This window comes from Toxotes jaculatrix, chromosome 9 (genome assembly GCF_017976425.1).
Source record: "Toxotes jaculatrix isolate fToxJac2 chromosome 9, fToxJac2.pri, whole genome shotgun sequence".
NCBI classification, from domain to species: Eukaryota; Metazoa; Chordata; class Actinopteri; family Toxotidae; genus Toxotes; species Toxotes jaculatrix.
The window spans coordinates 1,154,970-1,227,058 of NC_054402.1; the positions used below are offsets into that span (position 1 = coordinate 1,154,970).

Genomic DNA, 72,089 nt, shown 5'->3' on the forward strand with positions numbered 1-72,089 from the left:
GTAAATGCATCACTCTTGGCAAATAAAGTGATTTAATGTCTTATTTCCATCTGGTGTCCAGTGGCCATCATCATAATCCGAATCATTTTCAACTCTGGATACTGTAAAAGCATTTAACTCAAATTCAGCTGTTGCTGTAAATTCTCCAGAACGCTTCGTGATATTCAGATTCTTCTTCTTATTTTTTTTAATATACTAGTTTGGCAGAAAAGAATGAATTCTTCATACGTTTTTTTTTTTTAATAATGAAATTAAAATGAACACAGTCCACGCAGCAAAAACACTGAACCCTGATTGGCCGAAAGATGCAGATTCTTAAATTATGAAATTACTAGAAGATTTTTACTCGTTCAGTCAGGATCAAGTCCGGCTTTGAAAAATGATCTGAGTTTAAACATCTGAAACTAAATCAAATATTAACAATGAGCTCATTAAACGTCTCTGATCACATATGAACATGAATGGAAGGAAATCTGAATTCCTTTAATGCCAGGGAGAACCCTGCTGAGCCGGGTGAGGGGCCGGGGGGATTCAGAGATAAGAATGGGTTTGGGTTGGTGGATTAGGGGGGTGGTGGGGGTGGTGGGGGTGGGGGAGGTTGTGAACAACAGCTACTGCAGCTTTTCATTGATCTTTTCATCTTTAAGACCTTCAGCTCTTTCTGAGACGTAGCTGTGATTTATGACCTGCAGGGTTACAGCGGTCCCATGTCGTCCCGTATCTACTGTCTGACAGCTGACCAGCTCTTTCTCTCTAATGTCGCTTCCTGTTTTACACACACACACACACACACACACACACACACACACACACACACACACACACACACACACACACACACGTTTGGATAAACCCTGGACACAAACCAGCTGGAGGCTCAGCGGAAAAATCCGAGTCCATCTTTTCTTGTCTTCTTTGAATCAAACGTCTACTCTCACTTTTCATTCACAGCAGATCTGAATGGAAAACACTTTGCATTGTTCCTTACATGTGGGTAGATTTCTACGTGGCAGCTGTTGGGTAAAAAAACAAACAACTAAAAACGATCATCTTCTGCTCCGATGCAGAGAAATATCTGTGATGATTTAGAAGCTTTCTACTTTTTTTTTTAGAGGCCAACAAATTAAGTTTCAATTTACCTGTGAAAAAAAAACGGCAGCTGCACGGAGCATACTGCAGCCATCATAGATCACACTCTGAGCACAATCAACAGTCAATGAACATTTCAACAATACATCAACAGTCATAAACCCAAATGCTTTGATGATATGGCTAGCATGAGGTTAAAGGTCATCAGGACTCATCTGTGCAGTAATGTTGGATATCATGACAAAAGAAACACTGAATTTGTATAAAAAGCATGAAAATGGATGTTATGGAACTGATCACATACAATATAAACAATATCAGCATGCATTATCCTGAACCATGAGTAGAATATGAAGGTGTTACATGTTGCTTTAAATCCTATTTAAATGTCAGGCCCTGCAGCAGCAAGACGACCTCAACCAAATGCCCTGAAATTTAGAGTTCACTCTGCAGAATTTGGCCTTCAAGAAAACAACATGTACGTGTTATCACTGCTGAATCAGTTCTGCATTGAAGAAGGTAACAATAAAGATTATAAAACAGGTAGAAGATCAAAATCAAAGTCTCTCTTACCATGAGTCTCAGTTTCTTGGTGAGGGAATACAATGCCTTCAGTTTCAAATAGGGGCTGCAGGAAGGCCACTACAGAGAGAGGAAGCACAGGGGTGGGGAGTGTGTGGCGTAAACTAATCATACAGAGAAACAACCATGATCATGATCTCTTAGCAGCACTTTGACTTCTACAGGTTTAAAACTGCAGCCTGGCTGCAGATCAAAAATCTATAAATACAAAAACATATTCTCAGTGAAAATTTACAGCTTCTGTTGAAAAGCACTTCAGGTAAAATTAGCTACTGGATAGTGAAAGTTTCCTTCTGCATCAAGGGCCAGAAAAGTAAACTCTGCTTCTGCTTCTTATTAGAAAAATAAAAGAATCTTTTCTGCTGATCCCAAGCGTGTCATCTGATTAATTCAAGCTGTAAATGTCAGTCATAATAGAGATCATCAAGACCAAATTATCTGATCATATAACTGGAACAAACAGACATTTAAAAAAAAAAACAGAATTGAATTAACTGTCAGTGCAAAATTTTCACAAAAGACCCAAAACCAAGCTCTGATTCCTCTTTGTTGTTCACCTGTGTGTGTGTGTGTGTGTGTGTGTGTGTGTGTGTGTGTGTGTGTGTGTGTGTGTGTGTGTGTGTGTGTGAGCATCTCGTTCATTTTCAACCAAATGTCACCCGATCATCAGCCTGATGCTGCTAGCTGAGGGACTGTTGACCTGGTGGCAGCGTGGCCGCCCTCTGCCTGAGTAAAAGCCTGCTCGGCCGTGCTCATCACCATCACCATCATCATCATTCCAACCTTTTCATTTGTCTAAATGGACGAGCTGCCTGACTGTTACACAGGCAGGAGGACGGTCCTCTGGGGGGGAGCCTGGGGTTTTTACATCCAGGGAGAAGGAGCCTTCAGTGCTCCGAGCGCTGCACCTGCAGCTCACCCTCCTCAGCCGAACACTCTCTCTGTCTGTCAGCTTTTCTGTTGGAGCTGAAGAAACTGTTAAAAATGACTGTCCTGTACTTTTATTTTTATTATTATTATTATTATTATTATTCCATCTGTCACTAAAAAGGGACAGACCACTCAAACGCTAGTTTTTATGCTGTTATTACAGAAACCGTGTTCTTGCACTGAATCAGTAGATGAAGCAGAATTTGCAGCTTTGTGAGGGAAATCCTGTGACCATGTCAGTGTGAGAGGAATAATAAAAAATATGATGGAGGTTCCTCACTGATCAGTGCAGTGAAATCAGACTTGATTTGCATCTTTTACTTATCAATTGATTTTAAAACCGTGTCTCAGATTTGATTCCTAATTCAACACGGATCTGTCATTTGATTTTAAGGATGTGAAACACAAAACATTGTATTAGTGTCAGTGGAGAGTTTCACATTTGGACTCTTCACACTTTTCCTCCCATTCAGGAAAAATATTTTTTGACATGGCAAAAGTCAAATGTAAAAAAAATTCTGCATGTCCTCACAGCTGTGTGCAGCTTCACTCAGGAAATATCACTGATGTGAGTCTGTGTTTTGCGTTAAAGGCGCAGGTCAAGTAAAAGTCTTGATGACGATCCAATCACAAACATAAAACACTGATTCTCTGTCACTTTATATTTGGAATATTTTTTTTCAGTCTCATAAAGGACCAAGCGTCCAAACGTAGCATCACACGTTCACACGGACAGTCAGATTTAACAGTCACTAAACACTAAAAAGGTCTGGTTGCCCGTAAAATCTACAACCTGTAGCCTAATTATAAAATGTTAAACCTCAGAATACTGTACATTTAAAAACTCGCCTGAATCTTCCCCCTGTCCTCCCTGACTGCTCGCGGTGTTGTGTAAATAGCACATTTAAAGGCGTACTGTATGTCCAAATGTCCATGATGGGGTGCATGGCCAGGATAGGCTACTGATGGTTGTAATGCCGGGTGATGGGAATGCTTGGCGCATGACAGCATGTAAACAAAAACCAAATATGGTGATTGCCATGGAGACATATCCATATTTCATCCAACCGGAGAATAATGAAGAAACATGATTGGACAATTTAGAGAAAAAGAATTCTCTCTTCTAGCTGCAGGTTCCTAAAATCAGGACAGCAAAGCATGATCAAATATACAGGCACTGGCATACTGCAATAACACAGAGACACTGTCGCACTCTGAGCTGCTCTGGCTCGCCACAGGCCTGCTGTTAATACGAGTCCGCTTGTTTATCCGCCTGTGTAATTGTACACAAAGCGGCGATGGTGGCTGATGTGTGAGATTATCACAAGGTCATCCGTCGACGGGATGAGAGCCTGCGATCACGCACCAGCCCGATCTGGCTTTCGCTTGTTTACATCCTTATTTTGGCTCCAGCATGGCCGCTGTGGCTGCGCGTAAATCTTAAGACGCAATAAAAACACCCAATTCTGCTGATCTAAAGCGGCTGAAGCGGTCAGGATGTGCGCAAGGAGAACCGGCGGCTTCCCTCCAAACCCCCCCTCAGTCCCTCTCATTGTTTCCTTCCATCAAAAGCAGCGGCCTGTGCTTATTTTCATGCTGATGGAAAATGACTGCTACACGTTAGAAAGCGGATATAAACATCGCGCTCCCTGAATTTATTTGAGTACCGATCTCTCAGTGTGGGGCTTAGCATGTCACTGCGTTCGTCAAGAATCAGATCAACCTGCTCTCCTTTCTCTCTGCCTGCCTCAGGACGAAGCAGCATTCACCGAAACCCGAACAGCTCCCCGCATCCCCATCGCTGCTCTTACCTCCCGTGTTTGTGCGTTTGGTGCTGCTGGCCTCCGTGGGAGTCTCCAGGGGTCTCTTACGTGAGTCCGGGGGATCGGACTCCATGTGTGGTTGTTGATTGTGATGGTGAGGATTTGAGAAAATCCCGTTTTGCTGTACTGCTCCGCCGGCCATCATTTTCGAGCTTGCTCTTGGATGCTTGGGCTGCGTTTGCGTTTAAATCCCCCCTTTGCCGTTTTTTTACGCAGCGCCGCACAGACGAGTCCTTAGAGAAGGAAAAAGCGATTTAGGAATTGGAAAATACGCCTGTTTCTTAGGGACGGGGAGGCTAGCTGCGCGTTTCTCCGTGGTGCGCCGTGCGTACAGAGAGATGCTGCGCAGGGACAGAAAGCGGCGGATGATCGGCTCAGAGCGGAGGAAAAATCCGAAACCTCTGCAGATGGAGAATCTTTCAGGCTACTAAAACCGTGCAAATGGAGCGTCAGACTTCCATCAACCTTCAGATGTGCGGGCTAGGATATGTGTGTCATTCCGCTGCAACCGGATAAAAGAGCGTACTCATGTCAGGCAGTGAGGGATGGTGGCGCTCCTCTGCAACAGCAGCGAAACGGAACAATAAATAAAACAAAACAAAAATCTCAACCGAAAGACAAAGAGGCGAAATCAACCGAGGAGAGAAGAAAGAAGGGAAGGGTCGGTGAAGCAATAATAATAATAATACAAAAAAAATCCGATGCGTTATTGGCAGTCTGTAATTTCTTTCTTCTTATGTTGTCCTGGGTCCGATCATGAAGACACCCAGGGGTGGCGCGGTGGGTGAGGAGGGTCCGGAGACACGGAGCTGAGGAACACACAGAGAAAGAGACGGTTTTTCCTGCTCGTTCTCTCGGTGAAGATGCTGCAGTCTTGCGTTCAGAGCATCCCTTCTCTGACTGGCTGCTGGAGGGAGCGCAGGGGAGCGGCTGACGTCACGGGGCCCTCGATGCCTTCAGGGGCCTCCCGTAAACTCGGATTTCCCTAAACTATCTTAAAGCTGCGAACGGTCGGTGGCATCTGCCGCTTTTTGTCGGGAAATAAAGCCGAGAATCTATTTTATGTTTCAAGCTTTTTTTTTTTTATGGAGGGACGTTTCAGAAAAAAAACAACATGCGATTGGATTTTATGGTCTTCAACAATCACACACCGCGCAAAGTTCAAATGAAAGCACCGTAAAACAAACCAGGTAGATGTTGCATAAGCTTGAGCTAGTGTCAGACTGAAAATGTCCGCTTCACCGTCGCCTACTGGGGTCGCTCACACGCGAACCGGCTCGTGGGGTTCTTAGTTTCGACGACACGTGAAGCCATCACGAGAGAGAAAGCGAGAAAATGAGAGGGGGAGAGAGAGACGCCTCCGTCGAGACGCGATTGGCCGAGGATGCATTTCTCCAGCAAAACCAGCAACACACATATATTCGTCCGGCGGAGTCACATGACCGAGAGGAAAGGATGCGGCGGCGGGTTTCACTCTGTTACAGCCGCGGCAAATACAATTATGGCTGAACGGGAGCCTGAAGGTCCCGCTGCGGCTGTTTGGAGGTCTGTAAGGCGGCGTGTCAGCAGGCCAGGGGAGCCTAAAACACACCTGGAAATCTGCAGGAGGGCAGCTCACCTACAGCCTTACATTACGAGATTAGAACCCAGCAAGTGAATTAAGTAGGTGAAACTTTAAGGAGGAGGATTTTTGTTAAAGCGGAAGAAGACACAAATTCATTGTTTTGTTTTGGGGTTTTTTCCTCGTTGATTTTTTTAAATATATATCTGTGGTTGTGGGCCTCGCTGTGATCGCCTAAGGTTCAGATCTGACAGAGCTTTGCGTCCAAAGCACCTGACCACCCGGCATGACCCTCCGGCCAGACCGCGGGCCCGCTGAGCCTCTACCTGCACCGAAAAACCCAACGTTTGACGTGTTTGTTATTTCTGCATCAGCATGATGTAATTACAACACTGAAAACAGCCCACAACGGAGGAAGCATGAAACCTGAGCCCCCGGCCTGTCTCACCTGTCCCCTCAGCTGCTGTGTGACCCACCTGTGTGTGCTGCGCCTGACATCTCTGCGTCGCTCTGCCTGGATCTGAAGAGGGATCCTCCAGAGCTGTGAGCTGTCTGAGAGAGCTATACCCGCCTCAGTTTTTCTCTCTCTCCCTCACACACACACGCACACACACTCACACATACACTCACACATTTGGCATATTCTCACACACACTCCGAGAGACACGCAAATACCTTCTCCCTCTCTCCTCCTCTGTCCAGTGCCGTACAGATGCAGTGCGCCCTCAGCGCCTCTTGTAGATTGTAGTCAAGGTGACATTGTGCTGCCTGTGCACGCACACACACACACACAAACACACACGAGCGCGCACACACATGCACAGTCGCACAGAGCAGCTATCTCACACTATTTCACATCGCCATGAGAAACGCACCGGTGAGCCAGTCTCCTGCTCGGGAAATACGTGGCAGATCCGAGGCAGATGGATCCCAAGCTGCAGTCTGAAACAGATTCTGCACCGCAAATAGCAGGCGCTGCTCAGAGGGGCGAAAGGCCTGGACGCCGGCACCTAATTGTATGAGCTACACCGCAGTCTGGAGAGCGCAGCACACTTTCAGACGGATACATGCTTTTATACATTTGGAGCAGGGACAAAATCTACTGGGAGCAGAACTATGAGGTGCCACACAGCCAGAGCGTCCACACTGCAGCAGCAGCAGCATATGGAAAAAGTGAAGTAGCCCCATAAGCAGTAAAACACACAGACTAGCAGCATTCTTGAGTTTTTATTAGGCTGGGCCTATGAGCAGATGTTAGTGAGATGGTTTTAAGAGATTTGGTTCTGCAAACCCCTGTTCAGCTTTGGACAGTGACCTCAAACGCTTAAAACAGCTTTCAGAGTCGCCACAAGTTATCCTGAACACCACGCGCAATCTGCAAGAAGCAAGGCTTCAGTAATATCTCAGTTTTTCCCGCTGTGGGATAATCTCAAGGCAAAAAGCTCAAAAAGCTGCAAAATGTTCCTCAGAGTTTCACATCAGTTTGGAAGAGGAAATTTTCCAGTGATGGATTTTTCATTTTGGAACAAAAGTCTGGAATCCCCAGTAATGTGACTGAAAATGTTTGGTAGTGACTCAGAGGCAAAAATGGACGAAGAGCTGAGACGGGAGCCAGCTGGAGCGTGAAATCTCAGACCTCAGAGAGTAAAAAGGTTCTTAGATTCACCCTGGTGCAAAAACCAGCAGTGAGATAAAGCTTTATGTAAACATGTCCACTGTGTAAGGCCATCATCAGGCCTGGCATTAGCTCTTCGTACTATTCTCTCATCCTCCAATAATTCAAACAAACCCTGTATAATGTCATGTGAAATGAGCTTTCTCTCAGAACAAGGTCTTCCTCCGCAGGTGCGACCTGCTCACACCTGTTTTCCCTGCAGAGTTCAGCACAGTACGAACAGTATCGAGGGTGTTTCTCCAACACTGGCTCAAGCCTGACTGCAGCTAAATGGATATTCAGGATGTAAAGTCAGCTGTGTTCATCACATACCCTGAGCTTCTGCTGCCCCCTGCAGGCAGCCCATGGAAGAGCAGCACATAGTCTAATCACTGACTGCAGCTATTGTTTTTGTTTTCATTCTCTCTTGGATTTCACAGGTGGACTTTTATGTATATTTTACAGAATTCAAGATTTATATTTCTCACTCTAAATATTTCATGTATTCTTATAGTAATTTAAAAGATCATATCAAAAAGAGAAATCTTCAGGGTCAGTACAGACAGCAGGAACAATTACAGCGACCAAAAACCCTTTCAATGTAAACAAAAATTTCCTCCAAATACTGAACAAACCCTAAGGAAACAAAAAACATTTGTTAGACGATGGTTAATAAATTTCAGTCAGTATTTGGTTATTTAGAAAAACACAGTGTCAGCTGCCTCCATGTTTCCTCACTGAAACATTCAGTTTTAAAATGTTTCACGTCTCTGTCAGAAATTTACACCATCACTGTTCAGTTTCTCTCAAAAAAGAAGAAAGATCTCATCCATGTCCAGTGATTTGACAACATCACTGCTAACAGTGTCCGTGAAGGACTTTTCTCTAAAGCTCAGTCTGTCCCCTTCCTCTTCCACTTTTGCATAATTGTCCTCTGACCTGGCATTCATTCAGCTCTATCCCAAAAATCAATAGTAAAGTCGATGCAGAGGAGGAGCCTCGGCCACTCTGGGAGATTGAAAGGAGACAGATGTGATGCGTTCCTCCTTATTTTTGTCGTCGCTGACCTCACTCACGTCATCACCCTGAAGATTTATGACTGAAATCAACACGAAACGGCTGCGACAGAAGAAACTGGATTATAAAAGCACAGACTTTACCGCCATCATCAGAACCATCATCCGCACATACCTGTTGAGTGGAATTCACTCTGTGGTGCTACAGCAACATTTCTTTACAGAACCAGCGTCCTGGTAATAACACACAAAAGCCTGAACACTAGAAAGACACACTACTGCTGGAGTTTGTGTGTAAGTGCGTGAGTTATGGTAATTTTGGACAGATGTGGGGGGTCAGCCCATCATTCCACCACCTCTGGTGGAGGTTTATGAGCCTTCCCATAAATCCACAGCATTCTCTGCAAGCTGTCTTTAAAAATACTGCTGCGTCTGACTGTGTGTCTGCACATTCATGTGGTTGTCTACCATACCCAATCATTCTGGGGATCCCACTGATCCACACTTTGACCCTTTGACCTTCTTAAACTGTTAAAGTGATGTTTTAATGATCACGGAATTGCAGCGGTCTAAAACATAACTGTGGTGTTAAAGTGTATTTGAGCATGTAAACGAGGGAGAAAGATAAAAGAGCCAAAAAGAGAGAGAGAGAGGAAAAAGTGGATGAATTACAGGCTTTCTACCTTCAAGTATGAATTTCTGTCTCCTACCAAATATGAATGAACATGCATGAGGCAATGAACTGCGACAACCAAGGATTTGGGTTGTTTCACTTGATAGATTATGGTAGGAGGCCAAGAGGCAGGTAAAACAGCCATTATTTCACAACGAGCCTGGAAAGGACAGGACACATTTCCATATTAAAAATATGACTTTTCCATCTCCTCTCCTGAGGGCGGCTGATGAAGAGGGGAGCTCATGTGTCTGGCCAGCTGCCATCACAGTCAGCAGACTGATGTGCACAGACTCATGCACATCTGGTCAGGAGTGCATCTGTGTTTCTGCCGTTATTCCCTTTGTTCAGTGACACTGACACTAAGCCTGTTGCATCAGAACGCGATGTTACAGCTGCTTTCAGGATCAAATTTCGATAGAAGCTGCAGAGTTACATTAGAAATCTCACAGCAAAGCAGCTGTGCAGCATCTCAGAAACCCATGAAGGTGTGGACGAAAATATAAATGCCTTTGTATAGCAAACAAATTTGAAAAGGACACAAGTTCCCAGTGTGGAGATGAGAAGAGGCAGCTACAGTGAATAAAGAGTGTGGTTATGTGTCAGCAGATCATTTTACATAGTGACTAACAGGAAATACAGACACAGCTCCTGTATGTGCTGTCTGCTGCTACTGTGGAGGACATCCACTAAATACCTGTCAAGATTAATGACTGTTTACTTTCTACCAGGATTTCTCCAACAGTTATTCCGATTTTATTTATAACCTTCGTCCAGCATCAGACCCCGAATTTCAAAATGATCAAATGACAGAATCAGCTGTTATCAGTCACGATAATCCTCCAACATGGCTGATAAAATGTTTTCAATCGCTGCCTAAAGAGTAAAAGAGACAAACAGTTTGAGCATCAGAGAAAAACTGAGCTGGAAAAACAGACTGTAGACACTGACTGGTTTATAAAGTTAGAATAAATGCTGAAATCTCTCTGTGATATTAGTAACCCATACTGAGGTCACTTTTAAAGTGAACTGCTCTCTTTACCAACTTGCAGCTCAGCACAACAGTTAATCTCACAACCAAAAAAACCAAAACACAAACACGTGACTGACAACACCGCGTCCCAGCAGTGACACTTTGTCCCTCAGAGCACGCTGGTCTGTGAAGAGCTAATGTTTTTGAAGAATCTATTTATTTATTTGGCACTAACCAAGATTTTGCTGCAACAAAAAGAATGATACTTCTTTGCTGCATGGACTGTGCTGTCTCACAGTGTATGTCACAGGAATGAATCAGAAATGCTGCGATATCCTACCACTTTGTTTGTATTAGAATCTTTATCCTACAAAGACCTTAAACCTGCATGATGGAGATGTCAGCCAAGTAAGAACTGTTGTGGAGTCAGTCCATAAGATGGTCTGGGAAATACACAAGGTGAGCTCTTTGTGAATGAGGGAGGACAACTGGGCTCCTGTCAGCGCTGCACAGAGCTCTAACCGTGGCATTGACTGCTGACGTTTTGGGGCCACCCTGGACCTTGCCATGACAAATGAGACATGAGTCTTACCATCTCTTGCGGAGGTGAGGTATGCTACTGACCCATATGCTTGCTCTGAGGAGTCACAGAAAACGTGGAGAGTGTACTCGGTGGTATCAGTCGCAGACTCCAATGGTGCATAGGTTCGAGGGATGGAGATATTGGCTAGCCCGGGGAGCTCCCTCTCCCAGTTAGACCAGGCCTGGAGAATGTCAGGAGGGAGGTTCGGATCGTCCCAGCTCCTCTTCTTTGCCCACAGTTTCTGGACCAGGACCTTGGCCCGAGTAGTGTACGGGATAATGATCCCGTACACTACTCGCGGATCATACTGCCGGGCGAGCACCTTATATATGTAGCGCATAGTGGGGGTCTCACTGTCTGGAGGCTTTGGCTTGTAGCTGAGCCGATCAGTCGGACAAAGCCACAGCAGGCCGAGAGCTGGCTCCTGTGGATCGTTGCCCTTCTCGGTGAGCCACAGCTCCGTGCTCTCAGATCTGGCAGTGGAAGGTAAATGGGAGACAACTGATGGAAAATTACTCACCCACTGACGGACCTCAAAGCCTCCTGAAGCCAGTCACTGTCGCATTTTGTCCACAAGCAGCTTGGCTGACTCAGCCGTTGACAGACTCTGAAGACAATTGTCCACGTAAAAGGACTGTTCGACAGACTGCAGGACGTCTTCATTCCCTGGAGCATTCTCTTTGACATGTCTTTGGAGAGCAAATGTTGCACAGCATGGACTGCTTGTAGTACCAAATGGCAAGACTTGCCATTGGTAGACATCGGGCTGTTTTTCAGTTTGCAGATTCCTCCAAACAAACCTCAGTAACGGCTGGTCCTCGGGCAGAAGCCGAACCTAGTGGAACATGGCTCGGATGTCTCCGCTGATGGCAACAGCATGCTGGCGGAACCGCAGGAGGACCCCGATGAGAGATGGTCCAAGGGTTGGACCAGGAAGCAGCTGCTCATTGAGAGAGAGACCGCCATGTTTAAAGGAGCAATCGAACACCAGGCGATGTTTACCATTGTGATGGACGAGATGATGGGGAATGAACCATGACTCGCTGGAGTTCATTACCTCTTCCTCCTGGAGCTTGGTGACACACCCGCCATCAATAAGTTTCTGGATCTCTGCTTCAAACACCTTGGCCTTGATAGGGTCTTTCAGCAGCTGCCTCTCTGTGCTGCGTAGCTTTGGCATAACTGCTTCAACATTTGCCTTAAACAGTGGTGCACCCATCACCCGGAGCAGAGGTGTCGCATAGCGGTGTATGTCACCAACCTTCTTGGTAAGTGCTTCCAAAATGTGCACTGCCTCCTGGTCCAGACGGGACTGCTAACCGCTCACTACGGAATGGAAGCACGTCGAGCTGCCAGAGGCGTTCGACGTGTTGGTAGATATCATCTGGTGCTGGCTTGAAGGTGGTGTAATAGCATGAAGCACTGGAGGATTGTGAACCATCTGGACCCTGTAGCTTCCAGCCAAGTGCGGTGTGGATGGCTACAGGTCCTCCCTTTGGACCAAACCTGACTGGTTCAATGGCAGTGATCAGGTGAGTATGATCCACACCAATAAGCAGCAGTGGTTGTACCTTACTGAAGCCCTGTATTAGCAACCCCTTCAGGTGGTGGTAGCGTCTCTGGAGCGCAGCGATTGGGTAGGACTGCTCTGTCAGGGTGAGTCGACCTGCTGTGTAGGCTCTCTCAACCAAATATCGTTCTGATGGTGTTGCCGGAGAGGCTACATGGAAATCCACCAATGCTCCAGTGAGGTGAATGACATCCTGGCGAACAGTCCGCAGGTTGAGGGACTCAGCTCTGCCCCTGAGCCCCAGGTCACGGATTGCATAGGTCTGCAGTGATTTGGCTCCATGACTGATGATGATTGGCACCACCTAGAGGTATACTTTTCCTCCTCCCATAGAGCTAGCAGCAGAGCTGTAGTCCTTTGGTGTTATGAGATAGACACGAGGACCTGGTCCAGCAACATCATGCAGCACTCTCAAGACACTCACTACATGGTTTCTTTAAGGTGCAGCTCTCTTGGCCGTGGTTAGTGCGGCCACAGTTCCGACAGCGCTTGCCATCTACTATCCACTTCTCAATATCCTGTGTTGAGCGTTGAGTAATGTCTGGACACTGTGACAAGTAGTGCTCTGTACTCTTGCAAAAAATACACATTCTTTTAAACCTTCGTTGTTTAAATGCTTGTCGTGGCATTTCTGCAGATCTGGACTGGTCAGCGCCGTGGTACACAGAGACAGGCTGAGTCCGAGGTCGGGGATTAGGGTTTCGGCTGCTGGTGCTAAGGCGGCCTCGAACTTGCAGATGTTCCACGAAGTTGTCTCTCATGTGTCTGGGGAGTTTGCTAAGTAGCCGGTCAACATGGCCAATAGACATCATTTCTGTCACATTTGGTCCCTCTAATGAAGTCAGCATTCCTACCAGCAGATCAGCGTTGAGGGCAAAGCTCTGAAAGCCCTTTGGGTCTCCTGGTTTGAGATTGGGAGAGTTCAGGATGGCTGCAATCTCACTTTGTGCCAACTGGTGTGGCTGTCCGTACTGTCTCTGTAAAGCTTGCATGGCGGCTGTGTAGGGTTGTACATAATGCCTGCATGACTGAGCTATTAACTTTGCTTCATCCAAGACCAACTGTTCCATAAGCACACGGTATTTATAAGTTCTGTATGTGGATCGAGCAGATGGTCCAGGGCCATTTTTAGGCCAGCAAATTCTCTCTGTCATGTACCAGCTTAGGCAGTTCAGGTACTGGAACCGGCTGCTTGGGGAACTGGATACTATGCAGGTACCATACACTATCCAGTGGATAGTGTATGGTACCTGCAATGATGTGTAGTGGGACTGGGGGCTGGACTCACTACGGAGAGCTGCTGTGGGCTGATGCAGGGTGAAGGCAGGTTGTGCAGGCACTAGTTGATTAGCTGGCTGAGTTGAGGGGGCAAGTTGAGGCTGATACTGTTGCACATGGAGGTTCTGCGGTTGTGATGGTGGATATGGAACTGCTGTTATCTGGGCAGATCGATACACTGGTTGTGCAGACATGAGTGGAGGGTGTTGAGGCACTGATACAAAATTTACTGCTGCTGCAGGCATGGCTTGGTATTGAAGCTGTGCAGCGGGTGGCACTCTGCCGTGTGCATTGTTTACCGGCTGTATATACGGCTGGTTTAGCTAATAGCCAGATGTAATTGGCATCTGTGAACTTGCATAACTCACTGCTTGTGATGCTTGAGAAGTTGGCTGTAACATAGTCACCTGCAGGGTGGTGGGGGGAGGCTGCGTCCATGCAGTCGTCACAGTTGATGGCAGAGACTGAGTTAGTGTGTAGTCCTCTTGTCTACTACCTGATGTAGGAGTCAGTGTGGCTTGGAATTTTAGTACTGCAGACGTGGAATGTGGCAGCATAGACAGTTGTGACTCATGTTGAAGTATGCTAGCTGATCTAAGCTGAAGGGTGGATGATGGTGGCAGCGGGGTGCTGCTGTGGTTAGGAGAGCCTGACCAGGGTAACTGATATGGTGGGATGTTCACCTTGTGGTTAACTGATGGCTGCTTGGACAGCACTGGAGAACTTGGGCTGCTTGGATAGCACTGTTCTGGGCTCATATAGCCTGCTAGCTGGCTAGGCGAATCTTTGCTGTGCATCGCCGTGCTCCACTCACTCATCATGCCGGCTGTTCCTCGTACTGAGAGACAATCGGGGATAGCGTGCGCACCGTGCGGCTGGTCCGCTATGTGCACAGACTCGGTCTGTAGGCTGAGTGACTGCAGCTGCTGTGTGCCGACGCTTTCTCTTCGGTCTCTGATGTGGACACCGTGGGGAATGAGGGACTGTGGCAGGCTAACTGTAGCTCTCTAGGTGAGTTGGAAGCTGTCGTTGTCTCACTCCGAGTCCGCAGCTTTCTACCTCTATTCTTGTCGGCGTGTCCATTTGCCGTCACGAGTGAAGTATCCAGCTCGAAGGACCAATATTAGAAACTCTCAATGCAACTATATAACGCTGGGGTTATTCTTCACCCGTGTGCATATTCCGGTCAAAGAATACGGGGGACTCCGCTGACGTTTTCTAAGTGGTTTCAGGAATGCCTGATCCCTGCCTCGCAGTCTTCTGTCGATGTGCCCAGACATCCAGCATTCCTGGCATCCAAGAGGGAAGAAAAGTATTTCCCTATAGGACTGAGGAATGGAGAGTAAGGTGGAAGGAAAAGTGACGCTGTCCTGGGAAAGGCTGAAGAGACTGATGAAGTATCACATCATCCAACACAGTTACAAAATGGTCTGGATCCAGCTTCACCTGCCCGCTTTCCTCACCTGGCACAGGTCTTTCATAAACATCATCAAGGAACGAAAACAGGCGCTGAGGTGCTGTGGGTCCCAGTGAGGACGTAATGGAAGTTTCATTATTTGATCTGGTTTAGGTTTAGTTTGTTGTTGTCATTGCAAAACAAACTGATAAACACATCAAAGAGCTACAGCTACTGTTAAGTACGGCTCACTACTGACACTGCAGTACCACTGTGATACAGTACACTAACTCTTCTTCACTGCTGCTCAAACCATCCGGTTGACTCTGGGGCTCCAAATGAAAAGCTAACATTAAGTGATTATTCCCTCTTCCTACACTAGATGGCACTTTTGTCTAAATTTCAATACACCAAGCATCCAAATTACAAAACTGAACACAACACTGCTGTGCTCAATGTACAAGAACAAAGAACTGTGTGTGAGAATTTATTTCAGTGGTATCATTGTTATCGAAAGTGCTCCAACTCTAAAGTCTCTGCTTTACAACCACTTTACTATTCAGCATTTAAAGCAGCGTGTAACTCCCTCAGCCTCTGTGATTCATCATGTGATGGTATTATGTTATTCAGGTGGTTATGTTTTATTTCAGCAGCTTCATTTCGAATAATAGTTTGATAAAAGAGCATCTTCCAGCTGTAATCTGAGTATCAGCATCTACAGCCTAATTATTCACTATTCACCTAATTATTCATCTATAAGATGATCATGTTGCATTTTTATATATAATCTACCAATCCTAATTTTCTCCCTCATTACACAATTTTGCTTATTCAAATGTGTAATCTAACAGAGTAATCAGATTACAACCATCAGTCTGACTGCTGTAACACCCTTACATAAATGCTGTCCGTGCAGCGCTGTAACACAGCCTGTCAGCCATCTTGGGAGGGAAGGTAAACATGACGGTCACGTAGATGATATTCTTTTACCACACCAGTTTGTTTGTTCAGCATCGGTCCAGTCTGGGTACCGTGAGAACGTTCCCTCTTATTGGTTCTTCACAGAAAGAAATACAAAACACATATTTGTCCTATATGGAGCCGAGAGGCTCCCGCCTCCACTCACAGGCCAGATTACAATCAGGAGAATGTATTCGAGTCCTGATTTGATGGATGTATTGCATGCTCATTTCATTCAATTCTAAATTACATTAATTAAAATATACGTTCTTATATAGTACACGAAACACCAAAATCTTCGCAGCCAGTAATAATTTAATAGTGTTTTTTAAATATATTTAATTAGCATTAATTTTTTTGTATCAGCAAAATATGATACTGTGGGACAATGTTCACCTCACAAATTGTAAATTCTTTTCAGGAAAGAAAAGCAGTTGCCAAACTTCATCATTTTAACACGACCCTACAAATTCTGAACGATTAAAATGAAGCGTAGTGACAGAAAGAGCAGCGTGAAACTCCTCAGAAGACAAATGTGCTGCTGGACTGAGCAAAAGATTCTGAATCGCCTGAAAGAGCCTTCGCTTCCAGAAACATGAGACTGTAAAGCATCATATGCCAAACAATATAATTATATCACTTGTTGAAAATAAGCCTGGTTATTGGTTTAGTGATTAGATCATTCTGAATAGAAAATAAACCAAAGCAGAATCACAGATCAGCAAACAGCTGAAGCCCTGGCTGGACAGAAATAGGAGTAGAAAAGGGAAATTTCTGTTTGTAAACAGTGTATGGGACCAAAGTTTTGCCTGTCTCACTTGCAGATGACGGAGGCCGTTTGTTTTTTCGAGCTGATGCTGTTTACTTTGGACATTCTCCTCCGTGCCTACTGGTTTACACTGTTCCAGTCTGAGGACATTCCTGCCGAACCTTCAGCTCACAAACAAAGATCACAGCTCTGCAGAGGTAAAACATCCGTATGGTTCCCTCTGCTCCTGCCCGGGAACGTCACAGGGTCAAATCCAACCACAGAGGGCTGCTTTTAAACCCGATCTGAAACTCACCCACAGGAAACCTACATCAATCTTACATTTGTAAAAAAGGGACCCAAAGATAGTCAGACACAATCCACACAGCCCAAGCTGACTCAGAGGTTCCCCCTGTCTCCAGTCTTTAAGGCTAAGCTAACCATCGCCCGATTCTAGCGTCATACTTAAACACAAAGACATGAGCAAATAATGGGATTTCCCAAATGTTGTACTATTCCTACAAGAGGTTGGGAAGCCTGTGAGGAAGTGTAACAGCTGATAATGTTATTTATTCATTGATGATTTTCTGTTAGTCAGCCCGGACACTGAACCCTTCTCCCTGCAGCAGGGATACAACATACAATACTTAATATTTCCCATGTGATTTTCTGCCTTGGGAAAATGACTGCTCAGACCAGACAGGGTCTGTGGGGACTCTGGTGTCCACCTGATATTATCCTTACATCCATTCTTTTCTACATTTCTTATCTTCTTCTAGCAAAAATCAATAGCAAAATAAAAATTTAAAAATAAAGAGCTGAGCCAACAGCCTTCATTACACCACTGAACTGTGTCAGCCATCGATCATGTTAGCCAGCCAGAAGGAACAGTCTCACTAAAACTGGAAATTAAGCACCGCAACCTAATAAATGGTGATGATAAATTCTGAAAAGTTGCAACGACATTAAAGATTAGAACACAGTTTTTTCTATTTCATTGCCCATGCAGTGGGTCTTACACTGGTTTTATGAAGCCAAAGGTTCATCATGTGATCCTTCAAATCAACACTCGAGTTATGACATTTTCATCCAACAGAAATGCGTTAGAAAATAATCTGGGAATAAATGCCTCACCCAGTTTCTATTTGTAGCAGAGTGCGACTCAGCAATATTTCAAAGCAGTAATATAGGTGTTTCCACTGACAAAGTGTTATTTGACATACCTTTGAATAGTGACACACCTGAGCTCTCCCTTCATGTGTGATCAGTGCACGCTTATTCACCCATCTGATCATGTTCTCCTTATTCTTAGACACATCTTCCATTTTTCTGAATAACACACTTAGGTTCAACAGACAGACAATCAGTGAAACAACAAGACAGCGATACACCTCAGACAAATAACTTCAAAATGTTGATACTGCTCTGCCAATGACATTTACACGACTGACGCACATCTTTTCACTATCATTTAGCATAGAATCACTTTGCATTTACTGTTTATAAAACTTAATTCTGTAAATTCTTATTTTCCTTCCTGACATTTTGCCTTTGTTGCACACCCACAGGCCTCAACCCCAGTAACCAGTCCCAATTTCAATTCCAGTCCCAGTCTAGAAACCCTGTTCCCATTTCAGTCCTGAATTCCGTTTGCATTTACAGTCAAAATTCCAATTAATTGACACCACAGTCTTAAGTTCCAGTCCCAGTTCAATTTCAAGCCTCAGTCCCTAGACCTTAGACCCAGTCCTCACTGCTTGTTCCTGTTCCCAGTCTCTAATCTCAGCTGTGCTCTTCTGAAATTCACAGACCCCACACTGACACAGCTGGACTCACTCTGTCACCACCATGGGGACTATCTGTTAACAGGAAGTAGGTTGTCTTTACGCTTCAGGGCTCATTTTCTTATTTCCTCTTTAAGCTAACCAATCAGAAAAGAATTCACATGCGGGAACAGACCCCCATCTTAAGTAAACCCAAGAAAACTGAAGCTACTGGGTCACAACAGCTAGTGATCTGCCCCGCTGGCAGAGGAGGGACACTTAGAGAACACTTTTTAAAAAATCACTCATCTTTGAACTTTACAAATTCTTTAGAAGTGATTAAAGTGTGTTGGTTTATATTACATATCAACAAAATTGAGTGTGTTGTTGTTTTTATTGACATTTAGCCCCACTGTTTATGTGTCACCATTGTGACAGATCACTGAGCCGAATGGATGAGGATTTTGAGAAATCCGGGTAGAGAACACAGTCTGATGTTAAAATAAGTATGACTAAGCTTTCTCAAAATCTCTTATTTAACTTAAAATACTTTGTTTACTCTGCGAGGACATGAACCAAATGAAAATAATGCATCTATTTGCTCTTTGGGCAAATAGAAGCATTTGCCCAAAGAGCAAATAAGCTTGGTTGTTACTTGAAAGTTTGGATTATAACTCTGTATCGTTATTTCTATTAGCAATAATAACTTTATAATCAGCAATAACAACCGAGAATTGGGAACACAGTGATATCACTAAAAAATAAGTCTGGTGGAGCAAACACAAGGACCAAAAATACAAAGATAAGACCCAAGCTTTGATGAATCAGAACAATCTTTGAATAGTCAATGGCAAAGTCCACAACTAATTATTAAGTAGTTCCACAGCTACGAACCTTCCAGCAACCAACAACCAGCAACCAGCAAAAAAGCCAAACAGCCAAACAGCCTCAATGATGCACACACATTCTGTTTGCTTCTCTCACACTCTGTGCTCACACACACACACACACACACACACGTGGATAAAACTGTTGGGACCCTGCCGTTAAAAAAAGAAAAACTTTTGAATTGAACAGAATCATTAAAAAAAACAACTAATGAAACTGACCAGGACAAAAATAACGGTAGGCCCTAGAAAAGATTGAAAATAATTTGTTTAATGTTAAACTAAGGTGTGTCCTGTAATTAGCATCACAGGTGGCTTCAAACTTGTACTTGTAATGTCTAATTTTCATTGGTTAATTTCCAATATATTTTCATTTATTTTTACTTTAGTCAGTTTCAAGTTATTTCAGTGGCAATCGTGGGTTTTTCTGTCTTTAACAGAAGGGTACCAACAACTTTGTGCATGCGCGTACACAACATTTTAACATAGACAAACCAAGAAAACTGTTCTCCAACAGTGACTGAAACGTGGCTCACACAGGTCACTCCAAGCCATTTACATGATGTTTCTCAGCTGCCGCTAAAATCCTGACCTTTTAACTTCAACGTCGTCTGACAAAATCACCACACACACGTTAAACACCACGGCTTCATTCACTGATCAGAGGCAGGTGTACCTGCAGAGGGGAAGCTTACCTTGTGCTCGCGGGGTAATGCTGATGACTCTGTTCCGTGGAAAGCAGATAAAGTTTGCTCAGAAACCGACTACATTTGTCCTCAGGTGCTTTCGTGAAAGTCCATTACTTTCTGTAAAGGCCCTCCGGTGACGTAATAGAAATTGTTCGCGCCAATTCAGTTTGAAAGGGCAACAGCCAATGGGCAAACGCCACCCTCGGCCAGCCGACCAATGGCGTAGCTCCATCACTCAATCAGTCACAGACGGATTTGTATCCGCAGCCAAAGAGAAAACCCAAACCAAACCAAACCAGTAACCAAACATGTCGCCCAGTTCAGCCTGTACATTTCAAACCACCGTGATAAAGACGAGGAAAGCTGTTCCCGTAAATAAACCAGCTCCGACTGTCTCGCGATGCCTCACGTGTGTTACCTTATGAACGTTAGTCAGGTGTTCATCCGTGGGGTGGACAGAATGGCGACCTTCCTGAGTCCTTCCTGAACCGAGTTTTGTGGAGACGTGGTTGGAAAACGTATCCGGGTGTGGGACCGCGACAGGTAGACTGGCACGTCATACAGGTGAGCGCGCGCTGGAATTCGAGTATTTAAGGTCTGTGAGGTGGGCGGGGCTTAACCGTTTGCATTAAAGTGGTACACTACCTCAACATACTCAAACGATTGTGATAAAATTTTTCAAGTTTTCAAATTTCAAAACGAGTCCCTCTTTTAAATTCACGTGGTCTCATGTTGGACTGTGGCTTTTCAGATCCACATCTGCTGTTAAACGTTCACATCATCATGTTTAAGTTGTTTGAAGAACCATAAGGAGGCACTTCTGAACAGTAAACATTAGAGAGGATCCAGTGTAACGCTGTTTCCCTTTCACTCTGTAAGTGCCTGATTCAAATGTGCTGATTAATGGTGATTCCCAACATTCGCACAGTATAGTCTGCAGTGTTCCCTTGTAATAAATGGGACATGTAATATCCTGTGCAATCACTTCACTCATGTTACTTACCTACATAACACTAATAAGGCTTTGACATTCATCTTTCTTTATTAAACAATCATTCTCACATTTAACTAAAAGACAGTGGTGTGACATTGCAGAATCATGTGATGTTAAATATGTTTTCCAGGTCACAGGGTCATGAGATAATGACATAACAATGTCACGAGAAACAGCATCACAGACATTAAGAAACAATGATTTCATTCTTACTCACATAAAGATAGGTTTGGGGTTTTTTTTCCTCCTCTCTTTCACCAGAAATTTGAGTCACGGTGAGAAACTGAGATTTTTTGGTCTTTCCTTACATGGAGCAGGTAGAATCCAGGTTATTTAAAAAATTCAACACTGTTTAGAGGTTTGGATTTGAATAGTTTGCAGTAATTTCTAAACATAGTTACTCTAGAATGGAAACATATTACTTTAGTTTACAGAGATGGCACTGCTGAGCAGGTCATCTCAAACATTTCCTGTCCACAGTTTAACCACCGATCTAAATCAGTGTAAACTGCAGGTACAATGGAAAAAAGGATGAAGGATGTTCAAAGCGAAAGTGTGATGAGTCTGGTCAGCATTCGCTCACAGGCACAGGAGGAATATCTGGCACAGCTTCACCTGCTTCCACGGTCCATGGAGAAGGGAAAAAAATAGGGTAACGGGCTGGAACACTTTGGTCTGACAGTAAAGTTGTTGTTGTTTATATTGTGTGCAAGTGTGTTGCTGAAGTTTTGAAGCTTGTGAGGAAGACTGCAGACGCTGCCCAGGGCTGAAAACAGTCCCTCAGCTCTTCTGCACTTTTGAATGAAAATTGCTGTTTTTATTTGCAGATAATTCTCCTAAAAAAGATGCTAGAACTGATCGTCACTCAAAGATATGTTTTTTTCTCCATTTTCTTTCGAGGATCCTCTGACTTCATTGTGTTCTCCCACTTCTGAAATAAAACTCATGTCTTTGTAAAACACAGACATGTCTGCAGACTATTGTCTAACAAATCCTTCTGTCTTTGTATCAGTTCTCTCAGTTCATTTTAAACAGCTTAAAGTTAGAAGAAAATATTTCCCAGTTCATCATAAAAAAACTGATTGTGATTCTCTCTCAGGCTCCTTGTTAAAGTGGCGTTGAGGCAGCTGGAGGACACGATGACAAAGGCTCAATGCCAGACGTAAGTCAGACTTCAGAATATTATGACTTCACGAAGCTAAAAAAAAAAAAAGAAAAACAGCCATTGTTTCATTTCCCTTCACCTCTTATCTTATCAAATAACAACATGTCACCCACAGTAAAATGTACTGATGCAGACATGCTGTCTGCATCAGCATGTGAGTATATGTTTCCACACACATTCTGATGCATGCATGCTGTTAATGCACACTCACTCTAGCTGCTTGGTGACTTACCACTCGATTCTGGGACAGAGAACTGTAGCACTGAAGCAGTTTCACCTTCAGGTGGACACGGGTCTGTTTATAGCTGCAATCAGCTTTGGACTTTTGTGTTGAAGCCTCCTCTCTTTGCAGATACAGGAATATGTTGTTGCTGCTGTGGTCTTTACTATAGTCCTTGCTTTTTGTGATGTTGTTAACAGACTAAATCAAATATAAAATGAATACATCTGGGTGAATCTTATCTTAAACCGTTCTAACCATCTTGAATCTTGCCCACACCGAGGAAATAGGCAGCCACCAGCTAATCCACATCTGTCGGTGGAGCTTTGACGGGCCTCACCCTTGTTGGTGCGCAGTCAGTGAACCGTCGGAGGGTGCCAGATGTTTCCTGCCCTCTGTCGGTTGGTTGCTTTGTGAACTGTAGTCTCTTCTCAGCTGTGTTTGACAGCTGAGACTTGTTCAGAATGATTTTGGGAAACAAATGATCAAAGTTGTGGCAGAACAGGATGACTGAGAGAACATTTTCACAACATAAACACCTAAGAGGGGAATTATTATAGAGAGTATCTGCTCTGTGTTGGGTTGGAGTGTTAGCTAGATGTTAAATAAATGGGCTAAATGCTAAACAAACACAGAGCTAAATTAAGACACAAATGTTAATGTGTTTAGTGCACTCGCCTGTACATTCCCACATTCATGTAAATCTCTCAACCTTAAAAGTTGAGGATCACAACCAGGTCACAGAGCACATGAATTATGGATAATTCTCTCTCTGACCTCTTTCAGCTCACTATGAATCCATATCTTTAACCTAAAGGCTCTGTGTGATTCAGTCAGTATGAATTTGTACTTCAGATGAGCAGTGTGCTCCGGATATGAATAATATGGCTGTGGATTATTGAAATAAATATGCAGGAGTTTATTGAAAAGCTCCTGAATGAATTTGAGGAGTCTGATGTGTACAGGCAGCAGCTCCATGCATTCCTCATCATCCTTCCGTGGTCATGGACGAAACAGGAAGTCCTGCTTCAACTTAACCACAACAATGTTTTCAATTTTCTATACATTTTCAAACAATTTACAAATTTAATACATATCAGAATCACAGTAATCATCATCAGATAACCATGTTAAATATGCAGCTATGCCACAGCTAAGATGTGCCTATTGTTATAGAGACAAAACACACTTTCTGACACGTGGATTTTCCAGATGCACAAAGCAGCATAAAAATGTTTAAAAATATCAACACAATAAAAACACAATAAGACAATTAAAAGTGCTGTCACTGTGTACGTAACACAGATCACAGGTTAATGTGGTAAAACCCAGAAAAACTGCAACAATAAGCTGAGGGCTGAGTGATGAACTGTGTGGGCAGCCTATGGTTTATGGTGCACTAGAATTAAGTGTTTATTGCACATGAGATAAATGAAAACTAGGGTAACTTTGTGAACTTCATCTAACATTGATTATAACTTTCCAAGTATTACGAAGGGCCAAGGCTTACCAAACATAAACTCCAAATATTATTGTTCTATAAAACCTTGTAACTCTGGATTTTCACAGCTGATTTTACACATACTGAAGGTTTACATGGTCTTTTATGGCTAAATAGACTTTAACAAGCCCACAAGGACCCTGAACGCCTCCCCAAACATGATAACATGTAGAAACGTACACGCTTGTCACTCAGAAATGAAGGCTTTTGTTCTACACTCCTGCACAGTTCACGATACATGGTTTACATCCAAAAGCAACGTGAGTCTATTTTTAGTGTATTGTACATTTGTCTGGGCTGTTCAGGAGCTGGTGACCTGCTTCTGCTGCCAGCATGGAAATACAGCTGAATGACTTTCTAATTAGATTATAACATGCATCTTAAATAAACATTCTGGGTCACATTGGTCACAGTTGTAGGAGGAATAAGCAGCTCACCACTGTGGCTCTGCAGAGTTAACATATGGTTGAAACTGTATGTATTTTTGTAAGAATGAGGGATTTATGTAAGGCTGAAGAATACGGCATTTAAATAAGTAGGTGAGTCTTCCTGGTATTTTATGTTTTTTCTTTTACTGCAAAACCAAGTGGGATGATATCATAGCTGTAAAGTTCAACATGAAATTGTTAAGGCTTGAATTATTTGCTTCTTTTTTTTTTTTTTTAATCAGAGCAATATCAGATGTTGTCACTGATTTTGAGCGAGTGGATGTTTTTTTCCCCGCTCTCTCAGTCAAGGTTAGTTCGGTGTTGGTTTTTTTAAAAGAAAGTGAAGGTAAACTAAAGCACAGAGATTAGAAAGCCATTGTGCACAGTACCCTTCAAAGTGGACTTATGCAATGTACTCGATGATATAACTAATACCTGTAAACTCTAAGAATCTGTTTTATTGTCTTGTGCGGTTTAATAAAACATCTGTAGAATAAACAGACAAACTCATGTTTAGGGCTTCTACTCAGGATTTGTTGTTGATTAAAGAACTGATTATTTCCTCAGTTAATTGTTTTATCTATAAAATATCAGAAAATCGTGAATAATTCTTGCTAGAATTTCCCAGAGACCAACTCTGGGAACTGAACTTTTTAATTTTCTTCTTACGACATCAAATGAAAACAAAGAATCACAGGTTGTAATTGTATAAACTGAAGTAGTTGTAAGAAAAGACTGAGGAAAGGAAATCTCCAGTTTTCCCGCTGCTGCTGAACTGCACTCTGAATATCTCATGAAAACAACAGCACAACCATCCTTGATGTGTTTCTCTATCCTTACCTGGTAATAAATTACTCCTATAATCAGGTGAGCTGTTGGTAATGACAGTGTGGCCTCTGGTGAGCGTTTATATATAGACCTATAGCAGAGGTGACCAGTGAAGCATAGAGGACGAGAGACAATGTTCCCTCAGAGGCAGAGGGAGTGAGTTATGTCCTTTCTCTCCTCTCAGGAACATAAAGGCATGTGTGAGCACTCCCCTTCTGTTCAGCTTTTCCTCCACACACGTGCAGTGAAACACACAGATACACAAAAACATACAGTACACATCATGTGTTCATTCTTCATTCATAGATCATTATTTTTCTTCTTAGCTCAGATTCTGTCTCCTTCTCCCTTTTCTCTCTCACACCCCCACACGTACACACTGTCCTGTCTTGTATAACAGTGCGAATGTGTCCACCCCCGTGAGGACAGGTCGTAAATATAGGGTTCCTTCTGATGTACAGGGAAACAATGGAAAGGACACAGGCACAGTACACTCATTGGATTACATGCAGATAGACACATGCACACACACACACGCACACGTGCACAGATCCTACCATACATCCTTCAGGTCATTCATTAGCTGTACAGCTCTGTGAGTCAAGACCAGGACAGAGTGAAGAGTGAAGAAGGTGACTTGGTGTTGGCAGCGTCCCAGACCTGCTTTCTCTGCTGGTCAGTACAGTGATCTGTTATGAGAGGACACTTGCAGTGTTCTGAACAGTGGAAGTGAAAATCCAGCCGCTGCTGTGTCGTTATGTACATGGGGAGAACACATGATCAGGCAGGCTCTCCTGCAGTAAAAGCAGTTATGTGAAAACTGAGAGAGAAGTTCAAACCCTGCCTTTCACACCTTCCCACTCCTGATCAGTTGCTGCTTAAAGTGTCTTTGATTTTTGAATTGTGTATTTTGGACTGTGCCGAAACACTGTGGGACAGCCTGGACATTCGTCTCCGTCCCGCTGCTGCTTCCACGCAGCTTTTTTTTTTTCAGCTTGCAGATGCCAAACAAATGAACACTGGTGGATGCAAAGTTTCATTATGCATAATTTATTTCTCACTGACACTGTCGATCAACTAATGCACATTATGAAGCCTGGTACCTCCTCTCTGAGACAGACACACAGATGCACAACAAAAGCAGTGGTACACAGCAGCGTTTCGGGCAAACCTGAAGAGCTAAACGTGTCCAAACAACATGCCTCAACATCATCGCACTAACACGGTAACACTTTTCATGCCAAGATAACACAAAAATCTGTGTTGTTGCTGGAATCACACTTTCCAAAACATCTCCCATCCTCCTTCAACATGAACACCTGCTGATCACCATGAAATCACTGGGCTGGACTGGAGTTACATGAGCCATAAAACTGCACACAAGGAAAGTCATTATGTCACTGCTGTATTCCTGAACATACAGCAGGGCTTGAATGTAAACAGGTCCACTCTTGACATGTCATTGCCACTGATTCTTTCAAAAGACAACAGTAAAAGTTTAGAGATCAAGCTGATGACTCCAACGTTGATTCTGGAAGCTGAAGATGCCTCTGCTCTGTCCAGTCTGCATTTTTTCTCAGTGACACATATTCTTTCTTTGTGTGCAGTATTCAGTGCTCTGTTGTAAAAGCTGCCGTTAAATTTTGGGATCCCAACTGTTGTGAATTCTGAAAAAGCTGTTTGGTCCCTTTCTGTTGGATTGACTGTAAAAACAAGCTGCCAGCAAGGAATGGAAATCATATCCGTTTAATTTCAAATCAGGGTCAATTTCTGCAGCACATTTTTTTCCAGGCCCTGATAAAGTGTACTTGACATCAGGAGCTCAGAACGTAGTCAGCGTATGGCTGCCAGCATCAGCTGCACATACAAAAGGAGAGACATGCTTGCTGTAAATTTTTAGTCCATGATTTTGATAAATAAATCGTTAAAAACAACAGATGTTGCTTTCCTGTCCTGAATGCTGCTACAGACGTTCATGGCTGCTGCCAGAGTCCTTCTGACCCCTGAAGATCGCTTTATATTGATATCCAGTAAAGTATTTCTTAATTTCCTCAGCACACTGACATTACAGAAATCTTTCTTAATTGTTTCCCTAATATGACAAACAATTTTAGCAGCCTGAGTGCTGCATAAATCAAGGAGGAATGTAGAAATCTTGCCATTTTAGGGAAAACCAGCATGGAAGTCTGCATACTTTAAAGATTACTGACAGTAGCTTTCCAAATGAGCTGAGCGCAGTAAAAAGCTGCATTCTCTGCCATCTCAGTGAACTGAATATGAGTGTTTTGCTCTTGGTGGTAAAAATAAAAGAAAAAGGAAAAAACATGGCTCAAATTAAAGAAGAAACACACCTCTAAGCCTTGATTCTGTCACAGTTTATGAGCTGAGGTACTTCATAAGGCTCCATTATTTCCTTCAAAACAAAAAAAAAAGAAACTAACGAAATGGTAAAGACATTTCCAACATACATTACAAATGTTTTTGACCAGTAATCTAGTCTTTTTTCTTTTCTTTTTCTTATTACCCTTCTGCTCTTCTTTTGTTTTCCAAAGTGGCACATTTGAGTGTCAAACCCCAACCTCCTACATCCACCTTTTGTCCAGTCAGGTGTCCAAGTAGACTGAATCCAAAGGTGTCTGCTCTCACACCACGAACGATACTCACCCATGCAGCGGGTGGTCTGCTTAAATAACTACACTTAAATATTCAAGAATGTCTTCTGAGGCATGAGTGACACCTGGCACAGTGAGGAATTGTCCAGAAATCCAATTTGTAAAGTTGTGTTTGATGAAATCCTTATCAGCCTCTCCACCAGTCTGTCGCTGTGCTGCAGCAACGCTTTGTCCAGACTCAACGGGCTCAACATGCACTGGATGGGTTGGCATTAAATTTGGTACAGACATTCATGGTCCACTGAGGTTGAATCCTAAGGACTTTGTTGAGCCCCTGAATTTTCATATAGCACCATCAGCAAACCAAAACTTTTTGCCCCTATAGTGGTTAAAAATTTAACAATAGCAAAGTAGTTTCTCTGCTTTTCTTTCACCCAATAATTTGCAGGTGCTCTTTGTGTTGTACTCCACACATTTGTCCAAATCCAGCACCTCGATCTTGTTTCCATTCTGGCTTGTTAAAGTGCCACTGAGCGGAAACTTTTAGCCCAACGATCTACACCCACCAGTTCTGATTTCAGCCTGTCAGGCCATAAGAAATTAGATGTGTGAGGAGCTTCCTCCTTCCACTAACCTGAGGTGGAAGTCACTTCCTAACACTGAGGATGGTCATCTGTAGACACTCTTCCTTCAGAGCCACCAGCTCTGTCTTGTAGCTGCTTGTCTTGCCTCCGTCGGCGTACACACAAGGCTGCTTCTTTGCTGATAGTGGTGTTTCCATGGTAACGGAACCAGCGTTCAGTATGTCAGCATGCGACGGTGAGGAAGAGGAGCCCTTGTGGCAGGCAGCAGACAGTAACGCTGAGAGGGCTCGGCCTACGTCGTGCCTCGCCCCCTCGTTGACGAAACAGTACAAAATGGGATCGGCGACACAGTTGAGGCTCGTCAGTGCCAACGATACGTGGTATGCTGCAAACAAGTTCTCCTCTGAGCCACAGTCACACGGCTTCCTTAGAAACATGACACTCCGCACCAGCAGGAGGATGTGGTACGGTCCAAAGCACAGCAGAACGATCAGGATCAAACTCAACGCCAGCCGCTGAATTTTGGCCTTTTCCTGACGTTCTGTTGAGACGTTGCAGCGCACTGCGACCAGGATCCCACGGTAGGCGACCAGCATGGCTGTCCAGGGAGCAAGGAATCCCAGAAATGTCCTGTAGAGGTTCATCCCTGCCACCCAGTCCTGCATGGGATACTTCTCAAAGCAGAAGGTGTGGTTGAACCGATCCTGGAAGAGCTCATCATGGAAGAGAGGAGCAGAGTTGGCAATAATCTCAATGATCCACACCATGGCGCTGACCAGGACGGCTGCAGGAAGTTCAGGAGAGGAGGAGAGAGAAGAATGAAAACTATACTGCATTCAAAGCACATGAGGTGCTCGTGGAACTGCAAACATATAAACACAGCCAGCAGGGAATCCAGTTCTGACTGAGTGACACCATGTACTGACCGAAGACCATGAAGATACTGAACTCTGAAATGGAGCCTCACTGTCACCCACATGAAGCATTTCATTTCCATCCCAAAAAATCCGGAATTTCATAATTTCTTGAGTTAATCTGGTGCCTTGTTTATAAACTGGGCTCAAGGCACGAATCGAAAAATTGTATTAAAAGTAATGACTTTAGCAGACATCCCTGTTTAAATAGTTATTTATAAATCTGAAGTGATCTTATCGCTTCACAAAGTGAATTTCCTGTCACGTCAGATTTGGCAGATGTGAAGAGGCACATCCCCTCCAGGCTCGGAAGCAGCACAGTTCAGGGAACTAATCACCACATGCAACATCTTAATCATGTAAAAACAGGATGGAACCATGTGTCTGATGTGAAAGTACTGACTCTTGCATTATCGGAAACTTAGTCGCTTTTTCTCCCAATAAATATTTGATATAGATTGATCCATCGGAGTCACAAACACACCTTTTTTTTTTTTTTTTTAAATGTGGGTTTGTTTTAAGGACATAAGCCATCAGCTCATTCTGCACCTTACATACCTGTTTTGATTCGTCGAACCTTGGCGAAGCGCAGAGGGTATGCCACAGCCAGGTACCTGTCCAGCGATATACAGCAGAGGAAGGCGATGCTGACGTAGATATTAGTGTAGAAAATGAAGCCAAACAGCTTGCAGCTCTCCTGACCATGGATCCAGTCATCGTGCTGCAGGAAGTAGTCGATCCACAGAGGAAGAGTGGTGATGTAGAGGAGGTCAGCCACCGACAGGTTGATCAGGTAGATCCCGAGCTCGTTGCGTTGCCGTACCTGCAGAGAGGAATGTGATGAAGGGAAGGAGAGGAGGGCAGGAATGGGAGATGGTGGGTGGATGACGATTTAAAGTTAAAGGAGAAAATGGATGGAGACAGAAATGAACATGTGAAGTGATGGAGAGAGTTCATGTTTTGTTCAACCTCTGTGCTTTTGGAATATATACAGTGGGTCAAACAGACGCTGTGTTTCCTTTTTATGCAAACTTTTAAAATGTGAGAGAACATAAAATGCAAAAGCTGTGTGTATTTCCATCAGCTGGAACAAATGCAAAATCTATGATGTCGTTGTCTATGATGAAATCGTTGATGACCATGTTCCATTTGCCTTCAAAAAACAAGAAGTGCAACAGCAACGAGGACTTGTGAATGAGACAGAGAGCTGGGCAGATGCTTTGGAGCCACTTTATTGTTTCCATTAAATTTTTCCAATCTGATTGGTCAGCACTTGGATTGAAGTCCAGCTCTGTTTCCCATGCAGTATTGATATTAATATTTGGCAGAACCACCCTGGTAAATAAACAGCACACTAAGTATGTCCATGTTTTGGATTCAGTTCAGGTATTGTCATTAATAAAGTTGGTTGCGGTTGCGGTCCAGTTAATGCTATCTAGCAATGAAGGGTGCTTGGTAACTACAATGACCATAATGCACCTGAGAAAACCAGTGCACCCATGGTGGAATCGTGTATTTGTGTTGGAACAAACTGAGCGTAGAAAGTTTAAAACGTGGCACTGCTGCTGAGATGGAAGCCAAACAATAATCTAATGTTTAAATCACAGTCACTCGCTCGTAATGACGTTTGTGCTTGAAAAAATATGAGTTAGTGAACTTGCTTGAATGAAAAGTCAATAAGGATCCGTCCTGCTGCCAAAGCAAACTGACAGTCTGTGGGAAAGAGTGGACGTGTTTTCTGCTGTATGGGAAAAGCTCCTCAGCTCTGTTGGTCGTATATAACATGTTACCTACAGTTTGTCTTTACACTCATTTGTTACGTAACTCATTACAGAACTTTTTCTGTAATTAATTTCCTGTAGAAATGATGCATCACATCACTGATTTGGATCATTTCATTCAGGACACTGATTTGTAATCACTGACTTCAATCGCATCACTGTTCATCGTGACGCTGCGACTCCAGTACTGGGACGTTGGGACAGTTGTGTATCTTGATGCATCACCGTGGCAGCATGCATTATTCATGTTAGACACATTACTACTTCATCTCAGTGCTCATGCGGCAGTTTCTTAAAATTTGAATGTTTGTCCAGAGATTCAACAGATTTTGAGCTTCACACATCTGGAATCCATCAAATCAACATGGAATCCAAACCGGCTATCAGTCCAGTCCAACTAGGTCTGAACCCAGTGAATTGGAGTAGTATGCTACTGGGTATGCTGGTGACAGTGTGTGTGTGTGTGTGTCCTGCTCACCTGCATGTAGGCAGCCCACAGGGCCATGCAGTTAGTGGGCAGCCCCAGAACGATGACTATGATGTAGAGCGTGGGCTGGAAGAACTGGTCCACCTTACTGTCCACATCACAGAACGAGATGTTGCACATTGTCCTGTGTGGAACACCCAGAGTGTGTGACTGTGTGTGTGTGTGTGTGCACGTGGTATGATGTATGTTCAGCTGCTCTCAGCTCTGTGTGTCTCCCTGCAGTTTCATTATATTCCAGCTCCAGCAGTTTGACAGTGACCTGCCGACTCTGTCGTCCTTCTCAGCTTCCACACAGCTGTCCAAGATGAAGTGACAGAAGAAAACCGAACCGTCATTTCCGGGGCATCTCATGGTTCCCGTTTCTTAAAACACTGTCCTTCTTGCCCAGGGGCCTTGGCATGTCATAATCCTCTCTCACACTTTAAAGCGAGCCCCCATGTCCCTCAGTGTGATGGAAAAGACTAGAAGAAAGGAGGGAGCGAGGGACAAAATGTGCTGAAATGAAAGCTGCCTTATCGACGCTGTGCCAGGCCTCCTGCGCCTGGACAAGACCTCATCAATCTTTCAGAGATTTGAGGTCTGCCACGTCTGCTGTGAGAGGGAGAGGCTGAACATCAGTGTGTGTGTGTGTGCGTGCGTGCGTGCGTGCGTGCGTGTTTCAAGGTCCCGATGACACACAAAACTCCTCAGGGATGTTCACACTAAAACACAGGAATGGCGTTACTGAGCCAGCAGACAGGTCGTCCATTTCCTCTGAGCGCTAAAACATCTGCAAGAGTAAGAGAGAGATGAAGAATGATGATGATGCTTTATAATCACTGTGTAGTGCATGTCATACAAAACAACAACAAAGACAGCAACTTGTTTTTATGTTGTTTGTTTCAGTAAAAAAATAGATTTTGGTGCTAATTACCTACAAACATGATTAAAGATAATAAAACATAAAAAAGATGAGGAGGACAGATTAAAACAGAAAAAAAACAAATGAATAAAAAAGAAACAGAAACGCTGTTTAATCACATACTGTATATCCTCTATGAGCAGGTTCCAGCCCTTTATCAAACCTGAATTATTCAAATGGAAATGCAGTGTTCTGCCTGTGCTGTGCATCGTTTTAAACACGTTTCAATGATACAGTTTATACTAACTGACGTTGAAACTTGAACTAAACGTGATGCTCTTTGTCCACTGCCTGTCCTCACTCTTTCCCTGCTTGTCAGAGCTCTCCTCACACTGCTGCCATAAAACGTCCAGCCTCATGTCCTGTACTTATTTGCTGTGCTGACTTTTAATGCCTTACACTTTCCTGACATAAGACTCAGACCTGCAGTTTCTCTGCACATGGTTTGGTTATTTGAAGTGAATGGAATCTTCTGTGTGGAGAAAACAAATGTCTCACAACTGCCTGGAATGAACACACCCTCAACACATCCTTCTTCTAATATATTGAATTCTGCTGCTTTGGACCTCCAGAAAAATGTGAGAAAGGAAAGACAATGATAGATGGACCAATGTAGACACTGAAGAAAGAGGCAGCGAGTACAGCACCTCAGCGGGAGTTTATCTGCGTGACATTCATACAGAGGCTTTCTATGATGTGGTATGATAACACAGAACATGCTGACACACCGCACAGGCACAAAAAGACCTCGCAAAGAGTTCAAACAGAGAGTCCAGGATATATGATAAGCATTATGTAAGTCCTCATATAAACATGACCTGGATATACTTTTACAGAGAGAGAGAGAGAGAGAGAGAGAGAGAGAGAGAGAGAGAGAGAGAGAGAGAGAGAGAGAGAGAGAGAGAGAGAGAGAGGGTGGGAGCTCAGTTTCTGTTTCACTCCATAACATCTCACTTTCTTCCCTGAGCTCAGCTTCTGTTTATACATCTTGGACAGCCTTGATATTTTTGCACATGGCTGATATGAGTACACATATGCTTCCAATCACTTTACATAAATATGGGACTGCCTTTCTTCACAGTTTATGTATGTTTCAGCTTCTTTTCGTCCCTCTTAAATCGACAGATTTCAGGAGTGTGGTGAGGTTTTTTGGACAGACACATGAAGCTCACAGCTTTTGTACATCGCAAAAATCTACTGTAATATGGTCGTTACATTTTTGTGTAAAGAGGAAACAGGACGACCTGATTGTGGGAAAAAAAAAATCTCTCTGTGAAGTTTCTCTGAGGACCATGAGCAAACATCACAAACATCATGGGAATCCAGCCACATGATTCCCTCAGCACAAAGCTGACAAGGAGACCTGAGGGTGGTGCATAAGAATAGTTCATGAGCATACACAGAGAATTTCAGGGAAATCTGGGATGAAAACAGGAGTGTAGGGAACAAAAAGGAGCCCCATGATGCCCCAGTTCCTGATCGAGGCTATTAAGAGAAACCGATTATACTGGGAAACTCCCACATATGGGCTCCACCAAGCAAGCTATTAACAACTTCCAAAGAAAAAGGCTGGCAGGCTGAGTCAGTGGTCACTTCCTGGTTATAAGTTCAAGGAAGAGGCCTCAGCGGCGTCTGTCACCGCACAACAAATAAAGATGTGTAGAGGAAACAGCTTCAGCCTGTGATAATGTGACAGTCACTGGTGTGGAACAGTGACTTTGGACTGAACTGACCCAGTTCCACAAATATGCAAGCAACACACACGCATGCACGCACACACACACACACACACACACACACACACACACACACACACACACACACACACACACACACACACACACACACACACACACACACATACACACGCATGCACGCACACGTGAGGTCATTTCTATGGTGACCTTATCAAATAACCATTTGTCGGGAGAAACACCCATGTTGATAAGCTGAACCACAGCTGGGACACATCTCTGCTGTAACCACCACAGTACACAGACAGCTAACTGTTAAAGGTTTATTTGGTTAATTGTCCAGTTGAAGGTAAATTGTTAAATTGTTTGGTTTTTCCTTCAAATCCCCCCAAAGGTTTTGTTTGCATTGTCAGAATTCCACTTTGAAACAAGCATAAGGAGCCTCAGCTGTCTCATGGAGGAATGATAGCATGAGTCAAAAGGCTTTTTGTTTTTAGCCTTTTAGGGAAACTTCACTCCTCTGTTGTATTTAAGGACCATCATTTGTACTTTGGGTGTGTCGCCAGTTGCAGAGAAACTTCCTCCAGCAGCCCTGGTGCAGGGACTGGAACCACTGCGTTCGGGGAGCTTATTTAGCAGCTTTAAATGTATTTATGATCAAATCAAATCAATTTTTCCAATCGACTTTTTGTTTTGCATTTGTGCGTGCATGATTTACAACAGTTAAGATGAAGAAATCACATTTTCATTTGGAATGAGTTTTGCCTGTGAATTTGAAACTGAACATCCAAACTTTAGAGCTTTCATGCTAGGACAGAACAAGGGATGGAGAAACAGAATGAGGTGGAAGGATGTAAGAATAGATGCACAGATAAAAAAGGAAGGCAAGAATGAGAGAACTAGTACGGCACTCAGAGAGCTCAGACCTCTGCCAAGGTCGATCAAACAACACACACCAGAAAAAAACTCAAATTCACAGTAAACGATCTGGATCTGCCCCAAAATGTAATGCGTTCTTCGCCTGGCCCATGGACCATCCCTGACAAATAAACACACAAACCAACAGCAAACCAACAAACAGGCGCAGGTGAAAACAAAAACTCCTCAACTGAGAATGAACGTTTACTTCAAAGACCATTCAGAAACTGGTCTGAGTGTGAGGCTGTTTGGAGAGAAGGAACAAAATTTAGCATGTCTCTGTTTTCAGAGTGTTCCACTATCAAAGAGCTGCTTCACCACTGAACACCACCGAGAGACCTCATCTCATCTTAGATAAAACAGCAGGATATGCCAGTGACATAACCACTGCCAGTCAGTCTTATCCCGTCTTACTCTGCTGTGTGTGTCTGTGTGTGTGTGTGTGTGCAGGGTTGGGTGTGACTCTGGCTTTGTCCTTGTGTCAAACTATGGAGCCCTTCTGATAAAATGCAAACTAAGTTAATGTAAGATAAAGTCAGTTCAGGATAAAGCGTGGTGAGACTTACCAAAGCTAAGTGACTAACACAAAGTCACTTGTGGGCTTGTTTCCCAGTGTGTCGCAAAAATCACTTGTATTATCTTTATACACCCTGTTTCCAGAAATGTGGTTTGTTTAGTCAGTTACAGATATTTATCATGCAGCTCTCTGCTGGTGTTGTGGTTCATGTGTTTGCCACGCGTGTTTACATTTGCGTGCGTGTGTGAGACGTCCTGGCAGGTTTCCCTACGCTGTCAGTTCAGTTCAGTTCTATTTATAGAGCTCCTTCCACAATCAAAAGTGTCTCAAAGCACTTTACAGAGACCCAGAGTCTGACCCCAGATCAGCACTTAAGGCGACAGTAGCAAGAAAAAATTCCCTTTCAACAGGAAGGAACCTTGTAGTGTACTCCGCACAGAAGAAGCTCGCACCTACGAAAGCACGATGTCATCGTCTTCAGGGTCAGCGCACATATATCTTCTCAGAGTCTTTGACCATTAGTAGCGCTATGGAGTTTTTACAAGCAGGCCCCTCTTATGTTTGTGTTGTGCACAGTGGGTGTCATGATTCATATCCTTCCAGTGGTTTCACACCACTAAACTGATGGAAAGTCAGTGGTTGTAATGCAACAACAAACACAGCAAAGAAGAAGACAGCAAACATGGATGTAAACAACGCACAATTTAAATTATTTCAAAAATCAGCTTCGCAAATGTTCGGAGGAAGAAAATGTGTTCAGCACATACGACAGACTCTATCTGAGGTAACAGCTCAAATTTGGATTTGTTCACTGTTAAACATGAAAATTAACTGATCAGATGAAGCTTCACCTCCTTATGTTTATTTATTTATTTATCCAGTTCATCACTGTGCTCACAAACATTTTAGGAAGGATGAAAAACTATTTTCTGAAACCACAGCGTGCCCCACGTCCCTCCGATAACTGCGACTCTGCTGTCGTTATAAAAGAAACTGGATTCGTTTTGAATGTACATTTTCTTTAAATGACATGTGTTCTGTTTATTTCCATCAGTCACACTGAGCAGTGCTGGATTTATTAAAGAGCTTATTTGCCAGAATGTTCTGGATTTCTCTGGAAAAAATGGTTTGTATTACATAAAGCACAGTTCTGTACAGCTCTGACTGGGCCACAGTTCACAGCTGGAAAGAGGTTCAAGAGGTTTATTAGTAATTAGGAATTAGAAATGTGTGCATGTGTGCGTGTGTGTATGTGTATGTGTGTGTGTGTGTGTGTGTATGTGTACAATGCAGGCCTATATCAACCTGTTCTGTGCCGTGCAGTGTAACGCAGCAACATCTGATCTGCTGCCAGAGAAGATTAGGACAAGGCAGCCATGCAGACGTCACATTGGCTGTCAACACACACACACACACACACACACACACACACACACACACACACACACACACACACACACACACACACACACACACACACACACACACACACACACACACACACACACACACACACACACCATGTCTCTCTCCATCCTTCACTTCCTTTCACCTCCCTCCTACACTCCCCCCACTGTTCAGACGTCTTATTGTCTTCGTGCAGGTAAACTCACAACATCACAACTTGACCAGTGCAAACTCCTGAAACAACGAAGAACAATGAAGAACTTAATGTGAGATGTGACATGAAGCCAACCAGTCAACAACACAAGTGTTTCTCTTTAATGCATCAGCGCAACATTAAAGTCAAAGTCAAGCTGCTGGCGTCTTCATAGTCAGAGACTTTGTGGTTTGATCAGTGTGAGGCACGTGACTCAGCACACGTCTTGCAGTGAGTTATGCAACACGGTATATTTAAGTTCTGTAATGTGTTTAAACTACTGGCTTTGTTTTTGGGTCGAATGCCCCTTTAATCGTCTGGTTCAGTACATTGTTCTGTGTCGGTGCAGAAACACTTGAGAATGTGGAGCCGGGAGGGAAGACGACAAACAGCAGCCTGACCTGAAACATCAGGGTCAGTGCTGAAGTTATTTACCCTGCTAGGAAGATAAGAAAGTAGACTCTGTGTGTGTGTGTGTGTGTGTGTGTACAAACTGAATTGTTGACCTTGAAAGCAAAGGCATCCGCACAGAGGGTTAGAAGTTAATTCTGGTTTGTTCTAACTGGGCTCTGATTGTTTTTGTCATCATTTCCCTCCATCTGTCACTTTTCATACAACAAAGCTCAGTGAGACGTGTGGTTCACAAGGACGTGAACAAGAAAACGCTTTAGCCTTTTTAACTAAACCACTTTATCTGGAAGTAAAACCAAAGTGAATTTACCAGAAGTGTAACTAATAATCCCTCTTTGAACAGGAAACTGGTGAGTACAGCAGGTCGCAGCCGACACAGCAGCTCATCAGTGAACTGACGCTCACGGCGAACAGTTTGACTCATTCATTAAGAGTGTGTATCCTGTCACCTTCCTTTCATACCTGCCTGTTTAGTAATGTCGCCACATTTCCAGATCGTGACTGTCACTGAGAGGAACGACGCACAAAATTACCACAACCACATCCATGTTTTCAATAAACTGGATTCTTTAAGATTTGGTTTTTTTTTAAATTAGGTTAAATGTGTGTGTGTGTGTGTGTGTGTGTGTGTGTGTGTGTGTGTGTGTGTGTGTGTGTGTTTTCATGTTTTGGCAGTAGCTGGCTGTTTGCCAAACATTCCTGTTGACAGTCAAACAGTGGAAACAGGAAGACAGTAATGCTACACTATCAAACATGTCAACACACCTCTTACAACTCGGTCACTTCCAGGACACGCACACACCCACACACACACACACAAACACACACATACACGCACGCACGCACGCACCCACACACACACACACACACACATACACGCACGCACGCACACACCCACACACACACACACACACACAGAGTTTAAAGAGATGTGATCATTAAAATGCAGCACATCTGTTTTCCCATTACCAGAGCTGCTCTGACTTATGACCCTACACAGTCCGGTTCAGGGATCTGGTGGCCAAATGATTGATGTTATTTTTTTAGCCTTGTGACCAAACCTCATTAAGATCCTCAGTGACATCTGATGATCAACCCCCAGGGTGTCATCACACACACGCTCCATTTTCTTTGGCAAAAACCACAGTGGAAACATTTTCCTTGACTGTATTTTGGATTTGGTTGTCGATCTGCACTGTGCGAGTATAAACTGGAATAGCAGTCAGTGGAGGGCACACCTCAGCCAAGGCCAAGCAATCCTACACGTCTGTCTGGGTCTTACAACAGAAAAATAAAAGGAAAAAGGAAATCCTTTTTATCACTTTCCTTAATGCGATGGAGGCATTTTTCACTGTGGCGGAGGTATTCTACTCACATGGAGTCACAGCTAACCTGTTTCATGGAGTTTTGGTAACGTTCAGGTGCCAGATTGTGGTTCCGACAGCACAGAGTCTGTGTGTGGTTAGTCTGACGTGAACAGGTGTTTTCCTCTGCACTTCACCAAGTCGCCCTTCCTCTCTGTGAGAACCAATAAGGGCAGGAACGTGAGCTTTAGACCAACGGTCGGTGGACATCAGGACAGCTGATCTCAGCTGTGAAGCTTGACGTCTCTCTCTGGGTTTGCTCACACATGTTCCGGGGTTCCTGACTCTAACTTCCCAAACTTTCTGACATTTTTCACACTTTGGATATTTCCGTCTCTGGTCTTCCAGCAGGTGTTGAGGATCATTATATTTGAAGGGTTTGGACTCGAATGTCAGAAAAAGACACTTGCTGACTGTCACTCCACTGTAACCAGTTTCCTGTCAATTATCCTGTAGTAGACACGTCGGTGCAGTGCATTGTGGGACCGCTGTGCGGATTTCAAACAAACCAGATGATGCTGAATTTTCTCTATGAACCTCTGCCATTAGCCATGTTTGCTCTGTGTTTGCTCTCTCTGTGTTTAGCATCAACATTTCCTCTGCAGTTTTATCCAAACCACCGATCTCAGCTCATCCTGGATGGTTCTGTTCGCTTTGTTCACTTCACATCATCTAAAATGCTTCCTGTCTTTTGTCTTGAATGATGGCAGCTCCCATCAGACCCGTCTCCTGCACCGAGACTGTGTCCACTGTGTGGGCTGTGTTTGTCTGCGTCTCAGCAGAAGACTCATCGTGTCTTCACCTGAAAAACTAAACAAATCAGTGAAGTGATGAAAAAGTCAAACTGCTCCAAACTGACTGAGTGCTTCTGATGCTTTATGGTTCATGATCCTGATTCATTTTCAGTTTGAGTGATGTCCACTGTTTATCCAGTGAGTAAAATATAATCTAACTGGCCACAGATGATGGAATAATGCTTCTGAGTGCTGTGTATTAGTCCACAGTTGAAATTAAAGCGCTTTGATTTGGTCCTCACCAAGTGAAACCACCGTTCTGGGGACTAATTAAACATTAATTCATACTGTTTTTTTAGTTTACCAGTTCATTAGATTTGAAGTAAATCTGCTTCCTGAATTGAATTAATTAAAAGGTCGCTGACCCCCAAGTCTGACACAAACAACATGTTATATATTATACACCAGGGACTCAGACGCTGCTACATTCCCACCAATGTTGGGATGCAGTTTTCTGTCTGCTGTCATGACGACCAAGCTGCTGGCTACCATCCATGTACAGATATATATGAATTTTCTTTGATAAAACACTGCACGTCTCCTCAGACTGTGCTGTTTGAAGTTAAAGATGCAGAGTCCTTTTTTCTTATTAAACGTTTCGAGTTTCCTTTTTAAGTGATACATTTTCTGATTAACATGTTTATTTTGATCATTTCCATTTTACTCAATCTCAAAACTTCAATTTTCAATTTTACTTTCCTTGTTAAGATGACATTTCAAAAGATCTATTTCAAAATCCCATTCCTTTTTTTCAGTTTTCTGTTCCTTGTTAATATGTAGGAGTAAAACTGGAGTTATGACATGTTTATTCATTCATTAATCCGAGACCTGAGCCTAGTTACAGCACGTGTGAAATAAGAACCAGTCCTATCTGCTGTGTATCGTCCACCTGCTGCTTACTCAGAGTTTGTGTCTGAATTCACTAAATTTTTTCTGATTTAGTGCTTTGTACAGATAAACAATTACAGTGGGTGACTTTAATATTCATGTAGATCCCAACAACGACAGCCTTAACACTGCATTCTATTCAATATTAGACTCAACTGGCTTCTTTGACAATGTTAACAAACCGACTCACTGTTTTAATCACACCCCTGATCTTGCACTGATTTATGGCACAGAAGCTGAATATTTTTTATTGTAGGATGATGGTAGCCTCTAAAATCTCAGGTCTCTTATGTTTTCATACAGTAAAACTGTTTGAAATCCAGCTCTGCTGCAGTCACACAGTGATTTCAGGCTGGGAGCCACAGTTTATCATCTTCATCTGACTGCATGTCACTGATTATTGCTTTTTATGCAACTCTGAGTTCATATTTCACATCTGGGTCAAAACCTGCATCCACATCAGACACAGTTTCCATAAAACGGGCTTATTCAGTGGCGTGCGCTGCCAGCAACAATAAATACAGTCTGGTCTGCTTTCACCCTCGTCTATCTTACACTCAGCCGATGGTATCATTGTAACTGCAGGATCAATAGAACGGCACGGAGGTGATATTAAATTAGCATTTGAGGAGATGATATGCTGCTGTGTTCCTCGGCTAATGGAGGAAAGGGGTGGAAGAGGATGTTAGCATCTACAGCCGTCCACTGACAGCCTTGGAAGGATGCAGCCGCCTCCACAGTTCTCACTGAAAGGAACGAATGGTTTAGCTTCCCGTCAGTGTTTACTCTCTGTTTATCATGGCTTCAGCTGGATGATAACACATGTGCTGTATACATAGTTAGAATGAAAAATACTGAATCAGTTGTTTTCTGTCCTAAATAAATCACATTTAGCGAGCCAACGTGTCCTCTCACACATACTTCCTCCTTTGAAGAGCATCTGTTTATGCTTCCACTGCTGTGAGTGTTTTTTTTGTGTGTGGACAAAACACGAAGCAAAAATCATCTTTGCTTTCACATGTAAATGCAGCCCACAGAGTTTAAATCCATTTTCAACTGTCTTCCACATGTGACTTCACTGATTTTGTATTAGGATGTATGTATGTATGTATGTATGTATGTAAAAGCAGTGCACAGACGGGGGCAGTGCATCTGCTGCTGTTCTGTTGCTCCATATCCAATATATTTGCAACTGGACGCCTTACCGATCGTGTCAGTCTGGCCAATGAAACTCGAGCAGTGTATGTTACCAATAACTCGTGTTGCTCAGAGTTTTTATCTGCTGCTATTTTTACTCATGTAAATAACCTAAATGAAATAAGGAACGACTGATGTTAGGTTTCAGCTTACATCTAGTTTTTCTCTTTCACTCGCCCACTTCACCACTTCTGTTCCCTCTGGCTCTTTATCTCTCTCACACACTTTTTCTAAACAGTCTCGTCTGTTTATGTGAAAACATATGCTGTGTTTTCTGAGCTTATGTACTTTACAGCACACTGCAGCTTTTAATGCGCTGCCCTGTGTCCTTTAAGGCACCGAAACACTGGAGTGCAACACTGTGCAAGCGGCGATGCTGCAGGTTTGTTGTATTTCACACTGTTAGCTGATTGACACTACAGTTGATCAATGACCTTGACCCATCATTCATCGTGCCTGTTGTTCCAGATTTCTTCCTGTGCAGGAGAGGAACTGCCACCCTCTGTGCATCACCATGGAAAAAAGCCCCAGACCTTGTCACGCAGGTCCTCCATCAGGTATTATCTGTTCTTCTCACCCAGTGGTTGTATATTTAACCATTACTTCCACCCAGTCAGTTTCCCTATAGGCCTTCCTGATGGCGCCAGGCTTGTTTGTTATAAGACTTGTGTAACAACTGTGAAGCAGAAAAGCAACAGAATAAAGCTCCGGTCTCTCTCTTTGTGTAATGGAAGCTTTTCACATTTACTGATAACCTTTATGAAAAAGAAACATATCAGTTTAACAGCTTTACAACACACGTTCCCATGTGGCTACGCCCAAAACAACAATGCAGTCTAATGCAACATTACTACAATGAATCCTACCTGAGGGTTAGTTCAACGTCACCTTCACCTTTACGATCATTTTACTGATGATTTTATTGTGTTAAATCGAGAGGTGTTTCTAATATTTTGTCCACCCCATTTATATCATTGAGGACACTTTTCTACCAAACCAAACTGGGGTGGCCCCACCCACCTGGGATGGCCCCCACACAGATCACAGATCATATCACATAAAACACTCATGGCTGCCAACAGCGTCAGAGACGACAGTTGGACTGCATCGCCTGTCCTCATGGCTCCGAGTTTGAGACAGGCGTCCCAGAGGGGACTGACTGTCATAATGAGCTGTAAACAGCGGGGAGGACGGTTCGCTGTGGGCTCCCATAAGTGTGGTGGGAAAAGCCCTGGCATCATCCTGCTGAACCCTGAAACAATAAATACAGCAAGAGGAGAGGAGAGGGAGATGAAGGAGGAGAGGAGAGGAGAGGAGAGGGAGATAAAGGAGGAGAGGAGAGGAGGAGAGGAGAGGGAGATGAAGGAGGAGAGGAGAGGAGAGGAGAGGGAGATAAAGGAGGAGAGGAGAGGAGGAGAGGAGAGGGAGATGAAGGAGGAGAGGAGAGGAGAGGAGAGGGAGATAAAGGAGGAGAGGAGAGGAGGAGAGGAGAGGGAGATGAAGGAGGAGAGGAGAGGAGAGGAGAGGAGAGGAGAGGAGAGAAGGACTTGTGAGGACCAGTTCAGTTTTAGGTTTTCAAACGGCCCCTTTTTGGAGAGTGAGGACATTTTGGCTCGGGTTAAGTCTCAGTTTTAGGATTAAAGAAATTGTTCCTGAACACTTTTAAAGTTCGGTCACTCTGGGAAGGGATGGCTTCACTTCACTGGAGATGAGTCATTTAAATTTCTTTACTAGAAATAATGTCATTAGTTGAGTTACATGCACAGCAGCCTCCAGATGGCTGATGCTTGTTGCTTGTATTTTACTTTCTTCCTGCGGGGCTCGTGGGACTAAACGGTTCGTACTGTAATTCCTGTGAGCACTGTTACTGCAAAAAAACCTTCACGCACCAACAAACACCCACAGATGAACTGTTAGAGACGCTCCTCCCTCAGATCTTACACTGATACCATCCAAATACTGTCACTGCACGCTGCTGTCACATTAAACTTACAGATATGAAAGAGATGCAGTAACGTCACTGACTGTGTGTCTCAGTCATGTTACTGCAAACTGTCTGTTGGTGTATCTGTATCAGTGAGAGTTAAGTTATTGTTCAGTTCCAGCTCATTTCTTAGATCAGATCTTATTTTTTATTTTATGACACACGGCTCAGTGTGTAGGAGACGTGAGCTTAGAAGAAGAAAGTCATCAGTTTAAAGTAGGCGTCACAGTCACAACTACAAACTCTTTGTGAAACAGTGAGACTCACAAAGACAGGACTCAGGTCACATGAGCTAAAAGTGCTGAAACATTCCTCATCTTCTTCATGAACTTCATATCAGTTTATAAAACTGTTTAATTCAAACGCTTCCTCAGCACCAAACTGCTCCCTGTGGCCTCAGAGTTCCTCCTCGGATCTGCTGTGAGTTCATGTGGCTTCTGTTTGTCGCCCTTCACAAGCAGCTGGCCTGAGGCCTGATGAACAGATATTCCTGTGACAGTCACAGTGTTAGCCCGTTTGGTTTGCTAGCGTAAACACAACGTCTGTGGTGAGCTCAGACATATCTGCTGTGTCACATGGAAGCAGGCCAGCGGCCACGACACCAGCGCTCATGTTACACAGCGACGAACAGCCGGGCGGTGCAGGGCTGCAGTTACACAGGATCTCTGACCACGCCACTGCCTGCAGTGCAAAACCAGCAGTAAAGCATTTTACAAATCTGATTTAAACATGTCAGGCTTTCAGTGAAATTACACACATGTCAGCTGTGTTACTGGAACAGCTACAGCTGTACAGTGACACTGGTCAAAATAAAATTAAAGTACCACGTTCACTGATGCTCTGGACACGGTAACACTAATGTTAACCTCCTTACAGAATATGGAATATACAGAAAAACACAAAGATCCTTCCCTGTGTGTGAGAGTGGAGGTGATACAGTGGCTGCACTTCCCCTCACTGCTGCAGCTGTTCTGCAGTCGTCCTCCTCCCCATGGTCCCTTAGTCTCCACAGAGCTTTACTCTGCCTTTGTGACACATTTCAGATGAAGGCAAATATTAATTTTTAGAAAACTAAAGCATACATTCATTTTAGTGATTGGGAGGAATATTTGAATATGTCTAAGCCTGCTGTTTATCCAAAGCAGACAGTTTGACCTGTCAGCTAAAGGTGCAAATAATAACATGAATGCAAGCTCCACTTCAGTGCTTCAGTTCCAGTACCTCCAGTACCCCCAGTACCTCCAGTACCACCAGTACCTAAATCTAAAAGGTCTAAAGTAAAAATAATCCGCGAACTTGTTTTAAAGTTTGTATACGACTCCCATCAGTCACATGCTCTCCGGCTCTTTCATATGTTTTCCATCCTTACGTGACTTTGTAATCGATCAGATTAAATGATCTGTTGTGCTGTTAGACTGCTTTGCAGACAGACACAATATTCAAAGCTAAAATGAGGTCACAGGCTGGAGAAGCTGGAGAAGCTCTGCTGTAATTCTTACACTGCAGTTTCGGTGATGTGTCTGCCACCTTGTTTAAAGTCTCTGCTCCAGGAAACGCTGACAGACGGCTGCCACCAGCAGTGTGACTGCCACCCGGGGTCACAGTTATAACAGCGATCAATCAGTCGACTAATCCTTTTTACAGGTGTGTCACAACAGACAGTGACTTCAGATTAGATTACAGTGAAGATAACTGGGTATATCTGGACCAAACAGCCAGACTGTATTATTAGAAAGGCTCAGGCTCCAGCAAGGTAATCACTTTTTGTAATATCTTTGGAGTAAAATACACAACTATGGCATCTGACTTCAACGTCCCTGCAGAGTGCGAGTCAGCACAGCGCAGCAGCAGAGTCATCAGCTGAGACCAAACCACGGCTGCCATAGTCTCACATGAGTCACACTGGAGAAGCTCAGCAGGAAACTGTTGCACACCTTGTGTCATATCGATCTGCACTGGTCTCTGAGGTGTGTGTGTGTAATATTGTTTTCTTCCAGTCTTTCCTGTTTGTTTTCTGCACTTTGACGTATCGAATGTCAGAGAGACACAATCAGAAATCTCCACCGATATCAACTGAAACTTTATGCAAAAGTTGGACAAGACATCATAACAAAAACAAAACATTTTAACACTTAACGCTCTTATAGATAATCAGTTTTCTCAAAGCAGGTCACAAATGAGAATCAACATGTAAGCGAGCATCACACAACGTCACACAACTACAGTATCAGTGAAAACAATAATCAGGACAGGATGTGTTGCTGTTTTGGCGCAGCCTGAACACGGTGTCTGTCACCACAACACATGTTAGACAAGATGACGGTGCTGCTGAGAGCAGCAGCGCACAACAAGAGAGAGCGACCGCATGATAACAGCTTCCAGCCCGTCATCAGCTGCTGAGCTGAGTCATGAGACTGAAGCCAGAGGACCCACGCTGTCATCATGTGGCCGGTTCACCTGTGTGTGTGTGTGTGTGTGTGTGTGTGTGTGTGTGTGTGTGTGTGTGTGTGTGGTGTGTGTGTGTGGTGTGTGTGTGTGTGTGTGTGTGTGTGTGTGTGTGTGTGTGTGTGTGCGCGTGCCTGCGTGTGTGTGTGTGCACGGATGCAGCAGAGAGAGAGGAGAGGACAGAAAGTTTCATCTGTTGATTCATTAAACCACCAACTACAGAACAGCAGATGAAAAACAGCAACATCTGATGATATGAACACAAACACAAAGTACAAGTTTAATCAAAAGAAAATGTGAAGAATGTGTCACTGAAGCACAAATGTGTTCACACAACGTCCAGAGGACGGTTAAAGGTGGACAAAGTCATATCTGTCAGAGACGACGTTAGAGACAGCATTTTGCACGTGCAGCAGTGATGCCAAGATATTTCCTGAGGGAGGAAGTTTGATTTATTGTTTGCTATTTTTGCTGTTTCATTTATTTATTTTTATTTTGTTATTCTGCTGCATCTCCGGTCACTATTCTATTTTCATTTTCTAAAAAATAACGTGTTATTAGTGACACATTATGTCAGTGAGAAGCTACATGGAGCCATGAAGATAAAGCAAGGCTACTGCTGTAAACAGGAATATAAATATAACAGGAGAAAGATGCCGACTGACACAACCAAACACAGATTAGTGTCGGTTACAACATGACACAACATGAGCAAAGAAAAAAGCTGTTTGAACGTACGGAGAATAACTGAGAGCTGGATCAGAGGCTGAGCGCCAACACAGACACAATGTCTCCACAGCTTCTACAACAGTTTAAAACTAACGATGCAAAGCAGCAGAACTTTCTTTGGAGAGCGAACTTCCATACTGATTTGAATTTCCAAAACTTTTCCACGACTTTTCCACCTTCCCTTGTTCACAGCCTAAAAATGTTCTCCCTTCCTGCTTTGTCACATGAAATAGCCCGAAAAAAATTCCAGGAATTTAAGGTGCAGTACCAGACTGAGGAACTTACTTTATCGCTCTTCACTCAGAAATTAGCCCCCTCTTTCATGTGTCTCACTTCCTGTTTCTATATCAGGCTCAAGGAAGCCCAAACTCTATCAAGCAGCTCCATTTCCATCCACAGCCCCTCTGTGGACCAGCAGCCTGTTTACAGCAACACAAAGCCATAAAAAGAAAGAAAGACAGGCTGATGAGTAATAGGATATTCATGGGAGGTGCACTGGACACAATAACAGGAGCTTTGATCCTTTGTGTACCTGCTTTATTAATGAATCAGCCGGCAATTCACTAGAAACCATCTATATTACAAGAACAACAATCTTTTCTTTTCCTTTTACATCCTTCCTCTTATTGCTGTCAGAATCTTATGTCCGAGGACTTGACCGGGCCTTAAAAAGGACGACTGCAATTCTTCTGTCTTCATAACAAAGCTGAGAAAACTAGAAAGCAAAAAAAATCTCACGTCAGCTAAACTGGAACTGGAACCCACACACTTACACCATGCAAAATTTAATTCTTAAAAATACTGAGATGGCAAACACATGTCGGAGGTTCATCATCATTACAGAGAGTATATGATGGAAATTTTGATGGAGAACAAACAGAAAACTGGCTCCGTGTGTCAGGGATGTTTTGTCCATGGAGGGATTCAAATGAAAGATTTTACTACGCACACAGGTTTAATGGTCAGAGCGAGACCGCGGACTTTTCTTATACAAACACACTGAGCAGAGTCTGACTCTCTGCTGCAGCCCTCTGATCTGCAGGACTCCCACCAATCTGGGTAAGACTCTCTTCTTACAGCCTGTCACAGTCTGGTTGTGTGTTAGATCATGTACCACAGTCCTTCTTCCACAGTAACAGGACTTTGTGCTGTGACACCATGAGCCAGTGTTCAGTGTCCACGTTTGAACTTGGTGTCGGTGACACCTTCTGCTACGCTTAATGTTTGCATGTCAAGACGTCGGTGTCATGTTATATGACACCGGTGTAAGAGCTGATTCATAGCTGAGTGTCGGACTTCACCAGTGATTAACACCGTGGCGTGCATCGTTAGAAGCATGTGTCCGGCTCTAATGGCAGAGGCTATAGAGACAATTAGATGCTGATCAGTTTGCACAGAATCCCCGGAGTCATCTCACAGTCCTGTTCTCCAACACGAATTACACATGTGGCCGTGTATTACAGAGGGTGTCGGTACCCGATGAAATTATTTATCCAAAACAGGAATCAGGCAGCACGCTAAGCCAGTCACAACTGTCAGCCTTCACATGTAGCCTCACACATTTACAGCTAAAAGTATCTGGTGTACGTAGCACGGCTGCTTTCGTTGACAAGAGTGGATGATGTCTGTGCACTGCATGGACAGGTGTGTTTATTCCACACCTGTCCATGCAGTGCACTGAGCACTGAGCAACACTGAGTGTAACTGCATTGTTTATATCTTTACAGCAAATCTCCACAGAGCACCTTCAGGTACATTTACATTTAGGGCTGAATCCCAAATAAATCAAATAAAGGTTTATTATGTTTATCATTTAGTTTTGAATCAATAACTTGACACTTTCAACAGACGACAGAAAACATACAAAACACACAAAAGATCCACATGCGACATATTTTCTGTTGCACACTGGTAATTTCCCTCCACTAATATATACTCAGTTCTTATCAGATGGTGAAATGACTTAAAGGCAGACACAAGCAGCTGTTGTGGGGTTTGAACCACATTACCATAAGAGGCTTGTTTGCATGCTTGGGTGCTAATGCTAATGCTAATGCTACGAGCGTGAAGGCGCAGACTCTGCCCTGCTGTTCCCTCAGTGCTAATGTTATCTTTTCAAATGGAGGGAAAAGCTTGTTGTGTTTCCCGTCTTCATCTGTGTCCTACAGAGATCACGCTGCTGTTTATCCAGCTTGAGAAATCAGAGCTTTTCCAAACTACAGTTGATGCGTGACCTCGTCTTGTGCAGATGTCTGACTCTCTTCTTGGTTGCTCAGTTTTACATTTCCAATGACGTGGGCTTTCTTTTCCTTGTTTTGGTCCTACTTAGGTCAGGTATGCAAACCTACTACTGCTTAACACACTGATTGTGCAGATGAGGTTGTATCAACACTGTGTTTTGTTTTGTTTTGTTTTTTTATCAAGATCGTTTTATTGCCCAGGTCTGTTTGGCACTGTGTGAAACTCTGACCATCTGGTACACTGACAAAGTTTGTCCTCAGCATGCAGAAGGAAAACGAACACGGGAGTGCAGCGGATGGAGAAGAAAGCAGTGAGTCAAAGAAAACCGAAAAACCGAACAGGAAAGACAAAAAGAATCCAGAGCCTGAAGCAGAGAGACACAGAGAAAGACCGAGGCTGCAGGTAGTTAATCCTGGCTGTTCATTTCACGCTCCGGTGGCCGTGCAGCCGTCCATGTTTCAAAGCCCTTGTAGGCTCGACCTGACACCCTGCAGGGAAAATTAATGACTTCAATAAAAGTGCCACATTTTCCTGTGACGTTTCCCGCATCGAGCTTTATTGGACAAATCTTAATTTGGCTCTGATCAGATCACCAGAGCTTGTTACTGTACGTCTGCAAAGAAATGAATGAGGCTCTGTTTGTGCGTGCGTGTGTGTGTGTGTGCGTGCGTGCGTGCGTGTGTGTGCGTGTGTGTGTCATGATGGATGATATTTGTGTCTTTTTCAGCTGAGCACCTGACTGTATGTTGATACAGGGCATTTAGTGTTGCTTATTGTTTGATCACTATGAGAAGCACAACTCAGATTCACATGCAAATATTTCTAAAGTTCAGCTTCAGCCCAAACTACATCCTGATTTTGTTTGTTGGAAGTTAGGATGTGGTTTTTATCTGAGATTAAAATATTACTGACGTAGCTCTGTGCTCCTGTGGGATCCCCTCACCATCCAGTGTTCACATGCACATTCCCTTCCACTCACCACATCTTTCCCATCCATCCCACCATCCCTCTGCTTGCTGCCTTGCTTGTGCAGTGTCTGAAGTGTTGTGCACCGTGTCGGTGTGACACAGCGGTTTGTGTGCTGAGTCCTCAGCTTCTCGCTGCACCTCAGACAAATGATATTCCAGTGGAGGTTTGGATGTGGAGGTGTCAGCAGCTTTAATGACGGGCTGCAGAAAACCTCCACTCACAGCCTGCCGCACTAATCCCACCCAGTCTGCGTGTCTGTGTGCGTGTGGTACAGAGAGGGTGAATGCATGTGACTGAATTTCTGTAGTATTGACAGCGTGTATGTGTGCATGTGTGTGTGTGTGTGCGTGTGTGTGTGTGAGGACATAAATCTGTTTAAACAGTCTGGGAGCAGAAGCTGAGCAGCCAGGTTAGGGTCAGGTTAGATTTATGTTCAGGTTAGGTTACAGGTTAGGGGCAGCCTAAGTAGTGGTGTGGTGTGTGTATTCGCACGGGTGTGTTTTTGGCAGGATGTGACTGCTTTCTGTGCCACTTCCTGTTTTGTCTCTTCTCCTCTGATTGGTCAGTTCTGTTCTGGTTGCTCATGTCGAGTGAAGAGTTGGCACAGCAGGTCAAAGCTTTAAAAATGGTTTCCCTCTTTGATCAGCAGCGGCTAAAAAAAGTGTAACACTCAGAACAGAGTCTTCTGTAAACATAAATACGTCTCAGTATGATTTAGAATATTTTGAATTTCATTAAAAACAAACAGGCTGCTCCGTCAGCTCGGCTGCAGCACTGGTTGGCGCTCAGTCAGGTTCAGAGCAGCAGGGTTAAATCTGCCTGCTGCCATCTTGGAAAATATAAGTTCCAGCAAATTAAAAGTGACTTGGTGAGATGTTCATGAAGAACATGAGAGGGGGGGGGTGCTGCCATGTTGGAGGAATAAACATGGTGTCTGCTATTTCAGACACCACCCAGTGCTGCGGGCACAGAAGCGGGTGGTGTCTGAAACACTTCATCTAACAGCTCACTGAGGGTGATCCACTTGTTCCATCACTAACTTAGAAAAATGAATCCTGATCTGCTGACCAAAGAAATGACCAGGCTGATCTGATGAATAGTCACAGTCAGTACTAACCGCCTGGACGTGCTTCCTGCGGCTGCTCCTCTCATCTAATGTAAGGAAGCAGCAGTGGGAAAAGTTCCATTCACATCTGCAGTAACTGTAGACGGATGTGATGCTGTGTAAAGACAGCACAGAGTAAACAGCGAGGCTGTTATCAGTCAGATAAAATTACACCCGATTACATTTATACATCCTTTTCCTGTGAATCCCTCAAACTTAGGAAAGCAATGTGAAGCCATCACTGGATGGTGAACGCCACCATTACCCACAGAAACTACGATGGATCCTGCTTTATAATCCAATCTTCAGACGAGGTGTTGAAGACAGTTCCTAACTTAATGCAGTTAATGAAATCACCAGTGTGAGGGCAGTGTATTTTCCCCAGGGCAGGTTAATGTGGCCACGCTTCTACACACTAACTGTACACAAATCAACATGCAATATATGAATTCACAGGTTGGACTGCTGTTAAAACGAAGCTATCCTTCGAAGCAGTCACACTGCTTCTCCAAAAGTCAACATCACCACTCGTCACCAACACTAAGTAAAAATGATGCTGAGAGAGTTTCACAGCTCTTGGATCCTTTAAATGTGTTAAACCTTGAGGAATAACACCAGAAATATAAGCAAAACAAACTTCCTTTACTTTGCGACAGAGAAATCACCGTTTTGGTCCAATAACAACATGCTGCAGGATAAAGTGCTGTAGCTTTCTTGTTGTATTAATCTGTTCATATCTCTGTATCAAAGGGTTAATATACTGACTGTTAAAGTGGTGCCAATCTGTATTATGTCAATGGATCAAATGGCTTTGTGTAATGTAAGAGGGATCGCTTGCAGTGATGAACCCACATTTTGGTCTTCCGGCCTTTAGCACTGTGGTTCGCTCTCATCAAGCTCATCTCCAGCCCCAGCATCAGCTGTTTTCACCAAGCAGGCTCAGATAAACCTGCTGCACACCACCCGCACACCGACACACAGAGTCAGAGACTGGCTGGTGATTAAACGATTAAACTGGAAAACATGAAGAAATATGTGGAGAAACATTTTGATCTGACTGAAACCCAAACACCTGCTGTGCCGGTGGTTTTGGTTGTTTTTGGTATTACACAGCGCTCTCCACACACACACACACACCCACACACACACCCAAGGAAAAACAAATTCATTACAGATACAGAATTTTTTAAATGAAGAACACAAGACTCCGATCAGCTAAAGTGCTGTCAAAAGAAGGCTGTGTTGCCGTGGGCTCAGAGGACGAGGAGCGGTTTCTAAACCACGTCTCAGGAGCAGAAACGAGGCCAAACACTTGGACTGAGCTAAGAAATCCCAGCATTCACAGTGGATGACTGAAAAAAAGAGCTTCTTACTGATGAACCCAGGTTTGATACAGAAGCAGAAGGATGAATGTAAGGAGAGGAACAGAAGAGACAACAATACAGCAGCGTATCAGACAGTGAAACAGGGAGGTGGGAATATTCATGATGCGTAAATCCCAGTTTTTCTTCCTCTAATCGATTTCAATGCTCCATTACTAAAACAATCTGTCAGTTCTTATTCAACATTTGTTCAGTTTTGGGAAAAACTTTACAACGAACTGTTTGAAGTAGTCTGCCTTATGCAGACTACTTCCTGCAGAGGGCGCTCTTAAAATTCATGCTCATCTTGACTGATTGCATGTCCCGTTAGCGAGCACAGAGGTGCTGATGGAATAACCAGGACACTGAACTGTCTGAGAAGCTCAGGCTGTTTGCCAGACACATCATATGGACCCAAATTTGTTTGAACAAATTACACGTCAGTTTATATTTGTTTGATAGTTTGAAAAAGCGACAGCCCTAATCAGTTCAACCACAGAGTGAGTCTGTGCTCACACAGACAACAGCGCATTAAAAACTTAACCCCTTACTGTCTGTCTGTCCGCTGCCACCCAGGGAGGAGCTGATCCAACCAGGCTCAAGATATGTTCAAAAAACACAGCGAGACGATGAGACTAAAAATGAAAAGACTTAAAATTCAAAAATCCAAAGTCATGATTTTACAGAAACAATCCATCTGAACCTTCATGCCAGCTCCAACAGTACACACACCCCTAACACAGCTTTCACATGGCTGTAACCTGGACCAACCAGACTGTAACCAAGGAGAAAGAAAAGTACGACAACCAGGGGACATTTTCTGCAAGAGGTCAAAACTAAACTTCAACCTTTTCAGCACACAGGAAATGAGAGATGAGAGTAGTGGGAAGAGGGAGAAAAATAATGTGAGAGACGGAGAAGGGGAGCGCCAAATGGATAGAGGAAAAAGAGAGGGTAAATTTAGATCCAGGAAAAAAAAAGAAAGAAGTAAAGGTAAAGATGCTGAAAATGAAAGGAAGAAGGGGAACAGGAAGGAAAGAGAGAATAAAATTAAAAGAGTCATTGATCTGGAGAAAATAAAGCAAGAGAGGAAAAGAAGGGATGGAAAAATGAAAGTGAGAAGTGGTGGATAGAGAGAGAGAGAGAGTGGTTTATGAAGGAATGAAGGAAGAAAATCAGAGAGGGTGAGATGGTTATCGACCGTCTGAAACTGGTCTAATGCTGCTACAGGTGCCACTGGAGACGTGTGTGTGTGTGTGTGTGTGTGTGTGTGTGTGTGTGTGTGGGTGTGGGTGTGGGTGTGTGGGTGTGTGTGTGTGGGGGGGGGGGCTCTTACAGGCCTAACAGTGTTTACAGACAGACAGGAGTGACCTCATCACGCCTGAGTGCATTTAGATGCGGCGTCAGACTGTCAGCAGTTACACACACACGCACGCACACACACACACACAGAAAAAGACAGTCCAACACACACTTCTGATCTCTGTGTCTCCCTCTGTCTCTTTCCTCTGTCCTGTCTTTTGTTTAAGTCTCCCTCCCGGCCTGCAGGACATCAGCTGTATCATTTCATCGACACCCAGAGACGTGCTCCATTACATTACAGCGGCTCACACTCCAGTGTTCTAGGAAGACCTTCATAGTTTGTTGACACCAGCATCCCTTTCTTCCATTTTAAGAAACGCACCAACAAACCATAATCTGTTTCACACAAGAAGTCTGGCAGCAGATGGTTTCAGTCGAGATTCAGGGCAAAGACGTCAAAGGAATTCCAGCTACGAAATGAATGAGTTCAAAGGCAGATCAGCCACCACAAGACTCCACTGTGGTTTGTGATGATCACACAGGATGTTCAACATCACGCCTGTCGATAATTCACCTTGTGTTGAGACGATGACGAGGCAGAAACAGGGTCACAAAATAATGTGCCAGGAATCTGGGTTGTATATTTGTGACCGGCTGATGCAGGAACTTCCTGGTGAGGTTGTGCTGCAGCAGAAGTTGAGCATGGTTCGACCTTTTTGGCTGAACAAACCTGTGTTGTCTCTGTTGTCCCCTGCTGTGTTGACAGACTGGCTTTCGTCTCTTTGTCCAAACTAAACAGGTGTGTTTTTAATACCAGCTGTCTGATTTCACTAAAACATCAGTGAGAGCAACAAAGAACTGGACCAGTGTGTTTGAATGAATGAGATAATAATGTGATTTTTCACTGTGAAACTCTGACACTCTCACACAGCTTGATACTCACTTTCATTAATTCTAGTTTCTGACCTGAAAACCTAACGATCTAATGATGCCGCTTAAAGACGTATTCGTTTCTCAGCCTTTGACTCATGACAGGAAAAGAATTAGCTGCTTCCAATTCATCACAGTCAGTCCATGAAGCGGTGGAGCAGTAAAATGTCACATCAGTCACGTCTGACAAGTTTCAGGAGCAAACAGGAAAGTTCATAGTTAACTGGTATTTCTGATGCACTGAAGCTGATTTCCGGGCAAACAAAGACAAAATTGTCTTATCACCGTGACAACAAACAAAGCAGCGGTTGGCAGGAGGTGCTGCTGCTGATGAAAATCAGCTCTCAACGGCAAAACAAAAGCAGAGTCGCCCACGAAAAAACACCACTAGATACTACACTCAGCACTGGCCTGTCCTCTGCGTGTGTGTGTGTGTGTGTGTGTGTGGACGGCTGGATCGGTGGGTGTGTCTCAAACCGCCGTCACCTTCACTGGCTCATGACTCATCCATCTAACTGAGAGACCAGAATCATGACACCTCTCAGCGTCGCTGGAACAACTATCCAATTAGGCGAGCCGTGAGCCTGCGGGCTGACGCTTCTCACTGCGAGCTGGACAAAAACAATCTGTCTGTCCATCCGTCACATCACTGTGTGTGTGTGTGTGTGTGTGTGTGTGTGTGTGTGTTTAGTTTTATGTAGACTATCCTGTTAGTTGACTTACGAATTAACAGCCGATAACTTCCCTGTTAGATTTATGAGTCATTAGGTTCATAGGTTCACTTCATGCAGGTTTCAGGGTAACGTGCCAACCTAACTGTACATAGTCACTGTAAAGTGAAAAGCATGCATCTCTTTTCAGGAATTAAACTCTGCTTTTAACAGTTTTTTAAGTGAGTAAATGCAGGTGTGATTTCAGCTCTTTGCCTCTTTTCGCTTCTTTTAGTTCATTAGTTTTGTGCTTCAGCTGCATGAAGACTGTGTGGCTGAGTCTTGTGGATGACATCAATCCTGTCTTATAGAAAACCATACAGCAGTGGTAGCAGCCGGTTTCCACGCATTGTTTTTCTTCCTCACACTGCAGCAGCTTGTTAAAGTTATCCCTGCAATCGGTTTCTCTATACGCTCTATAACAGAGAGCCACTCGCTGCTGAAAGAATATGTTTCGTGTAAAAACTGAACTGTGCCTGAACCACTGCACAAAAACGCTGGAATTCCTGTGACGGTGCATAAAACGTCACTTCACATGTGAATATAAAATGTAGCTTGGATCAAGCATGAAACGAAATCTGAGTTTTGTGATTTTACTGTTCACTGTTCAGATGATTGAGAAGTTTACAGCTACAGAAACCGTATTTCATTAACTACAAACTTTGCATGAAGACAGGACGCCGCTGTCGTCCGTCTCCTCTGGTTCGTTACAGAAACGAAGTCAAACAACTCAGAAAAGCCACAAAATCACTATTTGTCCATCGGTCCTTAAAAGCTACCTGAGGAAATCCCAGCGTGGGATCTGAAGCGACGCAGACGACGTCAAACTCCTTCACAACATTTCACAAATAACCAGACTCTGTGATTTTCACGACATCAGTGTCATGTTATGTTACAGCGTAATGTGATAATGCAGTGCAGTGCGTGGCGGTGCTCCTGTCAGGCTAGCTGTTAGCGTCGCTCTCCACCACTGCAGCAGTTCTGGCCCTTAATCACAGTGATTATTTAACCACAGAGGCTCTTAAGTGCTGCTTATCAGAACTTCTCTGGAGAGCAATTACACCATCACTGCTCTCTCTTTTACATTCACCCTCCTCTAAAGCTCTTTTTTTATCCTCTAGTCTCTTCCCCTCCATCCACCGCCCTTCTCTTGTCTCCCACTGCCCTCTCACCCTCTTCTTCTCCTTTCCCCTCGCCTGTTTTTCACTCTCTCTTTTGTAACGGTCTTTAAAAATTCAGTCTCTTGTCTTCTCTTTCCAGTTGTCCTGTTCTCCTCTCTTCTTGTCTCATCTCTTGACCTTGAATCTCTTTTCCTAATCACATTTTTTTTATTATGCAGCTATTAAAGTTTGAGTTATTTCACAGGATCAGTGAAAAGTTTGACCTGCTGGTGGCACTAGAGGAAAAGTCACAGCATCACCAGCAGAGTCATTAGGATTCACCATGTCACCACAGGTACAACAAATTTCATCTCAAATTCAAATTCCACAAACAGTGGAAAAACAGAGCACATTAAAAACTGCCATTCATTATTTAAAACAATGTTTCTACACACAGTTCAACACTGCATGTTGTCCTCAGGGACTGATGATACAGAGAGCTGTGGAGAACAGCAAGTCAAATGTTGGTCTACCAAACTTCACCCAAGGGTGAAGACATTCTTTTAAAGGTCACACCACTGTCTGACTCCTGAGGAGGACGGTGAACAAGGACCGAGGACAGAGATCTATCTGGGTTAGGGGTGAAGGAGGCGGAGGTGGTGTGTGTGTGTGTGTGTGTGTGTGTGTGTGTGTGTGTGTGTGTGTGTGTGTGTGTGTGTGTGTGTGTGTGTGTGTGCATGTGTGTGCGTGCGTGTGTGTGTGTGTGTGTGTTAGTGTGTACACGCAGCAGAAAGTTTCGTCTGTAGATTCATTAAACCACCAACTACAGAACAGCAGATGAAAAACCAACATCTGCTTAATCAAAAGAAATGTGAAGACTGTGTCACTGAAGAACAAATGTGATCATAAGTGTTTGGACAACGTCCAGTGCAGAGGACGGTTAAACGTGGACAAAATCGTATTTGTCAGAGACGACGTTAGAGACGGTATTTTGCAGCAGTGATGCCAAGATATTTCCTGAGGGACGACGTTTCACTCCCTGTGTCTCACACTGCTGTCTGAGTTTCATGTGTGTCTCCCCAAAGTGTTGGCCACGTTTTTATTTAGAAAACTGACATTCAGATAAGCATCTGTTCTGCTCTTTATATGTTATTATACGCTCATTTACTTTGATTTATTGTTTGCTATTTTTGCTCTCTTATTTATTTTTATATTTTTTTTATGCTGCTGTATCTCCGGTCATTATTCTATTCTCGTTTTCTGAAAAAAAAACGTGCAATTAGTGACATCATGTCACTAAGAGGCTACATGGAGCCATGAAGATAAACCAAGGCTACTGCTGTAAACAGGAATATAAATATAACAGAGTGAGTGAATGTAAAGCAGATTTTACAGGCAGGAAGAAAGAACAGAAAATCAACGGGAAAGGAACTGGCAGGTAAGTAAAGCTGGGGCTATTAGCTAACCACAGTCATCCTTCAGACCTGAAGGTCAGAGCCAAAACTGCCCAGATTATCTTTCCTATCAGGAGGTGTGTGTGTGTGTGTGTGTAGTCTGTATCACCTCATCACAGATTTGTTTTTACCTTTTATTTTTTTGTCAGTTACCAAATTGCATTTTCTTTGCCAGTGACTGTTTTTTGTGTATTTGCGGTGAAGTTCTGCCACAAAGCAAGTCAGAAGCTGAAAACTGAAAACACAGGAGGGACACAAAGATAAAGAGAGGAGGGGGCAGAACAGAAAAAAAGGAGAGGAGGACGGGGAGAGGGAGGAGAAAGGAGGGAAAGAGAAAACAGCGGAGACGGAGAACAGAAGGAGATTCTACTGATTTTAATATTACAACAGTTGGGGCTGAAAGCAAGAACTCTGTAGGAGGAACAGAAGATTCATTGTGCTGCCGGTGGTTTATGAAAAAGACCATTAAGGTGAAAACATTTCCCTGCAGCTCAGTGAAGCACGATGCTTTATCCTTCTCTCTCACCGCCTGAGGCGGCTCATCTGCTCGGCCATGTCACTATAACGTCTTATCAGGATAAAAACTCAATAGTTCTCTTAAGCCCTGCAGTGAGAGGAAACCTTTGGCTGCTGTTCATCCTTCCACACTTCCATTGTGTGATTATCCATCACAGTAAACATGAATCTCGGATCTGATTCGGCCAACGTTCATGTATCCACCTTAGAGTGGTAACTTTTCATTTCCAAGCCGTTTCCTTCCTGACAGGTGCATTAAGAAACATTAGACTCTCGCCAGGAAATAATACTTCATCACATGTCACTTTAAAAACTTCATGCTCACGTCCATACATTGTAATTCAGAGTATCTGTGAAAGCCCAGAGATTAGTGAATTTCAGGCTGTCCCACCACAGATCACAGCACAGCTACTACGACTGGATCAAACTCTAACCAACCAACCTGAGCCACAGACTGTCTGATCTCCTACAGACGGACTGACAGGCTGAAAACTCAAACTTCACTAACACAGGTAAAGACGCAGATCTGCAGGAACTCCTCCCACCTGGTGTAACACATAATGAACTAAAGGGTTCTGCACAGCACCGAAGCTGGTTCTGCTCTCCACATCTCCCTGGTCCCTGCACTGGGAATACACAGTGAGGGAGGTTCAGTGACACACACGGCTGATTTAGTTGTTCAGACTCGTGATTTATTAATCGTCTGCAGTCCAAACCCTCGGAGCTGTGACAGACACACATGTGCCTGCTGTACTGTAAATCCAACGCTGCCAGCTCAGCTCAATTTCCATCCTCTAATGCAATGCAACAAGTTAATGGGAGCAAAAAGCTGAGCCTGCTGGGAGAAGAGTGGAAGTGATGTCAGATGGAGAATACGAGCTGAGTTCAAAGTCAGGGGAAAGAGCAGAGGAGGCGTTTGTGTTCGGAAAAGAAAAAATATTCTTTGATGTCTTAAAGCTCCTCTGACAGTTTATTATGTACAGTAAGAACTTTATGTTCTGCTGCTGTGGAGTGTTTAATCCAGATTCTAAACACTGAAGCACTGTGTGACTGAATGTTACAGCATGTGAATAAGCTGCCATCCTGTCAGATCCATAGACAGACTGATAGATCGATAGATAATGTGTTTGTACCATATGATGTAACTGCAACATTCCTTTATTCCTTTATTCTGTCTCTGTATTATGCAAAATTCAATTAAAGACCACATTTAGAATTTATCATTGCTCTACATGAAACTAAGTTTTGCTGTAACTCACAGTATAATCACCAACGTGAAGCCAAGCAGTGAAAGTACATTTTGTAGATGTTGTATTTGTCTAAAAATCCATGTTATGCATGAAACACTCGAGCTCTTCATCCCTGCGATGAACAGAGCTGAACTCCAGTTTTCTACAGCAGGTGAGTTTCACTCACACTTCGCTCTGTGTGCAAAGGAAAGCGCAGAGGGCAGAGCAAAGACACCGCTCAGCGAAGGCACAGCGCTGTACTCACGTTCAGGTTCCCGGGCTGCTGCTGTCACCGTCCAAAAAACACACCGCGTTTATCCATCCAGAAGAAAGACAGAGCATCTCTTTTCATTTCATTCAACCTCCGCGAAAAACGCTCAGTGAAAGTGGTGATGGTCTGGTTCGCAAACAGCTCCCAGCGCGCTGAACGGTGCGAGCGGAGCGACTACTGCAGGCAGCCCGAGAGAGAGGGGAGGAGAGGGGGTGGGGAGGGGAGGAGGGGGGAGGAGAGGGGGTGGAGGGGGGAGAGAGGCGGCACCCAGCAAGGCTGTTACGCCCTCTGTGTCCTCTGTGTGTGTGTGTGTGCTGTAAAAATCTGTATCTTGGTAATTATTGTTTTCTCCTCCATAAACGGATATGGAGGTTTTACACACTGACAATAATAATAATAATAATAAAAAGAATAATAATAATAATAATAATAATAATAATAATAAGAAGAAGAAGAAGAAGAAGAAGAAGAAGAAGAAGAAGAAGAAGAAGAAGAGCCTAAATGATCAACTCCACTGCCACTTTATTAGATAAACTTATAATATCACAGGCTGGTCTGACAGGTGTTTCTATTATTTTGTCCAGCCCCTGCACATCAGTGAGACCTGGCTAAATAAACACATTTCAGCATCAGCACATCAACAACTACATCCTCCAAAAGGACCCAACTACACGGCTGAATCAACGCCACAATACACCGCACCATTACAGCCTCCATCAGCCTGTGGGCTCATCCCGTCTCCCTCCGACAACTTAACCTCAACATGCCTCCACTCACCTCTGCATCCAGGAGCGACAGGTGCCTGCGCTCGACCCAAGCCATCGCCGAGCCGAAGGGACTGATGAACAGGTTCATGGGCCCCGTGGTCACAACGGCTGCTGCCGCCTTCGGCCCAGCTGAAGAGGAGCCGGAGCTGGACTCCACAATCCCGGTCGCCAGCCCGGCCGAGGACCGCTGGCTGCTCCGGGAGCTAAACCGAAGAAACCGGTCAGCTCCAGTCCAGCGCGGACGCCGTGGTTCACAGTCTGCCAACCATCCTCCAATTCCCTGTCAACTCCACCTGAGTAACAGGTACAACATCCCGGCTTGCCTTGTACACCTGTCCCCGCACTCCCGTCGCAAAGGGTTAACCCGAGGGGAGGCCACACGCCCCCTCACCTGCATCAGCCATAACCGGAGATTGGATTGTGAGGAACGTGAGAATGAAGGGGGCACACACGTCATTTCCTGGCGCCACCGCTCTGGACATCATGGATAAGTTTCCCAACAACATCAAATCCCACTCGGAGGCTGACAGAGTCATTATCCACTCCGCCAAACAGCAGCCTGAGCCCCTGAGGCGCGTCTTCCTCCGTCTCTGTACCGCTGTCGCACAGTCCCACCACTGCGTCTTCACCTCCGGCCCAACTCCCACCTGTGGCCGGGGACCGGGGCGGTTCAGCGAGGTGCTCAGCGTCAACACCTGGCTGACCCCTGGGACAGGAGAGCAAACACACGGCCCACAGCGTGTTCACTTAACCCCGTCTACCACTGAACGCAGCGCGCCATTCTGCACACCTGCGCCAGGTAACATGTCCATCACAGATTAATGTCCGCCAGGTCCTAGTCACTATTGCTCTAGTTCCACCTCGAGCAGTCAGACATGCTCCAGCGGACACGGACCCTCTGAGACGCCTCACAGTTCAGTGATTCCTCATCACCGCCAGACACATCACTGAACTGCACAAATATACACACATAACCCACCAGCCATCCTCTCAGCATCACTTTAAAGACAATACTTTTGATAAATGCACATCGTCTGAACACAGTTTTATTTTTAGCAGCCCTCCTACACTGTGTGTGACACTCCATCATCCACACCAACCACAACACAGTGATTATTTTAGGTGATTTTAATCTGCATGTGGACGAACAATCTGACTCTTTTGCTTTGTCATTTTTTAATTTACTGCCTACTCATAACAAAGACCACATTTCAGATCCTGTCATTACCCACAGCCTGCCTGCTAATATCTGTTCAGCTGTGGATGAAGGTTTATCTGATCACCTCTGTGTCTGTTTCAGGATGAACTGTCAGGAATCGCTGTCTTATTAATGAAGTGTCTGCAAATTTTACTCATCATTTTAGTGACGCTCCTGCAGACCTTACCTGACCTCCTGAGATTTTAGTGCCTCTTCCAAGAAAGTGTCATCTGGACAGCACATGCAGCTCTCCACTGACAGACCACTTCCTGGCTTGTCTGGAATCTGGAGGTGGGAGACGACGGTGTCGTTTCTGTGGAGAATCAGAAACCGATGTGTGTGTCTCCGCCTTTCTCAGAATGGCCTCCGTGTGTTTGATGATTGTCCTGTGTGAAAGCTGGAGGAGGCTGGCTGAGTCCTGCTGAGTTGTCCGTTTGTTAAACGACTTTCACGTGTGTTAGCATTCAATTTTCTGTTTGACTGAACCTGCACCAGCGCGAGGGGCTTTTATGTCCTTTACCCTGTAAAGCTGTAGGTGTGAGCCGTCTGCTGCCACCGTTTGGTTCTCAGGAACTGATTTGTTTATTGTGGCTGTGTGCTGCTCGGTGTGGGGGTTGGGGTTGGTAACAACTGTTTGGTGGGAGAAAACTGTTGATTGCTGACTGTTGCTCTCCAAGAGTTGCCAGTTTTGCAAATATTGTTCACTGATGCAGAATGGGTTGGGACTCGACAGGCTGAGCCTCCAGGAATTAATGTGAGTCAATACCATGTTCTCACAAGTGAGTTTGTGTTGTTGTGATATCTGTTTGAGTGTGTGTGTGTGTGTGTGTGTGTGTGTGTGTGTGTGTGTGTGTGTGTGTGTGTGTGTGTGTGTAATGTCTAAACAGCAGTTAAGTAAAAGCAAAGCTTGCTGGTGTAAAACGTCTCCCAGCAGTGAACTCATTACGTCCCATTAAAACACATTAAAACAGCATCCAGCTCATTTACTCTGTGTTTATATGGGCTGTGAGCAGAGCAGAGACACTGAGTGATTCAGACGTGGCTGAACCTGCTGCTTGGTCTGTCCACACCTGTCCACTTGAAGATGCTCTGGAACATTGATATGATCTTATTTTATGAGTGACTACAACTATGAGTGTGAGTACAGGTCTCAGGGATGAAGGTCATGATGCACAACAAACACCAACAAACATTAACAACAATGGTGACATCTGCCGCGTCACATTAGGAAAAGCACAGGTACAAACAATGAAGTTAACGATGGCTGAATTCCATTTTGCTGCTACAGTTTCAGGGTCATGAATGCGGCCTCACAGTTTAAAACGTCTGCAGTGACAAAGGTCTGCTCTTCACCTGTCCACTGGTCACACCTGTACAGTCGTCAGGTTGCCTGACCTCATCCTCCTGCGTGGCTATTCTTAGCTCAGCCATTATCCCTCCACTATAAAAAGAAGACTGTTCATCATCCTTTTTTCCAGGTCATTAACGATGCTCCACTGCCTCCGTGTTCCTCGTGTTCCTGCTGGTTCTGCCCGATTCCAGTTTGGTCCGGTATCAAACCTTGTCCTCTCTTCTCGGTGAGCCGCCTCAGAAAAACACTTTCCTACTCTGCCTGTGTGTTCACATTAACTACAGCTCACCAACATCACTGAGCTGTGACCGGTCGTATAAATGTCCCTCTTAGTGGACTGAAAAGCATTTGGGGACATTGCTTTTGATGACCCCCCGTCTTCAGTCTCTCAGTACCCTGCTAAACTTAACAACAGGGTGAAAAAGACAGAAGCTTGTTCAGAAAATGTTGGATTTTTGAACAAAACTTGTTGTTATTGGGGTCATTCAGCACAAACACTAACTCAGCCGCTGAGGACAGTCCCGTGCTCCACAAAAGCTTCTGTGCTGAATATTTTTGGTCTCCAGTCTCATGAGTTTCACCGTCTCTGAGCACTGGATGTGACATCGTATCCGTGTGTTCGCTCCAGCATGTGTCTGTCTGTGTGCATATCACACCCATCACCCTGTGCCAGCTCTGTTGAGACAGGTGGAGTCTGCCAAACACTGAGTGGATCCAGACCAAACCTCAAGCACAGACGGAATCAGCACCACACAGAGATGAAAGACGAAGCATTTTTATGTCTTTTTCAGCACAGGACAACGAGGTGCAGTGTCTCTGAGGTGGAAATGCAGCATGGGACTAACTGTTAGAGGCACTGCCATGACATACGGTACAGATTCATGGTCCCCACAGGATGGATCCCACTGACTCTGTGATCCCTTCTCTTTTTATGGAGTGAAAACAACAGCTCAGTGTTTAACGTCACAGCTGTAAGTGTAGCTCTCTGCAGCGCTGTGTGAGGCTGTGTGGGTGCAAAGAGTTTACTGCAGGAATTTACTTTGTTATGTTTAGTTTGTTTAGGTTCACACTGCTCCAGTTAGAGACTCCAGTTAGAGACAAACCACTGCCTCCACGAACATATTACATCATGTGGACAAATGTGTTTTGCAGCTGAATTTCTTTGAATAATTTACAGCACCTGTGCTGTCAATTCATAAAGTTCATAATTTTTTTTCCTCAGTCTCAAAGACACAGCATAGATTCAGTGCCCTAATTTTAAATATTGTGATTTGCATCTGCATCCATTTCCACAGCTGCAGATGTTCACACAGCTGTTACACTGGAGGACGAGTGCTCTGTTACTCCAGCGTGCTTTTGTAACAGCAGCCAGTGGAAACCTGCTGCACATGAAACGATTCTCATGCAGGTTTTTTTCCCCTCTGCAGGACGACCAGCAGACACACCGCTGCGATTCAACAACGCCCCGTACATCAACACGTTGCTCAACAGGCCACTGGCAGCAGCTCAGACACCCTGGGGGTACGGAGAATAGACTGTTAGACACTACCTACATTCTTGACCTTCTCTCTGTGTGCTTCCCTTCATCCACTCCCTCTTTCTTTCCCTTTATCCTGCCCTCTCCTCAGCTTTCTCCATCTTTTCTTTCTCTCACACAGAAAAACACACAAAACAGTGTTCATACTAATCAGCTGTAAACTTTACATGCAGAAAGCAGTCACGTATGTTTCAGTACATTAAAGCATTTACAGTGGATGGCTTTGATAACAGCAGTAAGTGATTTCCATTTCACAAAACTTTAGTGTAATACTTCTGAATAGGACAATATTAGACAATAGAATACTTATAAAGTACTAAGTGCACTTTGAGAAAATTCACCTTTTAATATATCACAGTTTGCCTCTCTCTCCCTCTCTCTGTCTGATCTTGTTATGAAACTGTGTCTGGAATATTAATTGATGTTTGCATTATTCCAAACACAACATCTTGGCAGACGCTGTGTTGCATTGACCAAAGTGCACAGACTGTTGCAGAGGTTCAGCATGTGAAGTGCTAATAAACCTCTCACGAAGCAGGACGGAAGATTTGGTTCTTTCATGAGTAATATTATTCTACAGAAGCTGAATTTAAATTCAGGTGGTTACATTCAGACATTGTCCTTGTTTCCATGTCATCATGTGTGTATTAAATATGACTGTTGTTAACCAGAGACATGGATAAAATGTCATGTTTCTAAACTGTATTGATTGAAATTATTTTGAAATAATTTTAGTAACAATCATGGAAAAATCTGAAAGTTTAACTTTGCCTTTAACCTGCTGCACAGCTAATTATCTCATGTGTATAATCACTGTTGTTGTAGTAGTGTAGTGTTTATGTACCTGCATCAAACCACAGCTTCATCATTTGTTGTTGTCAGTGTCAGAAGCCCCCGATCATCAGCAGCAAACACAGATGAAACTGTGGAAAAACAATAGAATATATTCATACAGGGGTCAAACACTCAGGAAACACAACAGGAATAATGTCTCAAAAATCAGGTTTGCATTTTTACAGTTGATCAATGTTTCCATCACGTATATTTCAGCGTGCGTCTCGACTGATTTGCATTAAATCCACCTCACTGTTGTTAAACTGAAGTCTCCCTCCTCAGTGTTTTGCACAAAACACAGATCACTCATCTTCTGTTAAACTGGAACCAGAGCAAAACATCTCTGTTTACAGTACTGTCAAAATACAAAGTGAGTAAGTTCACTGAACTCAACAGACAAACTACCAGACTTATATACACCAGGTAACAGGCAACAGGTGAAACCAATTAGGGCGGGGCTGACGATCACAAGTGGAGGGAAACCAGACAAAGACAGGAAGTAGAACAAGACCAGATACACTGGGAACAAGACTTCACAATAAAACAGGAAATACACAACCAAAGCTCAAACACCCAAAACAAGAGTAACTTGACTAAAGACACACAGACGGAATTAACAGAACTAAAGAAACTAAAACAAGAGTCCAGAAGTTCAAACGTCCACAACGAGTTCAAAAAGCAAACCACAGGATTCAGAAAACAGCCCCCTCAGGGGCTGATCATCCTAAGGGTCAGTGTTTATTGTGTTAAAGTTTAAGGTATCGTATGTCTCACGCTCTCCCTTTGTAATGTATGGAAAGTCATTTTGTCCTTGTGATGTTCATGTTGTCAGAACGTCCTGTAAAACGCACGAAAGCCACAGATACAAATTCTTTTTTATTTAAGTTATTGTGGCTCAGATTATGGAAGCAAATGGAAAAGATATGAGAGAAGATACAGAAGTCTATAACGGACGGTGTTAAACAGTGAGACAATGTGAAATATATAAAACACTGTACAGAATATAACCGATGAGTTAATTAGTCATTTTAAAAATAAGATTAATTAGTTTATTAGTTTTATTACAATGACTTTTATTTCAACATTCTCGCACCTTTACGTTCCTATTTCACTTCCTGTTTCGATCGAACTGAAACATTTTCCACTTGACAAAAGCAAATTCCCTTCCTTTGTGATTCCTTGTATCTTTGAGTTGTAGGTTTGAATTTTATTTTATTTTTTTCAGCAGAACAGTTGATTTTTCAATGTGAAATTCACTTAAACGCGACACAAAACCTGAGTCTGAGGCTTTTTTTCTTTTTGCTTTAATCCTGCAGCATTTTAAAGGATCAGTCTTTATACATACCTCCTGATCATCTTTGATGCTCTTGAGTCTCAGTTTTTTTGTGAGGAGGTTTAGGTGTCTTCAGCACAGGTATTGACAGACAACAGGTCAGCATGACTACAACACCAGCGTGACCTGACCCTGCTCTCTGCCTGCAGTACACTGGGTAAACACTGGAATCCTCCTCTCTGGCTTTGACCTCAGTCTCCTCATCTCCTCCCCTCAAACACACAGCTTAGCTATATGTGACCATTGCAAACCATGTACCTGTGTATAATACACTCATTATTTCTGATGAAGTTTTGTAATTGACCATAATCTTACTCATTTCCTTCTGTTTGAGTCATTGATTACCAACATTTCCCAGAATTCTTTTCAGCCATCCCCAGAGAACCTGCCTGGATCTGTGGAGTTTATCTGTGGTTGTGTGTGTGGGTGGAAAGAACTATAAAGAGAAATCACAGAAGAGCGCAGTCTGAGTTGCAATGCATTCTGGTCTATGGGCTGCAGTACAAAGAAACGGTATCTGTGTGTGTGTGTGTGTGTGTGTGTGTGTGTGTGTGTGTGTGTGTGTGTTTGTGTGTGTGTGTGTGTGTGTGTGTGTGTGTGTGTGTGTGTGAGTCTTCCTCATGGTTTGCATTCACATGATCCAGCACTGTTTTTTTTTTTTTGTGAACACCGAAAATCTGCTTCAAACACAGTGTGGGAAAAAACACACTGAAAAAACTGGAGGGGCTTTACTTAAAACAAACAAACAAACAAACAAAATGTCATAATATATTGAAGCATCTTGTGCACAAAACCAGCAGAAGTGCAGGAGCAGTGAGCTCAGTGAATCTGTGTCTACATGATATAAAAAAGCCATTTCTGCTGCTCTTTTGATTTAAGTGCACTTACACTGACTTGTGTAATCAGAAGCCTGAATAAACAAACGTATGCTTCTGCATGTTTCAGGAAATAACTAACTTATGCTCATGAAAATTTTTTTTTTGAAATTTTAGGTTTCAGATTTATTGAATTGAGACCACGATCACAGAGCACAAACATGTACAGTACAATAAACACAGAATAATGGAAGGAATGAAGTGAAACAACTTTCTTCAACATCTTTTTTACATGAAACTTATCCAGCTGTGAAAAACAGACGTACAGATGTGGGTGGAAGGTTTAGATCAAAGAAGAAGTTTTCGTATCTCGTTAAAATGTGTCTCTGAGCCTACAGATGGTTTTCATTTCAGAAGTTCCAGACTCAGATTCCTGTCAAAGATTTTGTTTCTGAGGGAGGTTTGTGTTTCTGAGTGACACCGGTCCTTCTCTAATTTAAAGTCATGTTTAACTTCAACAGAAAGATCACACACTTTGGAGCTCATACACCATTTCTGAATAAAATCACATTTCAATTTCTATTTAACAGGTAGTTTTAAACAACTGATTAAAAAAAAAAAAGAAGATTTGTGTCTGTCTTTCCATGATTTCAGGAAATGTTTTTCATCCATCAGACAATATTATGCAGAAAATATTTTGTAGTTTTCCCCTTTAGCCCTTATTTGACCCACCTTGCTGATTAAGTAGAGCTTCTTATTTATGGAAACAGAGAGGAGGTGTCAGCTCTGGGATCGTCACAGAACACCAGCCTCCTCGTGCCGGTGACTCAGCGAACCTCAGGGGCTACGATCCTGCTCAGAGAGGTAAGACAAAGTTCTTATTTACTATCAACTGTCTCCTCGTGCACCTGTGGGATCTGGGTGTTTGAAGCAGGAACGTCAGACCACACACTGACTCACCCTCCAAACATCACACACATTTTAACTGTCAGTACTGTTAATATTCAGTTTGTCATTGGTTCCTGTCTTTAGTTTTAATTTAAATGTTCTGAATTAATTATCATTTATTTTCAGCTGTTTTAAGAACTGAGCCCATGAGTTATTTTTAAACAGTAAGACTTAAGAAAGACATATATATAATAAAGATGATTACTCATGTATATTTTCTATAGGGAGAAAGAGCCTCCTCTTAAATGTACTTGGGTAAAAACTTTATTAACAAAACAGAAGGCGGCAAAGCACTGCTCAAGCTCACTTCTACAGCACAGAAGCCTACATTATCCTCTGTCAATCACTAAAAGTGCCACAAGAATAATAATAAACATCCATCAGTTACAGTTAAATATTAAAATAACACAGCCACTCGGATATACTGCATAATATATATATTTACTCTAGAGACCTTTGCAACATTAACAGCATCTACAGGAGGAGGGCAGAGTCATGCTCATTCTCTTGTACTGCAGTAGTGCCCTCTAGTGCCCTCTCAGCACAGTTACAGTAGTAGTACAATCAGAAACACAGCAGCCCTGGGAGGGAGGGGGGGCTGCGGGACAAATGAGGGGGCTCAGGACAAAACAGCCACTTCGTACCGTTTACGATCTCCAGCAGCTCCAACACCAACTTGTAATACTTACAATGTCCACCGTAAGAGTTTGGAAATCAGGGAGGGACGAAAAAGTGTAGTAACAGAAGGCAATGGGGTTACAGGAAGTATTTTAAAGGGGGATACCACCCATTTTATGGATTCTAATGCAATTTTTCTTTGCCCCAGGACGGGTTGGGGAGTTCTTCCAAACATACACTTCACTTTCTCTAAAAGCCAGAAGCTAATGAACAAGAACACACTCTGTTCGACTACATCCCTGCACAATCTGTTTATCTGAAGTCATCTCTGGCTTCAGGAAAGAGAAGTGTAGAAGAATCTACCACACTCACCAGGAGAATTTCAAATCAAGCACACTTTACATCACAGCCCATCATTCTGCATATCAAGCTTTTTTTAAATATATATTTAGGTTTTTGTATTTCCTCATTTCCAATATTCCATTAGTTCCATGCATTTATATCTTATAAATAAGATTTTAGTTAGTGAGCATCAATTCCACATTATCTTCTGTACATCTCACATTCTCATTAGGTGGCGATGCTTTAATTCATCCACCTGAAATCAGTTTCAAGAGTCTGCGAATTGATTTTCATACAGAAGGAAAAACACATTAATACCAAATCCAAAAATATAAATATAAATATAACCATAATCGTGTTGCACCTGATTTGCAGTTGAGCTGCAACTTGCCAACATGCTTGTCCTTCAAAATAGGTGGAATTCCTGTTAAAGGGCGATAAGATAAATACAGTTGAGGCACAGTTAGTACTAACGCTAAGATCACAGGTTTACTGTGTGTCACCACTGGCAGCTTCCAGCTGAGTTGGTGTTGTGGTGGTTGATTTTGTTGTTTTTTTTATTTTTGGGAACAGTTAGGATCCATTTTCTCTACATTCTATTACAAACAGCTGGACGCTAAATAATATTCCATTCATTATCTCATTTGCTGCCATGTGTGGTCGTGTTGGTCAGGTTGTATGTGTGTGTGTGTGTTTTTTTGTTTTTTTTTTATGTCCAGTAGGCACAGAGGAGGTGCTGCCCCCTGGTGACAGGAGGATAAAACAGTGAGGAGATGACAGGGGCCAGTAGGGGGTGCTGTTCCCTGCCTGTGGGGATCAGCGATGTGGGATGATAGCCTTGCCTAGGCGGCCACCCACTGCAGGATGCTGGTATCTTTCCCGCCGGTTGAGATCAGGTGACTGTCGTCATGCAGGAAGGCAACATTGGTCACGTGACTGCTGTGGCCACCGTACTCGTGGCTCGGAGCCTGCGGATTAGAGCAGAGCAGAGGAAGGAAGTGAAAAATGATTAAGTAGTCGGATGATATCTCAGTCAGCTGTTCAGCTGCTGTACTTAGCATCGGGGACACATCCAGAAAAACACTAAACTTCAATATCAACAATCACCATCAACTTATACACATTAAAATGATGTTGTACAGTTTTTAGAAGTTTTTCTTCCCTAATCTACAAATCATTTCACAACCTTTCAGACTCTTCTTAAGACAAACCAATGTACACCACGTGTGTGTGTGTGTGAGTGTGTGTGTGTGTGTGTAAAACTATTCAGATGTGTTAATTCCAAGTGTTTAAAACAACACTAACATGCTGTAACTATTTGCAGCCTCTGAGTTCCTGAGCTAACGGCAGCCAACTTGTCTGAACGGACAATTAAGTTTACAGCTCCAGTTTAAATGGCTTTGGCTCAGGGTCAACAGCCTCGACGTGTTTGTGTGCACAAAATAAACACCTGGTAGAAATTGAGAGTATTACAGGTCTGGTGCTGATACCACACCGAAAGTCTTGTGGTTGGGTGTTTTCTTATTTCTGCTGAGCTTTCATTGTGTTTCACAGTGTTCATTAACACTTAATCACAATGTGGGCAGAGAAGAACAGCGTGGGTGCTCGGCTCTGTCAACGTCTGTGCAGGACAAAGCAAAAAACAGCTGAGGGATGAAGTTGGACAGATTCAGACAATGACAGACACAGACACTGCTGCTGCTGATGTGTAACTGTCAGTGAACATGACTGACCCTTGGTTGAGAGCAGGGGAAGGAGAACAAGTGCACTTTGCCAAAGTCATCAGCAGAGGCCAGCAGGGATCCGTCATGTGACCTGCACACGGCGTTGATGTCTGTGCCGTCTGCGCCATCTGGCCAAATTCCTGAGAGACAGAGGGAGAGACGGAGACAGAGACAGAGAGAGGATTGTTAGTCAAAGGGTGAGAAAGACAAACAGGCTGCAGCAAAATTCAAAAACATGTGCGGAGGTTTGATCAAAGGACAGTATGGACACGTCTCCACCAACAGAACAGCCGTGGGTGGATT

The 72,089-nt window shown here is 43.7% G+C and overlaps 3 protein-coding genes across 5 annotated transcripts in view; all 3 read right to left on the reverse strand.

Annotated features, from left to right (window-relative positions):
• nova2 (NOVA alternative splicing regulator 2) overlaps positions 1-5,219 on the reverse strand; it is a 67,131-nt gene extending 61,912 nt beyond the window's left edge. Inside the window, exons 1-2 of the mRNA XM_041046570.1 lie at positions 4,413-5,219; positions 1,663-1,731 (exon numbers count right to left, since the gene is read on the reverse strand). Coding sequence (XP_040902504.1) covers positions 1,663-1,731; positions 4,413-4,569 — 226 coding nt within the window. The 5' untranslated portion in view covers positions 4,570-5,219. The remainder of the gene's footprint in view (positions 1-1,662; positions 1,732-4,412) is intronic.
• A 21,135-nt stretch (positions 5,220-26,354) lies between these two features.
• On the reverse strand, positions 26,355-60,472 carry gpr4 (G protein-coupled receptor 4). 3 transcript variants are annotated; one of them, XM_041047239.1, is made up of 4 exons: positions 60,314-60,472; positions 31,681-32,458; positions 29,980-30,244; positions 26,355-29,291 (listed from the first exon to the last, which is right to left on the reverse strand). In XM_041047239.1, the coding sequence occupies exons 2-4, from the start codon at positions 31,807-31,809 to the stop codon at positions 28,570-28,572; spliced, it is 1,116 nt and encodes a 371-aa protein (XP_040903173.1). In that variant the 5' UTR covers positions 31,810-32,458; positions 60,314-60,472; the 3' UTR covers positions 26,355-28,569. The 3 variants fall into 3 exon arrangements, with proteins under 3 accessions (XP_040903173.1, XP_040903175.1, XP_040903174.1); XM_041047241.1 differs by lacking the exon at positions 60,314-60,472 and adding an exon at positions 47,417-47,455; XM_041047240.1 differs by lacking the exon at positions 60,314-60,472 and adding an exon at positions 39,146-39,156.
• A 7,854-nt stretch (positions 60,473-68,326) lies between these two features.
• eml2 (EMAP like 2) overlaps positions 68,327-72,089 on the reverse strand; it is a 14,144-nt gene continuing 10,381 nt past the window's right edge. The window contains exons 18-19 of the mRNA XM_041046409.1: positions 71,796-71,926; positions 68,327-71,030 (exon numbers count right to left, since the gene is read on the reverse strand). Coding sequence (XP_040902343.1) covers positions 70,905-71,030; positions 71,796-71,926 — 257 coding nt within the window. The 3' untranslated portion in view covers positions 68,327-70,904. The remainder of the gene's footprint in view (positions 71,031-71,795; positions 71,927-72,089) is intronic.

Bases quoted from the DNA above. Each gene is read 5' to 3' on its own strand.
- gpr4 (XM_041047239.1), bottom strand. From the start codon at position 31,809: ATGTGCAACATCTCGTTCTGTGATGTGGACAGTAAGGTGGACCAGTTC. The intron at 30,245-31,680 runs GTGAGCAGGACA...TCCTCTCTGCAG, and splicing joins TGTGGGCTGCCTACATGCAG to GTACGGCAACGCAACGAGCT. The intron at 29,292-29,979 runs GTATGTAAGGTG...AACTTCCTGCAG, and splicing joins GGTTCGACGAATCAAAACAG to CCGTCCTGGTCAGCGCCATG.